We start from the raw sequence: 72,089 nt of genomic DNA on the forward strand, positions 1-72,089 counted from the left end.
GGCCAGGGAGTAGCAATGCTAGGCCTGGAAGTGTATCTTGAACCTTGCCCAACATCTTCAATCCTTTTATTGCAAAGTGTTCTTTTAGAGAATGGAGCAAGACTGTTCTTTTTTTTGAGGCAATGAGAGAAGACAAATAGTAGCCTCTTTTCTGCACCAGTTATTCAAGAGAAATTGTCTAGAAAATAAAAAAAACTGGTTTAATATAGTTCTTTAAACATATGTGATTCAAGCCTTTACCTCTACTCTTAGGTGAATCTCCTCACCACCAAGCTCCCAAAACACAAGACAGCATGCAAATAAACAGAGGACTAGAAATGATGTTTGTTTTCCTCAATCATATGAAAAATAGGCTATTCTGCTTGTCTTCTCGACCTGGTTCCCAAACATTTTCAGATTGACTAGGAAGAATCTGAGCTTAGCCAATTAAGCTTGGAAGATCCTGTAAGTGAAGGCTTTTGGACCACATCAACTGCAAAGTCTGAGCAGATTTTTTTTTTAACAACTATTTAAATCAAATTATCTTCTCATTAAAAGACATTCTGATGCTACTATATGCAACAGATTGGTTAACACACATGTTGAAACACTAAATCACAGATCAAGGTTTTACTATAATCTCCCAGTATGTTATAATCAAAGTGCAGTAGCATCATATTTTTGTGATAAATGCATGTACACAGCAGTGCAAAATATCTGCACAGAGGAAAATGTAACAAGTATCCTAAGCATAGTTTTCCAGATCTTTCATGTCTCTTCCACCCTCCCCTCCCCTGCTTTTGGGGGGGCAAGACTATGTTTACTCTTTCCTGAAAAAAGAAGAAAGATACATTGCACCAGAACAACTAGAACTTTCTCAGGATCAGGGAAGCACAGGTCAACACAAATGAAAACCAGCAACTGCCCTAAAGAAGCACACCCATTACCTCCCTGAGGAAGTGAGGCAGTGTTTTACTGTTATTTCACACTGTTACACTACAATAAAACAAGCTCTGGAGCAGTGTCTCCCAACCAGGGGGTGAACACCCCAGGGGTATGCAAGGCAATCCACGGCAGTGCAGAAAGAAAATACTAGAACTTCCATTTAGTTTTTATCTAAAACAGTATTTATTTTTTACAAGGTACTTTACTAGTCCAGCAGTACGTGTATATAATTTATAAATATATACAGTATGGCTGCATGCTCAAAACATTTTTTTGCATCTAGCTCTGCGTTCCCCAGCACAAGAAAGACATGGACCTGTTGCAGCAGGTCCAGAGGGCCACAAAAATGGTCAGAGGGATGGAACAGCTCTCCTATGAGGAAAGACACGAGAGCTGGAGTTGTTCAGGCTGGAGAAGAGAAGGCTCTGGGGAGACCCCTTCAATCTATAAAGGGGGCTTATAACAAAGACAGAGAGATGTTTTACCAGGGCCTGTACTGATGGGACACGAGGCAACAGTTTTAAACTGAAAAGGGTAAGATTAGACTGAACATAAAAATTTCTTCCTTTACGATGAGAGCAGTGAGGCGGCACTGGCACAGGTTGCCCAGAGAGGTGGTAGATGCCCCATCCCTTGAAGCGTTCAAGGTCACGCTGGATGGAGCTCTGAGCAACCTGATCTAGTTGAAGATATCCCTGCCCCATATCTTTAAAGGTCCCTCCCAACCCCAACCATTCTGTGATTCTGAGATTCTACTTTAAAAATTCAAATTTGATCCATTGCTGGAATACTATTAGCAGTAAGAAATTTGACACCTGCTACTTTTAACACTAACATACTGTATGATCTCTTAAGTTCTGTAACAAGTTTAAGACATTCTATACTGGGATCATGCAAAACCTGTTTGACTGCAGTCTGGCCTGCAGCAAAAGTAAAATATCCAGCATAAAAGCCCAGGCTTGAATTCCAAGTAAAAGAAACACCTAACCCTCACCAGAAAAAGGATCTTAGTTCTGTAGTACTGTTCAGATCAGCAATGCCGCTTTTTTTTTTTTAAAACTGACTCCCTTCCACTCTTTCCACTTCTCTACCCCAGTGGACACCACATCAGACACAAAAGGGACTTCTGAGCAAAGCATGCTTTTCACCATGCTTGATGGCACACATACAACAGTACAATAGGAATTCAGGTACTGTAATCCAGCACTAGGATTAAACCACTTCTGTTCTGAAGCAGGGAAGGCACAACAGTGAACTTGGAAAAACACACACTTACACATAAACCTAGAAAGCTTAAGGTGTAGATTTATTATGCATTAGGAAGCTTATTAACTTAAAAACCAAACTGCATAGTACAAAAGGTTTGTTATCTCTGCTCAATGTGGAACAAGTTTCAAAATATATATTTTTAAAATTTGTTCAGTCAATACACAATCCTTTTAAAAAACTGTATATCTGTCAGTACCCTCATTACATTTATAAATACATGATTTACACAGCACCCCATCTGGAAAAATTAAAACTCCTTACAAATATCTACATATATTGCATACATATAAAACATTCATAGGAGTACTTCATTAAAGTTGGGTTTAATGGTCCATTTACACTGCAGCAAAATACATATAAATCTGTGTATTTTTCATAAAATGTCTCTAAAAATTAGCACATTTGTAGCCATAACTCCTTTAAAGCATCTTTTAGAAAGGAAATTTGATATGAATATATCCATGAGATTCAGCAGGTAAGACAGTGATATGACGGCTAAATATGATTAATAACTGAACACTAAGTAGCAGTTAAGGCAGGGGTGAAAAGAATTAATAGGAAAGATTATTTCATATGGCAGATAAAGTGACAAAATGCAATAAATATACATATTTCTTGATGTAAACTACTCTGGCACCCACTATTTTTCCTGCGTCAGAAGTCAGGAGTGTCCATATTTCTGATGCTGCTCATTTTATAATTAAAATTCTATTTTTTATCAGCAAAACATTAATGTGACCAGTGCTTTCAGGTGCCATCTGGATTTGCTATAACTGGTCAGAACTGACTGTTCTGGAATGTAGGTTTAAGACTTCAATATGACCTTCATTTATGGATAATGACTGTCATGTGTGATCATACACGCTCAGAAGTCATCTCAGTTTCATTATTGTTTTCTGGTAACTAGTGGACTTCTCATTACTAAGTAATGTTTGAGAATGTGCCTTCAGGAAATTCAATTACTTTTATGGATAACCACTATTTCAGATACCAGAAATATATAGATCAGTCCCTCTCACATTGTGAGGACTACATGTGGCATACATGCAGACAAAAGGCCTAAGAAACGCAAAACAACCTTTAACAGCAGTGGCAGAAACTGTTCTGCCTCAAACCTGATTATTTTGCATATAACTTTGGGAAATGAACATTCAAACTTTAAAAAAAATTCTATTATGTCTGTACATTCAGGTTGCTACCCAATACCAGGATTTGACATAGCATTTGCAGTCCAATATTGGGTAGAATCACACCTAGTTGTGACCTGCCATGCTAAACAAAACCTCCTGGAAGTACAGTATCAACCTCAATACAGCATGTGACCTTCCCTTGCACACAGCTGCCTTCCCTTCAGAGGTCAGGCACTCTGTACAACCCACCAAGCTTCCAGAGCTGCAATTCAGTGCATGAATTTGTTCCATAGACTCCTCAGAAGTTAGCCTTCATACACTGCTATCTTGCAGCAATGGTTCAATGTCCTCTTCACTGCTTCGGTCGAGGTTGTTACTCAGAGTACTGTTGATGCTGTTGCTGTGTTTTCTGGTACTGCTGGCTTTGCTGTGCTCAGGAATGAATAAGGCGACTAGAAAAGCCAGAAGAACAACGCATGCTCCAACCAGAAAGGGTGGACCAGGAATGATTGCTCTCTGCAGGGAAACAAGTGTACAAAAGAATTAATGAAGTTTTAGACATTGACTTCTGCATTAACAACTATACCACTAAGGCAGGAGATAATGGGAGACGTATTTACAGTGACTATAACATTTATGCAAACAAGCTCATATGCACACTGCAACATGAATTTTCTGCATCTGCAATCTCTAAGAATTCCTAACCTGATCTGCACACTGATCTAAAAAACAGAGACATGCACAAAACTATCAATTGGCAATAGGATTGCCTAGCAGATGAAACAGACATTGACTGATGCTTCTTCGTAATTTTTTTTCCTTTAGGCAACATGGCTGTTAAATCAGCAAGACTCCTCTGGACATTAATAGGATAAGGTTTCAACATCCAGAAGTACAAATGCTCCACAAATCTTTAACTTAACTTCACTTTTTCCACTTGCTTCCATGGCTGACATACTTTAGAATCAAGTTAGCTGAATAAACAAACATCCCCAAAACCTAATATGTGAGTGAGGAAAGTTAACAGCAGGCTATGCAGTACTGTTCTCACTGCAGAGACAGGTTGTTGGCATGTATGGTAACTTGGTACTTGGAGTTATTCTCTCTTGCTTCTACACAGTTTATTTTAAAATTTAAAATACAGCTTATCCACATTTCATAACCACAATTAAAAACAAGCACCAGAAAAGGTTGTTGCCCCCTTACTCTAAAACTCTACTCAGTTTGCTTGAGCAAATTATGAAGCACCCCACCATAGGTGCAGTGAGCAGTATGTTGAAGCACTGGTTACACTTAATGCCTGGCAAGATGCACAGACTGGGGGATGAACAAGAAACAGTTGTTTCCACAGTCACAGCCACCAGTTGTTTACATATTCAGCTAATCTGTTGTCTTTATCAAACAGCTTAATAACAAACTAATGAATCATAATCTGTCTGAAAAGTCCATTCTTAGTATTTTGACAAAGCAATGGAATTGTAGCTGAAGAGGTCACAGCAATCAAGCTAAAAAGAAAAAAGGGTCCATAAAATTCTCCAGACCCTAGTAAGCATAAATTTGATATTTTGGAAGCCAAATAGGAAAGAACAAAGCAGACAAAAATGCAGACATGAAACAAAGCTGGAAGGGATAAAAGAAAAGACTGAAGGGAGTTCCAAAGAAATCTTGTATAGGATTGACTTCTCTCCCTGCCCCCCCCCAAGGTGATGAACAGCATTGTTACTGCCATTGGGGGAGTGTGAAACAAAAGTTCTCAACTGTATACTGAATTATTGTATACATGAGTAATTAACCTATTGCTATGAGGTTCAAAGATAAATGTTGTTACAATTTACCGAGTTACCAAAAGTGACCTTCTTACTGTCAAAATTTCATGTTTCACTGTAATTTGGGACTACAGCTGTGTTTTGAGTAGATTTATATCAAAAGAAGTTAACTGGTTCCGTTAGAATACTGAAACCAAAGCTGCTACTACCCTAAATCTAATTATTTATTACCAAATTTAGATTATGAGCTATCTTAACAGTTCAAAGCAGCTGGCAAGTGAGAATTAAGTGGTTCAAGAATTAGATATCAAGATTTTAAATCAACCAAAAATGACAGATTTTTACCCTTATGAGTTCTACACTGCAAACTTCCCACCAAATTTTAAACTTACCTCATCACTGGGATCTTGCATTGCTTTTTTTCCAGAAGTCTGATCAGGTGGCAATTCATTGAGCTCCACGTGAAAGAGAAAGAAAATAAAGCCATACAGTGCTGGTCCCAGGCCGTTGCACAGACCTCTTATTCCAGTTATTATTCCTTGGACAACACCTAATGAATTGGGGGGGGGGGGGGGGGAGTAGGATTTTTTTTTTTTTTAAATCAAGAATGAAACATGCACAGCCAACAGCTTTGAGTGTATTCTAATGGCTGTTCCAAAATAGCACATCTCAATTATTTCTACGTACTAAGATCTTAAGAAACACACTGAAGACAACTTTGCTAGATTAAAATAATCCTCTCTTTGACCATAGTTCTGTCACCGTACTTGCATGCTACCAGAAGCAATACAAGTTTTGAATATGACCAAATTTATGCGCAAGTCTAATTTTCTCTATTAGAGTCCTTCCACCCTCACCCAAAGTCTACAATGAAGAAAGCACAAGTTAAGTGTGGTACCTGCTCAATTTATTTTCAAGTGAAATTTAGAGTAATATATCTATGTGTTAAGGGTTGTTATTGGCAAAATATGCACAAACTGTAACCGGTTTCTTCCCCTCACCAGTCTAAAACCAGGATTTATTTAAGTACCAAGTAACTTATTCAGGGCAGTAAACTCAGCAGTACTGCAGTAAATTCACAATACTAGACTGGTTACAGTTTTACATTAGATTGTTTTAAAAGTTTGGTTAATCACAGTTCTATGGGTGTATTTCTGTTTCAACATCATTAAGTGATTGTGACAATAGTGTAAAAAGTTTTTTGACAATCTTGCAGATCACGTTTCTACAGAATGCTATTTTTACAATATTAGTAGTCTGCATATCCCCTTCCTTCTTAAGGCAGTAACTTGTAAAATGGAAGGAAAGAAAACACGCTGAAAAGAAAGTTGTCCAATTTTTTTCTTCATAGGTTGACATGTATGCTTAAAATCTTTGTGCCACTAGGTGGCAAAACTTCACTCTAGAAACTATTTTATGCCTAAGCTATTAATAGTAGTTTCCACTATATAAACCGAAAGATCAGTGACTTCTGTCAACTTAACTTTAAACTACTCATTTCATGACTTAAGAAAACAAGTATTTTAAAACTCTTTTAAATGTCTCTATCTGAAACAAAAACGGGGAAGAGGGCAATAAAAAAAGCCATGTGAAATACTGTCTTTTGCACCTTTCAAACTCAATACAAATCTGCCTCCTAGAAGTGCACCTTCTTTGTAGCTCCCATATTAACTGCACTTATCTAACTTCAAGTTGTACAGTGTTAAAGCAAGACTGATACTTATGATTTATACATGCAGGATTTTTTTAAAGCGACACTAAATTCAGTTACTATACGCCAGCGTTATAATTTGTGATAAGTCCTTCCCTCATTTTAAATGAAGAGTTATTTCTGATTTTTCATTCCCCTTCACATCAAAAAAAAAAAAAATTTTTCTACCTTCTCAGATCAACTCTTTACTCAAGTTTCCTTTTCTATTCCTTGAAAATCTGAAGTATTATAGCAAATAGGGCCAACTTTTCCACACAGGATAGAGCTTCTTCTATAGGTTTATTTCAATGTGGTAAGATGTGGGTTTAGTTTCCATTAAAAAGATGGTATTGTTACATATAATCCTCACTATCTACTTAGAGAATATTACTTTTAATAAAAAAGAAGAAAGAAAAACCATGAAAGTTACCACATCTGGTTTTGTTGTTTTTGTAGTACTTTTACAGGAAGCTAGAACAGAAGTAGCTGGTCAGACAGAAACTATGTATTTTTGCAATGCAAATTTGATAAATTTGTGTACCTCCTTCCTCTCTACATAGATTGGCAGACTTCCACATCTACTACCAAAGAAACTCATTACTCAATGTATTCAAGAAGTACACCTAGACAAGTATTCTGCTTTCTAGACAGAAGAATCATCCAAGAAAGCAGTCTGATGCTGAAACTGAAATTCATTCAATACTTACCTTGTTGATCTGACTCTGCATTTCGTGAAACCAGAGCACTGATGGCTGGGAACGTAACACTTGACATTGCTGCTACTGCTCCTGCTGCCCACATCATCCTGTGTTAAATACATAGTTTGAATTAAAAATGAGACTGCCCATATAATTACTCCCCATGCCCCCAAAAAGGGCCACAAGGGTACCCTCGTTTAAGTCTTAATGCCCTTTCAAAAGTACTCTTAAAATTAAAATACAGAAAGACTGGAAATTATCTGGTCAGGGCCTTCTTCCTGCTCCCCTGCCACAAATTACCCTGAGCTTGTTGGAACAGAAGCACATTTGATTCTACACTAGCTATTACAGTGGAGGAAAAGAGGGGAGTTAAGTGGTGCACAGGCCTTCCCTCCCCAAAGGCTGTACAAAGGAACAATTTCACAGGGTGTCCCAGTGAGGCAGTTCTCTAACTTGTATAACTCACTAGGAAGTACTCTGATAAAGAACAAGCATTCATCACTGTTAGTAGGACAAACTTTGTGAGACCAAAAAAAAAAAAAAAAAGCTGTTATACCTTACAGTTCTAGTTCATTTTACTTACAGGCAGTTTTTCCAACAAAAGAAGCTCTAGTTTCCCAGAGCAAATATAGTTATAGTAAGAGAATGACATCAGAAAAAAATAAAAGAAAAACGTAGAGGTCGAGTAACTGCTTGATAGAACGGATCTAGTGGAATTACTGGAGAGAACATACTACTTACTAGCTTGTGAGTTTAAGAAAAAGTTTTAACCAATTTGTAGATGTAAAACTCAGTGGACCAAAATGGTGCAAAGACTCCTTTTTCAAAGGGGCTGTTAGTCTGCAATGTACACTATATACTTGGAAAATTCTATCATTTCTACATGTGCAACATATAGACCAAACTTTGGTAGTGTAATGCAAATGAGAATGCTTAATTCACAGAACTTTTAAAGACTCATGACAACAGAAATAAATTTCTTGGAAAAACATTTTTAATTCCTTCACAGGTATGTACCTACAAAAATGTGTGCTTACCAAGACTGAGATCCAAAACCATACCAAGCCAACTGAAGGATTTGAAAGCCAAGGCCAAGGAGCACTGTATTTTTGTTCCCTATAGACCTCATCAAGATACTGAGAAACACAGTCTGCAAGAGAAATTAGTTCATCCAAAAGTTATTTTAAAAAGCCAGATTGATAAGTAATTTCTCCTTCTACAAAAAGTAATTCAGAACACCTTTCAACTGCTGAGGAAATTCACACTATCCAGCTCTTACTTTCCCTGTATTAAGTCCAAAAAGCAGACTAGTCATATCAACATTTGATGTACAGACATTCTTAACTATTAAAGGGTTTCTGCTTCAGGACACCAAGAAGCATAGGTATCGCATTCCCTACAGACATTTTACCTCAATGTCTGTTTCTACTGTAAATAGGCTTTTGCTTCCATCTCTACAATTCTGTTTCATTACAGAGTTCCACAATAAATGCTGGTCCCAAGTTAAGATAGTACAGGATGGATATGGGTTGAATTTACCAGTATCTACAAATTCTAGGGGAAAAAAAAAAAAAGACTGTTAGCTCAGAAGAAAGAAATCTCTTTAGGTCAGGTGAATTACTATCCAAATTTACAATTAAAACCAACACGTAAATCCTGCTGCTTTTCCAACTTCACCGGACTCACTGAAATTTGGCCAAGGCCAACTCCTAGGCATCTTTAATTTTCTGCTGACTCTTTACACCACTGATGATGGTTTTATTTGCACATGGAAACTAATCCTAAAGGAAGACCACTGTTTTTCATCTGTTAGAAGTGTTACTGCTGAGGTGGAAGGAGGCCCCAATTCAGATACAACAGCAATATACTCATGGCAAGAAGCAGACTGTTCCTAGTAAGGCAAAGTCCATATGGACAACTGCACTCAGTTAACAGAGCACACATTTTTCTTTAACATGAGAAACTCAGCAATACATCACTAAAAAAAAAACAGAGAAAAGGAACCAGAAGGACAGCAGAGCACACTTCCACTCTCACGTACATCTTACCCTAGTTTTCTTGTTTCTCATTCTTAGACAAAGCTAGTTTGAAAGCTAAATAGCAAAAATACAGTAATTCTATCCACATGTGATCAGTTCTTTCTGGAGATATCCAACATGCCAACATAAATCAGTATTTATGAAGCAAAGCTTACTTCAATAAGCTGCACACTTTGAAGAGTTCCAAAATCAATGCAGAGTTTCCTCATTTTAACACTGGAAATTATGAACCAGAAGTGCAGCCATTTTAGACATTTTTAGCAAAAATACTGGTCTGAATCAAGTATGATTGGCAAATGTGAGTACACATAACAGCATCAGAACAAACCACAGAGGAAGGATTAAAATAATGACTTGAATTGATAATGAAGGACACAACTGTCTCCAGTAAGACTGGTAAACACTGAGGAACGTGTTGTTCAGATCAAAACAGTAAGACCTCCACTCTGCTAAGGATGACAAGAACATTACAGCACACTGTATGTGCCGTTCCTCTTCCTGTTATCACAACAGGAAGACAAACTGTACTCATAAAGAAACCAAAGATCACATCATAAAAACTGTTTGATTTCTAAAAAGTATAAAGGACCTGTCCAAAAACTAGCTCATTGTTGCCAAGTAAGAGGTATGAAAGCAATATACCAAGGCCTCACAGTTCCTCAGCCTACATGCTGAGCCTAAGTAACCCTGGAGAGACCATGTCAATACCTGCATTGTTTGTATGCAAGTTTGATAGCATGAGCTAGTTGAATACATGTAAGTAGCATGACTTTTTGCTTAAAATAATGTTTTCCTTTCAGAAGGCCTCGCATTAAGTAACCAATTTCCTACATCATTTTAATCATTTAAAGCCAGAGTTCCAGTAAATTTACTGATCCAAGCTTAGCAAATTTTAGTTTCATTTTCTGATGCCCAGGTCCAGTACTTCTGAGGAAAGCAAATTTAAAGCAATACACTTACACAGACTATATATGAATATAACCTTTAGTGAATGCAAGATACACTGGCATTTTAGAGCCTGTATGAAGTTTATAGACAAGCTTAATAGTCAGAAGAGTGTGCCTCAGCATTCAGTTTGTACTGTTTAACAAAACACTGGAAAGAATAAAGCTTACCTGAGCTATTATAGACAGAATGCCTACCACAGCTATAAATGCCGCAATGCTAGCGGATCCAAAACCTATAATCTGAAGAGAAGCAGAAAATGCATAAAACAAATGCCAAACAGAATCCAGGACAATCACTAGCAAAGAGTTATCTTCTTCAAAGAGAAAACACTGAACCCTGCTTATAATCTAAATCCATACAGGAAGTGTCTACTTTCAAGAATAATCCTTAACTCAACTGCTTGCCAAGTAATCCACACAAGAAAAAAAAAAAAAACTGCCTTGAAAAAAGGAGACAGAAGAAGTAATGTATCTGGAAGTTGAAGTTCTCTATACCCTCGCACAGACACAATATCTCTTCAACAGGCAAGATCCTATCTCAAGACATAGAAACTGCTGCACTGAATGGAAACAAAGGTCTTCTTAACTTTATGAACACATGCTTCAACTATGGCAGGGTTTATGCATCAAGAGTCAAGTGTTATTCAGTTCCTGGCTTCACAGAGTACCCTGCCTTTATGTTTTTTTAAGGCTGTATTTTGCCAGAAAGCAGTTTTCTGAGCAAAGTCTTCAACAAGAAACAGGTCTTAGGGAATACTTAAACATCCTTAGTAAGATATGAAGACACCAACATTTACCTGTCGCAAGTACAGGAAAAAGCTAGAATACTGCCCAGCCTCAGGCAGGTAGGAGAGAAACACTGTAATGCAGATCAGGAGAACCGTAGAATCCTTTCTAACCTTCTTCAGAGACTGTAAAACAAAGAAATAAAACAAGTACTGGAACATTTATAAAAAGTCTAATGAAAGCATAAACAACGCAGAAGGTGGGTTCACTTTTTTAAAATCCATTTTTAAAAGTCACACAGGGAAACAGTTAGATTGAACCTTAAGTTAGAAACAACCCCCTGTTATACAAAGTTTGTGATATCTGATTCTTCAGCAAAGTTGCCGTTTGATTTTTGAAGCTATTGTTCAGTGCCAAATTACAAGTATTCACTGAAAACAGCACCATGTCATACTTAGGGAAATGCATAATATCTTCTAATTGATCGCCATAATAATCTGTTCTGAAAGATGCTAGCAAATAATATAGCTTCATTACAACTGTTTCTCTTCCCAAATTATGAGGGTATTTTTCCTTGTATATTTCTTATACTTTTTCACCCATAATAGGAATCACTTTGAGTAATGAATAAATAGTGGAAAACAAATTCTTTAACTGCAGTCTTTCAGGCATGTCTCAACATAACAGCATACCTCAACTTATCTCTCAACATTCACAACCAGTTCCCAGCAGGGTGTATCTTGTGAAGAACAATCACTCTTTCCTCTCTAAAGATATCAAGGTGTAACACAATCACAAATTAGCTAAGTAAGTGTGAATAAGTAAACAAGTTACTAGGAAGACTGTATGGCATGTTTTAACCCTTCCTATATATGCCTGTAGAAAAATCAGGATTTATAGATCCATCCTGTATTAAAAAGAAATCACATATAACCACAAGTGGAATTCAACAGTGGGGAGAGATATTGCCAAACAAAAGTACAAAGCATAAAACAAATACGGAAAAGTCTTAACAATATCAGGTTTTAGGGTCTGTAGCAGTGTAAGAATTCAGCATTTCTCTTACAATAAAAGTTAGAAAGTAGTTAGAAAAGTAAAGCATTTTGCCTTTCGATTTCACACCAAACATTGTCTCCAATTCAAGAATCACTCAATCAACAAAGTTTGGTTTGGTTTTTAACCGTAGCTGTATCTTTTTGTGCACGAGCAGAGAAGAACAGAGATTATGGTATACTGAATAGTCAAGCTACCAATAAGATTAGAGATTTCTCAAGCTTACAAAATGCAATAAATTATTATTATTTATTAATTACGTATTGAAGTGCATCTTACTGCAAAAGGGTCTGCTTGTTCCCATGATATAGAAGCTCCCCATGAAGCAGGTCTCATTTTTTCTGGCAGAGATTCTGGTACAGCTAGCAGGATGAAGCAGATGTCCACAACAGCCACCAATGTAGCCACTAGTACGACGAGGTTATCTCCGTAGCTGGCAGACAGGTATGCTCCAATGGCAGGACTAGTTACCAAGCTTGCTGCAAAGGTGGCAGATACCTATGCACAATAACAGTTTACAAGCTTGTCAAAGTGGTTATTCTGCCATTGCAGAAAAATGAAGTAACTTGCTCAACACCACCACCTCTCCCCAGAAGTGTGGCTTTAAAAACAAACACCACTCAAAATTTAAGTTAAAAAAAAAAAAAGTATCACTTATGACAGTAAATATGGTTCTAAATAAATTTTCTCCAATCTCTTCCACAGCCCACCATACAAGACAGGATTTGCAGTCAAAGAGCAAGTCTGGCTCAAAGGAAAACATTTTTTGTTTTCCAATTATGAATTTGATGAGATTTCACTGAAAAAGTTGTCAGCACATTTAAATGTCTACCTATGTGAACCTGAGCCTCAGCACTCTGGGTAATACACACAGTAATCCATTATGCCTTTGTTAACAGTTTGCATTTTAAATACATAGCTACCACTGGATATCACAGCAAACTAGGAAATCGTTAGCTGTGACAAGAACTTTAGCAACAACTGTATTTCTTCATGCTAAGTTGTAGTGACATGCAACTACTAACAGATCACTTACTATATTCACATAGAGCCAAACGTGATGAAAAATCAAGCACTGTGGTTAAATTTCACTATAAAAATCTCCAGAAAACGTTAGAATAAAGCTAGTTTGGGTTTGGTTTTTTTTTTAATTAGTACTCTTTTCCAGTCCCCAAAACACCCTAACTATTTTATAGATAAGAACACAAGCTAGAAAATTAGCATTATACCAAGCTAGAAAAAAAATCCTAAGGAAAAGGTGTAACAAACAAACTGATTAGAAAGAGATACAGACCTCATCAAAACAACTGTACTTTTGTCTATCACTTTATAGAATTTTAGATCAAGCTGTTCCTGTTAACAAAAAAACTGTTTGAAGGCAGGCAAATATACACTTTAAATATACTTATGGCCCTCTTCACAGGCAGGAGAAATAAAGTGCGAATTCCAGAACTTTTAAGCCTGTTTTGTGCTCTGCTACAACCATATACACACAGGTTTGGTTCAAAAGAACCAAGTCCTTTATTTTCTTAACTGTTAAATCAACATCTGAGGAATCATATGTCCCTAATGCTAAAAATAAAAGGAAACCTTAACAACTTGAAGCACAGTACAGTAAGCCAAAAATCAAGTTCATGAGTATCTGTATAGTGAAAACAGATGCACAGAGGATGAAGGGATAAATGACATTCAAAGGCTAAGGGCATCTACCAATGGGCCTCTAAAACCTAAACTAATATAGATATTCAGGAAAGCAAACTAAGGAGGAATTATATTATTATTGGAAAGGCTAGTTTGTACTAACTGAACTATTTTCCTCTTCTCTTGCTAATTAAGAAAGGTCATGACTAAGTTACTAAAAATACTGCATTATGCATTTTCACCCTTCCTGCCTGTTTTGACTACAGAAAAAGCCATTCTATTCTAAAAAGAAATCACATAAACTAAAAATGCAATTTACAGGTGGTGGAAAGATGTTGCCAAATCAAGTATTAAATAACTTCCATTGCCTTTAACAACACTTCTTGTTCTGCCAGGGCAACTTAAAACATGTTTTTTTACACATGCCCTCTATGCAGGTAAAGTTGTCAAATTCTTATTCTGTTCTTATGAGCACTGAGCAGTCTGTGCAGCAGTAAAAAGTCTAAATTAGATTTCCCAAACTCTAACACGGTGCCTTGATACATGGTTCGTTCCTTTTTCTATCAACTTCATTACATTAATCAGGAAACAATCTGTGCAACAAAACACAAGTTCAATACGAAGGTCATAATCAGACCTTTTTTTCAAGTTTAGCGTATCTTACCAGTCCATAGGCTGTAATTCTTTCATGTTCTTCTGTTACATCAGCTACGTAGGCAAATATTACAGAAAAGGTAACAGAAAAGATTCCAGATACCGAAATCATAGCGAAGTACCACCTAATGATTTAAAAGCAACAATTAGAAAGTTTAAGCTAAGACCTCTTGCTTTCCCCTTACTAATCAAGCAAGTCTGTATTTAAGCTGAGAAGTGTTCCTCAAGAACTAACGCAGAGATTCACTGGAAATGATTGATTGTGGAGTCTCACTTAAATATTGGAAAACAGCATTTTGATTTTTTTATATTCTACTGTTTACTTTACCCCAGCCTAAAAGAAGTGGCCCCTTCAGGACATGATACCTATACATTTTCACATTCTCAAAGCTGAAGCAAGTTTAAGTTATGAAAAAGGAACTTAGAACTGTTTCTCAACCAGTTAAAGAATAAACTATCATATATAATGTTTCAGAAGCTGAACTCTGAATAGACTTAGAGTACACAAAGTTCTTTTGTAATCCTCCTAAGTTTCACAATGAACGTAAATGAAACTGAAACCAAGTCAATTCCTCTCAGTTAAGACTTCAAAGTTGCCTAATCAAAGAGGTAAAAGATCTCATTTGCAGCAATTATACTTTTCTGTGGTCAGTAAATTCTAAGGCTCATTTAGCTTTAAAAATATGTTTATTACAGCATTGTCAGCCCTCAAGGGGGGAAAAATTAACAGCTGAGTTTAAAACTTGAGTTAGACAGAGCTATCAAACCATTTCAATTACTGTTATACTTGCGTGAAGACAGCAACTAAATCACATTCCATAATTTCTACTTTTAAGATACACAGTTTTAATACCTCTTAAACAGAAAAGCTCCAGAATAATGCAATCACGACTTGAAAGCAAAGTGGCTTTCCTCTTGTCTTATTGTCCCTCTCCCACTTCCCCAGCCTACTCCTCTGATTGAACTTCTGCTGTACTGACCAGCTTGCTACTGCAGTCTGTATCACTTACCATGGACTTATTCTCATTAATGGAATTGGGGCACAGGTGAAGAAAACTGTAAGAAGAAGAAAAGATTTTCTTCCCCATGCATCTGATAGAGCACCTATTAGTGGAGCACTGAGAAAGGACAAAAAACCCTGTGACAGAAGAAAAACAATTAATATGTCTATATTTACATTTCCAAGTTTCACTTTAACTACAATATGAAAAAAGGCCTCAAATTGAAATTTGAAGTTAAACACAAAATTGTAGATAACTGAAACTGTACACAATTTCTTCCAGTCTACTCTTCTGTGATTCTGATGTTTTATGTTTCAAATCTATTAAACCTGAGTGCATTAAAAAAAAGGCACACATTTTTTCAAGATCAATTCGATTCAATATAGAAGTACCACAGACTGCAAAAGCTACTTAAAAATTTCTAATATCTGCAGTCTAGTTTCACAAAGGACATCTTCTTAGCCTCCATCACAAGACTTAGTGCTAGATGCCAAACACAAATTCCCCTCTAATTTGGACTGTCCTCAGGGAGAGTTTTGGGTAATGCAACTGTACTCTGAAACAAATTAAGGAGAACACACACTCATTTATACTACATATTTATCACGTACAGGACATTTGTACATTGCAAGAGCTATGGGGACCATTTGAGCAAGCTTGACAATTTGGACAATGGAACACCATAATATTACAATGGCACACCATAATATTACAATGGCTAAAGTCAGACTTACAGATACAGTTGTCATGGAGAAAATTGACTAAGGATCAAATACTAGATTTTTCAGCATTTCATAAAGTCCTACAATCTAGGCCTCAAATCTGTTCTCTATTACACAGAAGAATTAAAATAAGCAAAGCCTTTCACAGGTTAACTGCAAAACCTCCAGAACAGATAAGTCTTCCCCCTAATTAGTATATTGCTCTCTCATCAATCCAAATCTGCCATAAATCCAAATACTAGTAAATACATGGTTCTGTAAGCACCTCAATACACCAGAAGTCTACTCCAACTAACTTCAGGTAACCTCTGGTATTCATATATAGTCACCTTCAAGTTTAACACACGTGTACAGACTACTGTACTAAATCACTGTTCTGCCAAGTCCCAATAAACAACTCTGAATCCAATGATTTCAGTAAGTAAACTGAGAGCAAAAGCTATAAAGCCACACCAGCGGATGCTAGGAAAGTTAGATGCCTTACTCAGTTGAAATTAATGGTTTTGCTCCTTAGAGTCAAGTTTCAGTAGGCTATGAACTAACATGTTTTGCTAACTGTCACCCAAAACCCTTTTGGTATTTCATAAACAGAAGTTTAAAGAAAATACTGGACACTGAAGTCTAGGCTCACTCTGGTCTATGCTCCCCTGTATTACACCTGTTAGAGCAATACATATATTTAGACCATGCACTTTTCTACAGATAGGCTCTGTAGAAAATATATGGAGAACCCTCCATTCACTACGTTTAAGTGATACTCATAGTTACACTGCACTGTGAACAGAGTTGAAAGAAAACACCAAGAGGAACATGAACTTTGTTCTTCTAAGACATCAATGCAAAGTTAACTTCCTCTTCCAGTTTGAGACTTCCTGACATCCTTAGCACATGGTGTTCTGCCAATCCACCGTGAAAGTTATCAAGACAGTAAGTCCATCCTAAAGATGTCAAGTTCTTACAGCTAAAAAAACGCTTTAGATTTGTTACAGAATACAAAGCTAAATAATTTCTGGGTGCTATAAATTAACTTAGTCAAGTTACACTAAGTGCTTTGAAGCTGCTCAGTACGACTGTTAGCAAAGAGAGACTTTGAAGTTTTAGTTATGCTAGAGAAATTTTGCAAGCTTTTTTTTGTGGCAACAATCCAGCATGACCACTGTGTGAATGCAGAGGTATAAGTAGGCTGTAAGCCGCCCTGAATATCTTGACCATCACAGAATGCTCAAAAACTGATTAAAAAGGACCAGGAAAAAAAAACACAAACAAACAACGAAACAACAAACAAAAAAACAAACAACCCTGCTGAAAATTAGCTTTTATACCACATCTTGGACAAAATCACAGTGTTTAAGTGCTTCATTTTTTATCTCAATGGTATCATCATGGCTGCATTAATCTGTTTCTGATATAAATCATCTCACATTAGGAAGCAGACATTAAAAACCTAGCTCCGTTTTCAGAAGGATCCTTATCAAGATTACAATAGCTACAACTGGTACCTATTCAAATAAGAGGAATTTAAACTTCTGAGAAATATTCCACTTGCTTCAAGATGCTACCTTTTAGCAGCAAAGCTTGAACTGAGACCAAGAACACAACCATTACAATGAAAAAATGGTTTAAGAATTAATTACAATCTTGCTGTTTTGTATATTCTTATGGAGAATGCAGGAGAGCCAAATTACAATACAGGAACACACAGAATATTTAGGTCAGAGGTTTTAAAAAAATCTTACCTTAACACCTTGAATAAGACCATTCATTAAAAATGTATGATGGGAGAATGTTTCATGTAAGACCTGACACGGAAAAAAAGCATTATTTGAATCGGTAGAGACAGGAGAAGGTTGATTCAAAGTTTAAAACTGATTTGTAAAACAGGATAGCTCTACTGGGACTTGTTAAAAAAGTACCTTATCCCAGAACTACACTCTTAATTGTCTTCACAAGAAAATACCGATAAGGTTTAATATCAATGTATTGGCATAAATACCTCTGCTGGCACAGATCGCACCGTACTGCAGAAATAGTTTGGATTGGGGTACTTTGGTCACAAAGGGGATCAATGTAAGCAAAAAGCATCTCCATGTGGTACAAATCACAGAATTTTTTAGGTAGATAACTCCTTCGAAAGATTGACTCAGTCATTGCTAATTAGAAGTGAACACGAGATTCAGCTAGCTTACTCTGTCAAGAAATAAACAGTGTTATATTCACCACAGCCCAAAAAGACACTGTGCAAACTGTTTCTGAATGAATTGCAGATATTCAATAGTCACACAGAAACACTTCTGATGAACAAGGAGATGCTTATAAATACCAGCAACAGTTCTGAGTGTTTCATGTATTCTTTAAGTACAGCTACGAATTCATTTGAAGTGCTTTACCAGCAGTCTTAATTCAAGGACAAGCATGTTAATCTATACTAAACAGATTTACCATAAATATGCAAGAGAGTTAAAAAGCCTCACAGGTGCTACTGTGTCAACTAAAAAAGATACTGCAACAATCAAAGCATGTATTTACACACACTTCAAATTCGTTTGCTGGTTTTATCTATAGGTAAGTGCCAACAACTACAAAAATTATGTGCATTCTGAGAAAGCCACTAGCCTGAAGAGACACAATACTTCAGCGTCACTGAAAAGTATCAGCATCATTTTTCAAGGATGACTGAGATTCTCAGATCATAGGTTTAATAAAAGTGGTTGTTTCCATGTTAACTACTGGTCAGATAAATCCACTTATTTATACCCCTTTTCTTCCTGGTCTCATCATCTGTTTAGTTATTTAGAACAATTCTGCACCTGTTTGACCACTGGTCTTATGATATGAATGGAGGAAAAAAAAGTCAGGGTGCAAATTAGAGATCTAAAAGCAGATGTCTTCCAAGTAAAAAAAAAAAAAAAAAAGGCAAGCAGGAAGCTCACAGAGTCAAATCTAATTACCCTTCTGCAAAGTGTTCCCCAGTATTCTTCCTGGGAGACAACCACTGCTGATATTGGTTCAAGCTTTTGAGATTTCTGTTACTTTATAGACAAGAGAAATGCAAGTTGACAAACTGGTAGAGGGAGCTGCTTTACTCAAGTTCTACCAATGGAAATATGTATATATTCAAAAAAAGATTATATTGAAGACAGAATATGCCATTAAGTGATTAATATTGCTTACAGTGATTTACTAATATTGGCTTACAAGTCCATAAATAAGAATAATGAGCATAAGTTTTGGGCAGTCTGTGAGCAAAATAGCCTTTGTGTGCTTTATAAACACTTTAAATCTTTTCTTCTCTTAGTGTCATACAACAAGCACCACAGCTTTGCTGACGGATATCAAAAGAAGTGAAAAAGTAATCTAAAAAATTAACTTTAAATAATCTCAGCTATCACAGAATACATACAATACACACATAATACACAACACATTTTAATCTGATTTAATGTTGACAGTGACCTGGAGAATCACAACACAACCACAAAAAATTTGAGTGATCATGAGCATTGATCAACAGGCCAGACATTTCCATTTCTGCCCTTCCCACCAAACCTGCTTGAGCAAAAGTGGGTAGCTAGCAGTTCAAAGGCTGAACCTTGCCCATAAGAAAGCTCTACATGACTTCTATTACTGCTGGCTGATCAGCAGGCCAAGGTAAATTACCACAAGTACGTTACAAGACAGAAGGGTGCAAAGTATCAAACCAGATTTCAAATTTTTGAAAACAATCAGCAGCCTTTCAGTGTGTGCAAAGCTGATTACAAATAAAGATGATCAGTCCCTAGAACACAAAAGTCATTTACACCTCTGTAAGTTAAGTTACACCATTATATGTAACTCAGTGCTTTAAGTTTTCAGTCCCATGCAACAGCCTCTTAAGTATTCAAGACCACATAAAAGAGAAATACAACATTCAAAATATGACACACTCAAGACCATGACTCTACTGAATCCAAATATTTCAGTCAAAATAAGACTTCAGCTTTAAATTAGAAGCATTTCATACATTCCCATTAGACACAGTGCAATGATAAATACTGGTTTGGGTTTGCGTAGCAGGGTTTTGGTAGCAGGGGAGGGGGCTGCAGGGGTCGCTCCTGTGAGAAGCTGCTGGAAGTTTCCCTGGCTCCAAGTCAGACCAGCCTCTGTGATAATATATCTAAGAAGGGGAACCTGCAGCGGGGGAGAGGAGTGGGATGTGAGAGGAACCCCTCTGCAGACACCGAGGTCAGTGAGGAAGGAGGGGAGGAGGTGCTCTGGAGGAGGGGATGCCCCTGCAGCCCGTGGTGAGACGGCAGGCTGTGTCCCCCAGCCCACAGAGGGGAGCGGGGGAGCAGATGCCCACCTGCAGCCCGGGGAGGAGCACACACCGGAGCAGGGGGATGCCCCCGAAGATGGCCGTGACTCCATGGGAAAGCCCTCACTGGAGCAGCCTGTGCCTGAAGGACTGCAGCCCGAGGGAAGGACCCACACTGGAGCAGTTCCTGGAGGACTGTCTCTGGTGGGAGGGACCCCACGCTGGAGCAGGGGACGAGTGAGGAGTCCTCCCCCCCTGAGGAGGAAGGGGCACAGACACAATGTGTGCCAAACTGACCCCAACACCCATTCCCCTGTCCCCCTGCACTCCTGTGGAGGGAGAAGGTGGAGAAAACTGGGAGCGGAGTTGAGCTGGCAAGGAGAGAGGGGTGGGGGGAAAGTGGTTTTAAGATTTGGGTTTTACTTTTCATTACCCTTGTTTTGACTTGATTGGTAGTAAATTAAATTGATTTTGTGTTTTCCCCAAGTTGAGCCTGTCTTTTGCCCGTGACCATAAGTGGTGAGTGATCTCTCCCTGTCCTTGTCTCGACCCACAAGTTTTTCTTTATATTTTCTCATCATCCCACCAGAGCCGGGGGGAAGAAGTGAGCGAGCAGCTTCGTGGTGCTTTGTCACCGGCTGGGCTTAAACCACAATACCAATTTCACGAATTAACATTTCAGCTGCATTTGACTTACAGTAAAAATTCATATGAAACTGTTTCAGTTTGAGTACACTACTGAGGAATTACTGAAGGACCCACCTACCATACAGTTTTATTATAGTGGGGGTTTTTTTTGAAGACTGTGTAAGAATTACTATTTGCACATTATCTCTTTACATGAGAAGTGTCAAGCTTGGGCAACTTGAAGTTGAGCATTTCATTTATGAAAAAAAGGAAAGAAGAAAAAAAGAAACAAGACAGACCACCCAGGTAAGCTTCCCCGTATTTTGACACTAGCAAGACAGCATGACAAGCTCATCATTTAGTCAGACATTTACTTTATGGAAATCTGTTAACCATTTATAGGGACTTTTTTATTATTAAGCTACATTAAGAAGATTGGTGATTGTCTTTAGGAAGGTTAGAAAAACACCTTTCAAGAGTTATGTAGGTGATTTTATTTGGAGTTTGGGGAAGAAAAATAATTAACTCCAAGGTCTCTAAATCCCACAAAACCTTGCTTATCATGTATTCAAAGCACTCTCAGATATTATCTGATGAAAAACTGGACTAATAGACTTTTGATGACTTCTCTCAGGCAGGCCCGATTTCAATGAGTAAGACCCATGTCTTCAGATGAAAGGCTTCATATCCTATTACCAAACACTCAAATTATCTATTCATCTGGAAAATAACTGCATTCCAGAACAGATTAAATACTTATAAAATTCATTTCTTACATGAAAGCCTTTACATTTTACTTCAAGTTACATGCTGGCAAAACAGCCAGCCCACAATAGCGTACAAAGTTTCCTATGGGATGCATAGTTTATTTAATTGTTATGACTGGAAGATGAATTGAACTATGAAGCCTTAGAAAAAGCCAGAACTTCCAGAGAGACCTTCATCAGTACACTAAACTGACGTTACTACAGAAGGCAAATAAAAGTTAGAGTAGTACAGTGTTTTGCTAATTTATTTTTCAGTATCTTTTAGTCTTTCAGCTGTCCACATCTCAGCTGTTGTATATTACTATTGCGCAGTGTTGAATGTTAAGACTCCTGGAATTCAGTTAATGAGGTAAGCAGGAAGTGTAAAACAAATTAAAACTCTGATCCCTACGAATTAGCAAATTAACTTTTGTCATTACTGCCAAGATGAGAGCTGATACTTACCGTTAGCATCGGAGTTGTCAAGAGCCCCCAGGCAAAGAATTCTAGAAATATGACCACCACCGCATGGTATACGCTTGGGCGACCAACACCTTGTTGCTAAGAAAGAAAAACACATGCAGTGGTTGTACACATCCAGTTCATTACATGTGCAAAGATCTCTTACAAACATATTTTGAGTATAACCAGCTTTCAGGATGACCTATTACCAAGCCATTGGGAATAATAATAAGCCAAACAAGGGTGGAGAAAAGTTATTACAAAACAACCAAAAATCTCCAGGGAAGTTGAGGAATTTTGTTCCCTCGAACTCTTGCTGACTGAAGAGAATTATTTTCCCCATTCCTGACAGTGCTCTGTACTGCTCCCACCTCCAGTTTGCCTTTAGGCTTCCTCTGCCTTGATCACTATTCACAACCCTTTCACAGCAGTGTAACAAATGGTGTAACTCTCCCTGCCACCTCCACAACTGACAACAAAACAGATCTGCTTTATAAAGATCACATCACCATTACAACAAAACTATGACAATGGACATAATCAGAAAAGCACCAATTTTTGTATTTGAAACTGCCAAAGCACAAGAAAAGAAGGGGCAGCTTATGCCATCTGTACAACTGCTTTCTGTTGACTGCTGACCAACTGATCTCATTGCTCGTGTGTGCCCATAAACTAGAGACCCAGGAGCTATTCTACTAGTCAACAAGTAATGCCAGGAAGAATTAGCAAACTATGGAAGTGCTCATGATGCTGTTGAAACTGCTGCCATTCAAGACCAAAAACTCGATCCCAGACGAGAGATCGAGAATCTTTTTATTTAGACGAACCAGGCAGAAGCCTTGAGTAAAGCAGATTTAATCAGAACTGCTGCTTTCTTTAATTTCTATATGCTCCTTGTCACAGTAGCTGTTTTACAAAGTTTTTGGTTCTAAAATTACTCTTTCCCCTCACCCCTACCCTGTAGAAGATTGTTTTTCAGTGTTTCTAGCAAATCCAAAGCCATTACACTCCCACAGGGCTAGCAATTCTTAGAAAGGAGCAGTACAGCTCTCTGATCTGATACTCCCATACACACCTGAAGTTTACCCAAATTATAAAAGGACACTTCTGTTGCACGTTGGGCAATCTAATAATGCATGACTCAGTTGAAGAGATACCATCTAGTGACAAGTATCAACCAGACTGTCATTTCAGCAGGTGGAGAGTATGGAGAGCATGAAACTCAGGGTCTCCCATTGAACTCAAAAAAAGTCAGGACAGCCTACAACAAAGAGCAGAGCAGAGACACATGTAGTGTTTGTCCCCTACTCAGTACCTTTCATCTAGATTGGTAGGAATTACAGGTTTAGAAAACACTTGTATTACAAGATTCATTTAAGCTAACAGCCTACAGTAAAGATTTTTAAGGAAATCCTTACTGCCTGGACAGTCTAAGTGCCCAGATCTCTAATAATTTTTAAATCTATCAGTTTATCAAAACCTGTAGCAGCAAACTAAAAGTAATGCAGGCAGCATTTTTTCTAGCCAGCAAGATTCAAATTATTTTCTACATCGCAGCTTGCTTCAAAGCTTAAGGATTTGAAGAAAACAGTTCTCTTTCTCCTGGGAAACAACATGATAATATCATAGATCAAAGATTATCTGTGAGAGGCTGATAACTTTCAAGCATTATTAACATTTCTCTGTAGGTTACCATGCAATTTTTTATCTCTAAATAGCAAAGATTCCAAAGACTGGGGAAGGGGGTGGGGGGGGTGTCAAAAATCTTCCTCATATAAGATGACTGCAAGTACTTCTACACAATGTAATGGGATAACAATTTTAAGAGTATTTTTTCGCCAAGACGTATATCATTCAGACTAGCACTTAACACAGATCACACTGAAGTCTGAAGATCCCTTCCACAGGAGCTTCCTCTGGAAAAGGCAAATTTTACAGCAGAGAGTAAGGGACTCCCCGGCCTTTCTCCTGCCTCTACTTTACTTCCCTCCCACCTCTATATCACTAAGCATGATGTTGGGCAATAAACCTCTAGTATGCATTCAACAAACAGTTCTAATGCCACTAAAAATGAAGCTTTGGAGTGTTTGTTTGGGGTTTTTAATAATGTTTTTATTACATGCAAATTTGATCTGAGATTTACATAGTTCACCAGAAAGATGTACATACACATTCAAAAAGGCATGCATGTTTTTTTCCTCAGAAGTCATTTAAAAACTTCTGTGGAATAAAAGTATTTTTGCTGTACTGAGCCTAAATTAGTATTTCTTGGAGATTAAAACAGTCTGCGAATCATTTGGCGGTATCATGCAGCTTACAGATAGTTGCACTGTACTAAAAAAACATAAATCTCTATAGCCTTTTGGATTCAAGACATAACCTGGAAAAGTAGAATTTAAATCCTGAAAGGAACACGCACCTGTCAAATTAAGTCAAGCATTCGACATCAGATATACCAATAGCTACCAATCTATGATCCACATAAGACTGTAGTTGATGATTTTCAGTTTTCTGAGAAAGCCCTAAATGCCTAGATTAATTAAAGAACACTTGTGGAAATGGCTTTATCAGGAAACTAAAATAATGCAAACAGGAAAATTCACTGACATTGTCAAATGGACCAATGCAGATACTTACTTCTGGATGCCCATCTTTCCTGTAGTTTCTAAAGGCTCTTACCACAAAAGCTTCCAATGTTTCATCAAGCATCAAGTTATTTTCAAGAAAAGAAAATAGTTTATGACTGATGACGTACACAGTCTGGACCACTGATAGAAAAGCAACAAAAACTCTTTACTCATTTCAAAATCAAAGAGCTTTCTATAAACACTTCCCACTTGATTTTAAGATGAAGCTACCCCAGAAGTAATGGTTGTGGCTCATTTCTATATTGAGAAAATACTTTGCAACAGAAAACAACTGCATGCAATTTACATAAAGAATGAACTTGAGACACATATGCGAAAAACAGTTACAAACTTGAAGCAAAAAGCTTTAGGCTTCTTGAACTAGACAATATGGGGACAACCTACTGAATTCTTTATGGTTAAAAAGATGTAAGTAGAATTTCAGAAATAGCACAGACACAGTCAACATACAAGTTGCTTTCATCACAACCCACCCCCAAATTTTAAAGTCTTAATGTTAAAAATGAAGTGCCATCAGGAAAGTCTTAAAAACTGTTACGGGCTTATTTTCTATCCACACAGATCATCTTCATATGACAGCCCAGTGTGTGGGCTGAGAAACTATGTATGAACATTACTACAGCTTTCAAATGCAGCTGCTGGTCAAGCTATTATACTTGCATAATCAATAATGAGTAAAACATTACATAATCTCAAATGCTTAACAATAAAAGTTTAAGGCCATCATTATAAATCTAAAGTCCTAGAAGTTCTAACAAAATATCTGCCACTTCTCCAGTTTTGCCCTTCTGCTCTTTCTATGCTTCTTTTTGCCCATACCCAATTCTAAAAAAACCCACATTTTTTCTTCTGCCTTTATTGGAGGTATAATAAACCCAAAAGTTAATTTGAAGACAACAAGGAGAACTACTGGGGTGCAATACAAACTTTTGTTTTTTTAAAGCAGAACACAGCTGTTGAACATTAATAAACCCATGAGAAGACGTCAAGATCATAAATCCAGCTGGCAGGGAAATGTTCATAGAAAAGGAGGAAAAATTGCAATTTAGTATCAGTAAGAATATCTTATCTTAGACATTTTGAAGGAGAGCTAGTATAATTCACCCTAAAATACTCCACAGCAAGATGTAATTTTATAGCCAGTGCCAAATCTTCAGAGCAAAGCTAGAATTGACGGTATTAATTTATTCGCACAACTTTTAGGTAACTATGTTCGAATGGCTACAAAAACACCTTAACATCCAATTTCAAACATGTTTAACTGTTTGTTTCTCTTAAGCAACATACATATTTCCGAACAAAACCTCTTCTTACTGTTCAAATCCTTAAGTCCTCCAGAGCACCTTTTCAAACTTTTCACATTTTGATGAGGGCCATATAGCCCTGCCAGGCAGATTAAGACAAAGACTAATGGATAAATACAGGATGCTTTTTTCCTCCTATGAGGGTGAAGGAGCAGACCCCATTGCCCCTAGCATGCCCAGAGCTGAAGACATGTTATCAGACCTCGAAGGGTTTCAATACCCAACTGGAAAAGCCCTAAGCAACCTGCTCAGGCCTCACAGCTGATCCTGCCCTGAGGAGGAAGAGATGACCCTGGTACCTCCCCAGTGGAATAAATCTGTTATCTCTCACAAAGATAACAACCAAACTCAAAACTGGACTGCTGAACAGACAATCACCCCTTTCTACCCCCACACTCTCCTCTGGGAAATTCTTTCCCACCAAGCAGTAGGGTCTCCCAGGAGAGCCTGCTAGTTGCTTGTTCTACTTCCAGTACAAAGACTACTTTGCAAACAGCACTCACTGCCCCTCTATAGTACATAAACCAACATTCAAATGCATTAGTATGAAGAGTTTCTTACTTCCTTTTAAAAAATTATCTACAGAAACATTCTCCCCCTACAAAAATTAACTGCTACAAGTACTTTTTTTTTTTTTTACACAACCACCTGCACTGCAGTTCACTATGTCAACTCTCATGTTTTCAAGAAAACAAAGAACTGAACTAGGAGAATCAGTAAAACACTGAGAAACATGCTTTCATGAATGAATCACTCAGACCTTGAAGTTCATGCCAAGTTATAAAGTGCATTCCCATTCCACATTTATCTTCATTGCTATTTTCTTAGTTTCCCCCCCAAATTCAACCATTTCAAATGCAAACTTTTCCTGGTATGCTTCACTACATCACTATTTAATCATTTTAGCTTATTCTAGCACAAATATTATGCTACCAATCCATCTCACTACATTATGGATGCTCTTTTCTTCACACGTATTACCCAGGTAGCTCTCTAGGCATATTGCATGTTTACCTCTTTCTAATTTTCAAACGGAAGTATTTAGGAACCACCTTAATTCCAACTGTTCCCAACAAATGCCTCATTTGTTGTAACTGGCAAGAATTCACTCAAGTGCAAAAAGCACCCTGAAGACCTTAGCTGCCTTTGTCACATGAAGCAATCACCAAGCGATTATGTGTACAAACCCCAGTCTAAGACATGTAACTTGTATGGAGTGCAAAAAAATACAGAGAACGCAAGTGAAAGCACTTCACAAAACAGCACAGCCTTTAGCATTTTAGATGTGTCTTGTGAGCTAAAATATAAATCATAACTAATTCAGCTCATACATTGTTCAAACTTGTATTTCCATTGCAAAAGAAATACTTTAAGCAGCTCTGTAACTGGACAGTAAGATCATGATGCACTCTCTCAAGAAAAAGCTAGGCTAAATCGTATTCCACAGGTCTCAGAACCACAACTAGTTCCAAACGGAAAAGCCTGCACAGATTTTGTAAAGAGAAATTGTGCCTTATAAAAAAATCCTGGAGTTCTCAAAAGAACCTGTATGGGTAAGGGAGATCACATTAATAAGCCTTCTGAAAATTCAAGTAAAGGTACTCACAGACCCTCATCAAAGGTTCTTAATGCAAGCAGAAAAGGGTGCAAACTCTTCACAGGAATTAAAAAGTTAAAAAAAAAGGTAAAAAAGAAAAAAAGAAACAGTATAAAAAAAAACAACAATCTTTTCACAGCAGAGGGAAGTTACCAGCTGAGTCCCAGTGCTCTGTCCTGGGGCCTATGTAGTTCAACACATTCATAACTGAGCTGTAAAAAGAGTGAAAGCAAAGTGACAGAGTTCACTGATGACAAATCGCAATTTACTTTAGAAAAGTTAGAGGGCAATGGTGAAGAACATCAGAAGTTGATGGCATCAGTAAAACAAATTAAATGGCAGATTAAAATTAATGTAGATAAATTTAACTAATGCAAACATGAAAAAACAATTTTAATTCTTCATACAGGATGACTACTACTTAGGAATGTGATCCTGGAGAAAACCATTCCATGAAAGACCCCAGTTTAGCATTCAGCAGTGGTTTACAAAAGTGTATTCAAAGATACACCCTGTTATGAAAAAGATTATCATTATATTACTGCATAAACATGTGATGTGCCTGCCTTGCTAACCCTCTGCTTCTAGCGTTCTAACCATTTTTATTAGATCTAAGTAACGATCCTCCCTTTTATCCCATGACTGGTTGTTTTGTTCAGAAGCTTTAAGCAATACACACTGTAGTCTATTTTACAGAAGCACAAATGAAAGAGGCCCAGAGAAGGATAAAGGACATTGCCAAAGGTATGGAGGAATGCTGAAGTTGGTTCCTCCAAGCTGCAGTCAAAACCTCTGCAGAAAGATACAACTGGGATTTATTGAAGTGGTAGTGAGATGAAGGGTGTGAAGAGAGAACAACTGTCACTGCCTTCTCACACTAAAATGCAAGAAATAAGTAAAGCAGGACCCAAGACAGCAAGTTTAAATTGCATGGCACTTCACATGGTTTACTCTCAGGGTCTGAAATGTCTTGCCACATCATTTTTTCTGCTGGGAACACACTCCTGCGTAGACTGAACAAACTTACGAAGCAGGAATCTTCTGAGGAAAATAAAATATGAAAACACTATTTCTGGTTCAGTCTTTGACACTGAGGCCATCGAGGGTAGGAAGAGCATCCAAGAGAACAACTGCCATACGCCCTGCTACATTCTGAAAGCTCAGCTTTAGACAGTGCTGCATTGTCTAATTGAACTACTTCTTACAGAAATAAAATTTAACAAGCATATTACACTACAACAAATTGCAAGCTGATTTATCCACTGCTCTAGTTTTCTTCCTAAAATGTAGAAAGATGTATGACACTGAGAAATTCCTCTAAAAGCACAGACTGCTTAGTTAATTCACATGCTTCTCAATGGGACAGATAATTACTCAAGCTCATTGCCCAGTGGTTAAGTTTGGATCTTCAATACTAAAATACCCAGTCTTATTTATGTAATTAAGTTTCTAATGCTCTAGCCTAGCATACTTCTCTCTGGACACAAAACCTTCCAGACTGCTAGAACCTGGAGGATCAGTACCAGCAAACTCAGAACAGCAAAAATGCCCTCTCAGCATGAATATAACCAAAAGTGATTCATTTTTAAAGACAGCAGCTAATCACTCCTGGTAATGGTTCAGACTCAGTGTTAATTTAACATGATGGGAAGATTCAGAATAACACTGGTAACCTTGAGAAGGCAACACTGTTTATCTCCAATTATTCAGATTTAACAGGAAAAATAATTTTTGTGTGAAAGAAAATAGTGCTCCACAAAGGACTAAACACTCAAACTGCCAATTTGGAAAATGTGCTTAATACCAGCGATTCAATCTAAATCCTACAAGCAAGAAATTTAAGAAATCAACTTACTGGACAAAGGTGTTTCAGTAAAGTCTCGTAACATTTAATCATGCTGCCTCAGTTTCACCACACTGTATTTTTTATGAAGTACTGCACCACCACAAGTATTAAAAAGAAAAATGCTAGCAGTAAGGGTAAAAACCTGTAATTCTTTGGGTATATACCAGTTCTGCTCCGCTGTGTAAAACAGTTTAATTATAAAGGCTGGCAAACTTCCAAGATGTACAGTTTTAACATTTCATTTCTAAAAAACACAGAGGTGTTGGGCATTTTATAGCATCCAAGAACATGAAACTAATATATGATTAATTCTTAAAGAGGTACATAGGTGTGTTTTCTCCTTAGATATCCCATTTTGGGACTGCTCCTTTAAGAGCACTTTATTTAGACAGTACGGTACTGTATCTTCCTAAAAAGCTTCCTTAGTATGGCATTATTTTACTGACATTAGGTTGCAGAGAAATGAAGTATGTGGTATGAATATTCTGAATGTCACGCTAAGGTTTATACTACCAGTGTTCAGAATTCAGATAGAACAAGATTGCACAACCAGTAACAAAATGTCCATGGCATCATTTACTTCAATTTCTGAAGCTCACTGAAATCTGAGTAATACAGCCAATGGAAACTGATTTAATTCCAGTGGAATTTACTTATACTATTGTTCTTATTAGCTTTGAGCCAGTAACTCAATTCATAAAGAGTCATTTGTTCAGCATTTATATTTTAGTTCTTCGAATCAGTGAAGCCAATGCATTCAACAGGGTGAAGTTAGTCACAGATAAATCAAAAACCAGAAGCTTCTTACTCCCAAACTGGAGGGGTAAAGGGAGAAAGCCTTGTTCAACCTGACAGACTTGGTCATGCTCTTCCACTTTGTACTACCAATCTGATGTGACAGAACAATTAGAATAAAAATTGAAATGAAAACATCCTTCACAGACCAAAGCAGCAGCTCACCAAAATTTTACTTCTGTATTTACTTCTTCAGCAGCAGCCCAAAGGGCAAGCTTCCACTTCCAAATGCCAGGGATGCACACCCACTGATGCCAAGGAGATCTCCGCAATTACATATAAAGAGATGATCCAGCCCCTCATACTTTAGTCTGAATAAGCTCTTTCAATAAAGTCTAGGCAGAGAGAGTTCTAGCAACATGACAGCCACATGAGAATCACAGGGAAGTGCAGGAACTGCAGTAACAAAGCAGGAAACAGACTGTTCAGTCAGGAATTGTGAAGCAGACCCTAAGCTGATGTAAGTATAATTGCTTTACTGCTATATCAATGTACAGAAGATAAGGCTAGAGCCCCGCATCTTTCTCTCTTGTAGGAGATGCATTACAGGAACACAAAATCCCTTAAGGGCACAACTAGGAGGGAGGGTGCAAAAAACCCACCCAGGAAGCAAAACCTGAGATAATTCTATAAATTGAGAATATATGTCATTTAGAGGCTAAACTGTCAAACTGATAAAACAGCATATTTTAAGTACTCAAAAGCATTATTTTAATCCTTAATCCAACTTCAACAAACATTCCATCCATTAACAAAAAAACAGGTGAGCACCCTCATCAGTTATGGATTTATTTTCCATTTGAGTTTTACTATTCTTCCAAGTTAGAGAGAGAAGTCAAAGTTCTTTAATTTTTTTTAAATTTCTCCACCGGTACCCTCCATTTCCTACCCTCCGTTCATATTTAAATAAATTCATTTGTTTTTTCTTCTATATAATGCCATCACCCTTATTTCTTACACCATGTCACCCACGCTGATAAAACTGAAAGCTTACATTCCTGAACTAAAAAGTTAACAGGCATTTTCTAGAGTTATCTCCCTATTCTGACTTCAGATTGGGTTACTGCATCATACATATCTATAGTCCTAAATGGGAGCTGCTGTACACAAGCCTTGAACAGCAAATATACCATTCAGCAGACATCAGCTGCACTTCTTGAAGGAGTCCAACCTGCTTTTTGGAAGACAGAACCATTTCTAAAAGAGAACTGAAAAGACTCGAATACAGAAGCGATCAGTTACGAGAAGCGTGAAAGTCACCTCGGAATTAACTTACATAAAATAATTTGACTAATGAATTCCATAGAAGAACACTTTTTTACATCTTCTCTGGGTTAATCACATATTAAAAGCACCTTAACACCTTCATCAGATATGAGTAAGGGACAAAGAGCCTACTGATATCAAACAGATGGCTTCCAGATTATTTTTTTACATTCTTGAGCTCCAGCCATGATATCACATTAATGCTACACTATTAATGCTCAGCTAAAGATATTACAAATTCATTCGCTTCACATTAACATAAAACAGCAAACTATCTTCTCTCCGATAGTAGAGATGCTTATCTGTGGGAAGGTAGGCAACACATGTAAGAGATGTTGGCTCCCTGATGCAAATGTAAGTGTTTTAAAACTTCTGGCATAAGCAATGCTTTCAGCATATCTACTTTTGTGATTAATATTAAAATACATTATTCAGGAACACCCAAACATGAACATAGTCTAAAAAAGCATAAAGAGCTAGCAAGTGAGGTTGCAAATAAAATTTATGTGATTTCAACTTGCCAAAAGGGATTTATCATGGCCAGACTTTGCCCAGTTTTGTATCTGTAGCCCTTCAAAAACTGTCAAGGACAGGATCATCTGTTTTGTCACTTTGTGTGTTCCCCTGGGTTCCCCTACTCCCACCTCGTGCTCTGGGCTCACCGTCAACTACAGAGGATAGGTTGTATCATCTCAGCCGGGACCATCCTGCCTGAAACAAGTCACCTGTCCCCCACCCAGTGCAGAAAGTTCAGGAGGTGTCATCTCAGGTCTGTTTTTAAAGGCGTCCTGTGAGCATGCACGTAGAAAGAGAAAGGCTTAAGCCACTCGAAAGACGTTTCTGCTGGGAAGCAATTAGGCACCACTGCCACTCTTACAACCTTTCTAGAGACGCTTACAAGTGAGTGCACAGACCGCTCCCTTCCAGCTCCTTTTATTCGCACAAAAACATCTTTACGCTTAACGCAGCGAAAAGAAACGAAACCGAAAGATCAACATGTTACTAAAACGGCGTGGTAACTCCACGGTTTCGGCTCCCCCAGAAGCACCTCCTAGAACTCCGAAGGAAAACTAAGCTTGACGTCCAGGCACCTCGGATTTATATATTTTAAAAGAAAACTTACTTACATCCAGCTGCTTACAGGTGTCGCCTCTGTCCGGGATAAATCAGTAACGAACGCGCCGGGGCTGGCAGAGAGAGACCCGAGGCTGGCGGAGACGAGGCGGCGTGGCCGCCGGGACGCCCGGGGCCGGACCGGCCCGAGGTGCCGCCCGCCGCGGCCGGCGGGAACCCGGCACACCGCCGCACCCCAACTTCCAGAAAGCTTCCAGGGTCGCGGGGGCACCCGGAGGACGCTCGGGGGCGGCTGCTGGCCCCTTACGGGCGGGGACCGGGGCGGACGCTGGCCACCACGGGCCGCACGGCTCGGCCCGGCCCAGCCCAGCCCGGCCCGGCGCGGCCCGGCTCGCACCGCGGCGTCGCCCCCAGGCCCCGCGGCGCCCGCCCGCCGCCCCCCACGGAGCCCAGCGCCCCCCAGCCCCGCCCCGCACTCACCGCGCCGCCGCCCGCCTTCAGGCCGACCCTCTTCACCAGCATGATGCAGCCGCCCCGCTTGGCGCCGCCGCCACCGCTGAGGGAGGACGGCGGCGGCGCCGCCTCCGCCGCCACCTCCTCCTCCTCCTCCTCCTCCTCCTCCTCCTCGTCTCCCTCCCGGGCCGGGGCTGGCGGCGGCTCCGGCTCGGGTCTCATCTCGCTCCCACCATCCTCCCGACGAAGGCCGGGCCGGGCGGGGCCGGAGGAGAGGCGGGCTGCGGAACGAACTGGAGGCCGGCGGCCCCCCGCTCCCGCCCGCAGCCACCGCCTCCGCCGCGCCGCCTGGGCGGGGCGGGGCGGGGCCTCGCGGTCACGTGAGCCCGGCGGCGGCGCCCCGCCCCGCCCCCTCCGCGGAACTGCGGCCGCCCGGCCGGCCGGAAGCCGCGTGCCCGCCCCTCGGGCGAGTTGGAATGGAGGCGCGCGGCGAGGCCGTTAGCGGCTGAGGCGCCGCCGGCCGCCCTGCCCTCGCCTGCCGCCGAGGGGAACGCCCGGTGACGGCTCCCAGCTTCCCTCGGGAAAGTGAATCTCTTCCAAACTAGCGTCCTGCGTGGCTTAGCTAAACCCTGCTGGGCCCTTCGTTCCCCGGGCGGGCGCTACTGCGAGCTCCGTTTCCTCTCACTAAGTGCTACGAGGCCAGCCGGTTACCGTAAGAAGTATCACAAGTTACCGTAGGAAGTAGCACTGCTTACCTCCCAGTTCGCCCAATGCGCCCAAGTGCGGTACTTTGAGATAATGCACTGCTAACGGTAAAGATTACGGCTACTAACAGACTATTGGAAAATCAATACAGCAGGCCGGTCGCCTGTCCAGAATAAGCTGTTCACCAGGGAGCTCAAAACGTCTGTGCACGGCCAACACTGAGAGGCTTTCACGCTACAAACGCTTCCTTCCATCTTCACGTGTTACTGGGGTTAAGCCATTGTTTTTCCTGGTACCTCAGGTATTCAGCTAAGTACCAAGCTGTTCACAGGATCAGAACTTTTCAGTTTGCTAGAATAATAAATGTTAACTTAAAATGCCATTTTCTATTTGCTGTGTGTCTGTTTTGTCTGTGTATGACAAGCTATGTACTTGCTAAACATAGAGCATGTTGTAATTTATCCTCTATGGTACATTACGGAGCAATCTAACAAGTGTTCTCATTTAGCAAGGTGGCATGTGTTGACTTGAAAGCATTTATATGACCTTTTTTTGAAGCTCTTTTTTGTTTAAAGTAGACATCAGCATTTTAAGAGCAACATTGGATACCATGAACTAAATGGATATGCAAAATTATCTTTCCTATTATAGAGGGATTAGTAAATCAACACATATTCTTAACAATTACTTTTCCTAGCCCGCCCAAGCCAATCGTGTGTAGAATTTCATGCTTTCCTTCCACTTTTTTTGTTCTGGTAGCCTAGAAACTCTTACAAAACCTTTCATTTCTTCAAAAGTAGTCACCACTATGAAATACAGTAATATTTTTGCTCCTTTGAAGACTTGACCATTTTTCTGCTGGCTTGAAAACCAAGGTTCTTCATCCCTTACAGGTTTGGGTGGTTTGGGTTTTTTTTAATTAACAGGCTTCAAAATACTGAGATTTTTTTTAATTCAAACAGCTTCTTCAGTTAGAAAGGGATGAATTTATAAGCCTAATATATCAGCTTTTGTAGGTAGACAAGTTTCTAGCTACCACATCATATTCATGTAAAAAGTATTGCTTGAAATCATAATAGTATTTTGAACATTTCAGCGTTAAAATATTTACATATGTCACTTAAGTATTTAATCCAGTTCATATACAAATCAATAGAACATCTTCCTTCAACTTTTATGGCTGCTGATTGAGGCTCAATAGACAACTACTAGTAATTTTATGTCATTATGTCCTTGTCCTGTACAGAATTTGAAGTTGGAAGGCTTTTGTTCACATGCTGAGCTAGGTATATAATATTTATTAAGAACTGGTTAACCAGACAACTGGAAACAAAAGCGAGGAATAAAAACTCAGTTTATGAAGAGGTGTTACACATACAGTTCTTCTCAATTCTGTGCTCTATGCTTTTTAGAACATTCCTAACCAATAATTTTAAGCTATCTGGAGGAGGGATTAATAACAAAGGTACAAAGTTTATTACAGAAGGCTATTCAGCATGATCAAAACAATAAAGAGTTGTAAAAGAATACAATGAACTTGAGTGAGTGCTAAAATGTCAGCTGAAAGTGTTGATGAATGAAGATAGGTCATCTAGGGAAAAGAATTCTAATTAGTCGCTGGGTTTATAGATCTCTAAATTAGCTATTTCTACTTAGGAAAGATACTAGAAACAGTATAAATAGTTTTCTGAATACTCAGAAGTTGTTAAAAATGAAAACAGAAATTTTTAAATATTAGGAAATAACTAGGTGAGAAAAAAGTTGAAAATACTATGTCAACATATCATGTCTCTATGAAGTCTGTATGCTGTTCTTATCCCCATCTCAAAAAGGAAGTAATTAAACAAACAAACAAACAAACAAAAGTAGAACATGGAGGCCAGGATGATCAGAGTCATGGAATGGCTTCAGTATGTGAGAGAGAACTGAGGGAAGAGAATGACACGACAGCAATTAGAAAATCCTGACTGGTATTGCTGTCCAGAAAGTGGATTTGTCACCCAGTGTGCAACGAGCCAATAATCACACACTCAGGAGAGACATTATTTATTTCATATTTGCACAAAGGTGGGTGCTAGGTGGTAATTCCAGAAAGCTAGCACACCCTGTAGTTAAACAAACAAGCAATTTAGATTCACCCACTTAGCTTCCAACGTCCTTCCCCAAAATAATTATTAGTAGTCGCTTATCTGCCACCATTTCTATTGGGCTAAGGTTTTCTCCTCTTCAAATTAAAAGTACGGTGTTCTTTTATTCTACAGCGCATGCTCAAGGAGGTGGGGGATTAAGTCTTTTAGGTCTTGAATTGAGTTGGTGATCGTGATCTCCCCCTGCTGCCTTTCTTTTCCCCTAGTTATGCTTCTTTGGCAATCATTGGGCCTGCAGTGCCTTCTGGAGCAGGATGTTGCTTCCTTTGTACAAAGTAACCAGGCCTACATAGTGAAACTATTGAGTAAAGGTCCTCCTTAAAGGACAATGAATCATGTTTAACCCTGAATTGAGCAGGATCATCATAGTTAGGCCATAACTCAAACATATGACTACAGCATGGGGAAAGTGTCTGTGATCATTACTTGATATTCTCTTATAATGCAGGAGGGGGAGGCACTAAATGGAATGGTCAGGTAGCAAGTTTAAAACAAATAGAAGCAAGTGTTTTCCAGGCAAATTGTCATTAAATCATGGAACTCATTTCCACAGGATATCTTGGTTCAGAAGTACAAGTGGTTTAAAAGGCAATTACACAAATTTGTAGAATAAAATTCCATTAAGGGCTATTAAGCAATAAAAAGTTCCGAAGCTGCTGGCTGCACGAAGGTGGGTGAGCTGGTTGGAAGATCCCTCTGCTGCTGCTCATATTTTCCACTCTTTCCGTAAGCATACACTAATGTCTCAGAACCAGGATGGGTGGAAGTTTAGTATAGCTCTGCATATCTGCTCTTTCATTTTAAAGCTTGATTCTTGGCAGTCTTACACACTCAGAGTCTTTGAAACAGAGACCACAATAGCACTGTCTGACCAAATTTGCAAGTGTCCAGCACTGTCTGACAGAAGTATAACTGCCCCATTTGTGTCACTGGGTGTATATGCTCTAGAAAACTGATGATCATTTGTATGCCAGTGCTGATAATCATTGTTACTGATCAAAGAAATACCAAGGACTACAGAATCATTTGAATGCAGAAGGTGATGTTGTCGGTTGGGCCAAGCTAGACAGAGCTTGAGAAAGCAATCCCTGTAGTTTGTGAGAGTGCTCTGTCTTGGCAGGGTGCTGATGAAGATCCTCTCCCTTGGTGAGCTGTCAATAAAAACAACTTGAAGGCTCCCATCAATGAAGCAAAACTGTGTAAGAGGTGAGCCAGCTCATTCTGCAGGGTAGACACTTGCTATAGTTTCTGCATTCAATCTGAGCTATGTGTTACAATAATGTGAGCTATGGGTATTATGGACCACAAAAAGCCTCTTCTTACTCCATATATCACAGTTCCTGGTGAGAAGAGTTTAGAACCAACAAGCCATCTTTCCTCTTCAATTTCTTAGTCTTACTAAAGGCAAGAGGAATAAAACCAGTGGAATGCACCCATCCTGCAATTTAGCTGTGTACACTGCCAAAATTCATTACTGGTTTGCTCAAATTCATTATAGCCTCGTCCCCAACTTTAACTACAGTAAGATTACTTTCTTTTATGCTCTTGGGCCCCCTTGTAATTTATTAATTTCCTATGATGACAGACAACTTTGAAGGAAATCCATGCAACCTGGGTACTCCACGGACCATTGACCAACACTACTTCTACATTGTACTTTTCTACCTATAATCACATCTCATAAAACTGGATACTTACATTTTTGTCCACATTATTACTCTTAGCTTTCTCAGAGCTCATCCAGCTAATACAGTAGATAGTTCCCTGCATGAATCAACCCTTCATTACTGATAAAGTAATCATAATGGTAGCAAAGATAGTATACTTTAGAGAGAAGTCTGCTGTAGGCAAAACCTGGGAATCTCCTGCTTTTATTTGACGGTCTTTACTAACATCAAGTACTCAAAGTCAGAGTAAGGAACAGATCAAATCCTATCAGCTATTAAAAAGGAGTCCCACTAGGTGGGGTTACAGTTTCAAAGGAAGAGTATTTTCTAATCTGGTTTGAGGACAAGCATTCTTTTGCGTCTTACTTTGTTCAAGTTACCTACATAGTTCTATGCAATTAGAATATATTCTCTTTATCTCTTCAGTTCACCAGTAGATTTTTTTGACCATTCTTATGTTCAGCACAAGCTATTGTAGCTTTATCTGAGTAAATTATTGATGTTTGGGGCACTGTTGCCACTGTTCACAGATTTCAGTGGTTGAAAACCTGCTACATTTGTTTGTTTTTTCTTGTCTGTCCCTAGCACTACTGCAGTACCATTTTCTATGCTACCATATAGCAATTACAGAAGAAAACTCTGGCACAAATCATCTTAATTTTGAATTAGTAACTTTGTTGGTGCCATAATCTATGAACCATTTGGAACAGAGGTTTTATTTGTTTATTCATTTTTATGAAGGAAGACTGGTTAGCATAGGGGTGCCCTATAACTGGGTTCAAATTCTCCTGAAAGCAAATACTAAATAATTACATTGAATGTAACTAATAATTATCTTCTTACATCCTTGTTACTGCTCAGTTTTAAAAAAAGTTTCTCAAATGAGAATTAATCAAATGTAGTAAAAACTAAAAGGAAGAACACATACACACAAATCTAGTGAAAACACATTGAGATCAATAGGCAAAATTAGTTTTTGACATTGCCTGGTTTGTGATCAGTTAAAAACTTATATTAATATTCTGGTACCATATTTGTTGTTATTATGCTTAGCACACTTTCATTCCTACATCAGTTTAATTAATAATTATAGTAATGCCTTTGCATTTTACACTTTAAGAATGATGATAGAAATCTCAAGGGTCATCCCTATTCTAATGAAGTTAATTGAATTTGATTAGTACTAAATCACTTCTATGATTTTTAATACAACGGATAACAAATGAAATTTAGCTTTTAAAATCACTGGGGGGAGGTAGGGGGGAATCTGGACAAGGACTGGAACACAGGGAAATTAAGAGTAATCTAGTGATAATATCAAATGTTGTGAGTTCCAGTAAGAGGTACTGGAAAATCAAGCAACTTTTAAAAAAATACCTAAATCTTATCAAAACCCTGTTTTCAAAAGTGATTTAACATCTCCCTTCCCTAGCCATAGTATGAGTTCTATTTTAGTTCAAAATCTGAGAATGGAATTTATGACAATACCTTGAACCTGCAGGGATTCGGTCATTAGACTACGAGTAAAAAGAACAGGTATAATGGGTGAGTAGAATATGGGATGAAGGCAAAGACAAAAATAACAAAAGGGGGTGTTTTAACTTCACTTTCAGCTCACTGATTCTCGGTATTTAATCTTTTTTTTTTTTCCAACAAAAGAGATTTCTAGCTTGAGATTTGTCAGAAGTACTGTCATTTACTGCGTGAAACAATAACAACAAGCATAATAAAAATACAACAGCAATTTGTTTTCTTCAGATTCTTTATGTAAAATAATTGAGTTCATTAATACATTTCTGAACATTCTTGCTGAACTTCTTAACAATACCTTTTTTCCCCCATTGTTCAAAGATGGCCTTAGCTAGTAGAAACTGGATTACAGACGAGGTCATTGGAGATCATCCAATCCCAAGATATGTTATGTTAATTTACCTGTTGCTTGCCAGATGTCTTCCAATTGCATGCCTGCATTACACTATAATTCAGCTTTGATGAGATTTCTGTTTGTGTTGCTACATTTGCTTGACCCATGAATAAGAAATTCAGCTTTTGCTTATACTTACCTTTTTTATTTTTTCTTTTTGCTTGAAGCTTAGCATTAATGAAAAATCACTTGGCCCTCATATATTGTAATATGTTGGGATTTTGATCTTTTGCAGTTACTTTTTAGATCATGCATTTAGTACAGTTATTGCACAATTAAGGAGTTTAGCATCATGGTTTAATCAAAACCTGGTTTTGTTTCCAAAAATTTACCTGCTCTTACCACTAGTCAGGAGCACTTACATAGTGAAATAATGTACACGTACACACCTAGAAAAATGTTAAATGTATAAACTGCATAGTGACTTGGGTCCTTTCTGAATGAAGAATCCCATAGCCACATATTATTTTACTTTGTTTGTTGCAGCAGAGTAGCTTTACTAGCATTCAAGAAAATTAGGCTCAGGAAAAATGGGTCACTGAGATTGTATTTATTTTATTCCAAATTTGTATGTATAAACTTTTTTCATTCTTTGATAAATTTCAAAAAATGTGGGTGCTGCAGAGCTGCTTTTGTTCACGGCTCTGGGCACCTTCCAGCTGCGTGTAGGACACTAACACTATCACAGGATACTAGATAAGGTGTAGAGGTATAGGATAAGGTGTTTCTTTATGGTTAGGTCAATATCCTTGAGAAAGTTGCAGCAGTCCTTGGCTGAGTGGTAGAGGAAGAAGAGGACAGAAGTGTGCCAAGATCTGCTCATGTCCCTGTCTAGGGCTGAATCTGTCAATGACAGAAAAACCACCAACTGAAGCAGCCACCTTCTGTTGCCACCGGTAGCCGCTGCCTCCCTGCCCAGGGCTCTCCCAGACTCATACCAAAGCTGTCCATTACATGCCTTCCTGATAAACACAAGACACCAATCCTGGGGCAACAATGCTGGCCACCACCAGCATTCTAGCCACTCTGGCATAGCCACTACCTCACTAGGGCTAGTGCCAGGAGCTCAGCCCCAGGGCACCCAGTGAAAAAGGGCACAGAGCTCCCTTTGCCCATGGCTTTGGGGAGCTTCCAGCTACTAGTAAGAAGACCCCAGGGTAGGGGTTGGTGCTGCCTTACCTGTCCTGTAGGCTGTTGTCAAGTACTCATTGGCAGAGGAGGGAGAGGACAGGAGTGTGCCGTGGTCCCATGGCTTCCCTTCCAGACATCCAACTGCAATAGAAAGCAGCCGCCGTCCATCACCATGGGCAGCCCCTGCCCCAGTGCCCTCCTCAACCTGCTCGGTGTGGAAGGGAGCAGTGTGGAATGAGAGGTGGAAAATGATGGGGCCCACAGGAAAATCCAGGTTGGAAAGGATGCCAGGGAGTCCCCCGTGCAACCTCTTGTTCAAGGCAGCATCAGCAAGGAGGTTTGGAGAGTTTGCAGATCCACCCTTTTTAAAGTGATGGAAGAATTTTTGCTCAGTGCGCGTGACTTCTGGTGAGGGCATGACTGGCCAAAGCTATTTACTGGGGATTTGCCTGTGCCTCCTTCTTGGAAAGAGGCTGTCCAGGCTTCCTCTTCAAAACAGGCTCTCAGGTGCTGCGCCCAAACACCCATTCCTCCAGTGCTTCTGCCTGTGGCCGACTCTGCTGTGCTTGCACGGCAGTCTGCTCCTGGGCTGCCCCTAGAAACACAGGAGGCTTGGGGTCTGGAGCTCTGCTCTCCTGACAGAGATCAAGCCAAGGCATGCACATCAGCAAGAAGGCCTTGTTTCCCCAGGACTGGGTGTTGCTAGCCAGCCATGGCTTCCCCAGAAGCACAGAGCAAGCCTTGCCTGCCTGCCTGCCTGCCAGGTACAGTCTGGTCTTGAGCTGGAGGACTTGGGCTGCTGTTGTAGAGGAGTGAGAGGGAAAGGCTGTGACCAGTGTGACTGGAGAACACCTGGAGATGTCTGGGTGCAGAGGCACCAGCAGGAAGATCCATCAGGGCTGGGGCTGTCAGCATGGCCTGCGTCCACGGCAGCTGGGCGATGCGCAGGTCTTTGGGACCCGCAGCCTGGCAGCTGCTCAAAAGGCTTGGACAGCACCACACTGGTGCTTGGAAGTGGGAGGCTGGGAGGGCATGAGGGAAAGATCTCTTGCAGCAAACCAACAAATGTTGCTGCTCTGGTTGCAGCAAAACAGCAAGTTAACCAGAGATGTTAAACTTTCATTAAACAAACTCATCATACACCCCAAGAAATTCTCCCCTTGGCTTTCCTGCACTGCTGAGATAGTGTTGAAAAGCATGCCCTACCTTGGGTAGGTAGCTCCTTAGTTTTGGGAAAAAAACAGCCCCTGGAAAGCATCTGGATGTTTATTGGGTGCAACAGCAGGTAAAAAGCTGAGCTCGCAGCAGTGCTCTGCTGATGCACTCATAGGCTGCAGCTGCTGGGCTGGGCAGGTGCTCCCCTGTGCTCAGTGGGGTTCTCTCCTGAGAAGTGTTGGGTGCAGGAGCCTCCTAGGAGGAGAGCCCCAGAGCTGTGCCCTGCCTCTGTGCTCGGTGGCTCCCCACAGGCCCCCTTCTGCCAACAGAGGGGGTGTTGTCGGTGGCCGAGCTGTGCAGGTTGTCATGCCGCTGTGGGGATCTGCTCTGGACCCTCTCTCTGACCGCATGCCTCCAGTGGTGGGTGGACAAGGGGACCATGTACTCCTTGTAGTCATTGCCTGCTTGCCCTGAGTGCAGGAGCAGGTCAAAAGGCTGCATGCAAAGCAGGCACCTAGCTCTGCTTCTGGCCCAGTCCTTGATACAGGCAAAGCAGAATGGCTGGAGGCAGATGACCATGTAGGCTGCATCCTCAATGTATCCAAGGCAGATGGGGCACTGGGAGCATTCTACTGCCTTGTTAAGCCCTGCCAGTGGCAGCTGGATCGTGCCGCCATCCCTCGCAGCAGAGCTGCTCTCCTGCAGGTCTCCCTTGGTGCCCAATGCCACATCCTGCCAAGAGAAACATGCAAAGTGCTGGTGTTTTTCTAGCACTGGCAGCAGAAAAGCAAAGAAAGGCACATAAAGCTGTGGGAGGGGGGAGATAAGGGGCCCCTGAAGGGTGTCCTTGTGCGCTGGAAGGCCACAGCAGCGGCTGCCCTGTGACATGGCCACTCCATCGCTAGGGCTAGTGCCAGGAGCTCAACCCCAGGATACCCAGTGAAAAAAGGCACAGATCTCCCTTTGCCCATGGTTTTGGGGAGCTTCCAGATCACTGTAAGACCACCCTGGCCTAGGGGTTGGTGCCTCCTTACCTGTTCTGTAAACTGTTGGCAACTGTACAACTCAGTGGCAGAGGAGAGAGAGGACAGGAATGTGCTGAGCTCTGATCCCTTCCCTTCCCAGTCATACAACTGCAGTAGAAAGCAGCCACTCTCCATCACCATGGGCAGGCGCTGGCCCCGTGCCCTTCCCTCTCTGCCCTTGCATACCTGGCTGCTCATACACCACGAAGCACGTATTTGGCACTGCCTTATCTGTCCTGTAGGCTGTTGCAAGCTTTACAGCTCATTGACAGAGGAAGGAGAGACAGGAGCATGCCGTGCTCTCGTGGCTTCCCTGTCCACACATCCAACTGCAGTACGACGACACCACCCCCCATCACCATGGGCAGCCCCTGCCCCCTTGCCCTCCCCTCCCTGCCCCATCTCACCTGGCTGCTCATCTGCCAGTCAGAGCCGTCACAGCCCTTTTCATACCCATCCTGGGCTGGCATTTTCACCAGCTTCCACTGCTAATGTTCTACCTACTATGGCACCACCACGACACCTCCAGGGCTGATGCCAGGAGCTGGACACTGCCTTCTGTGACACCACCAGGGCTGGTGCACTGATTTAGTTCTGCAACACTATGATATGGCTATTATCTTCCACCACTGAAGTTAGGAGAAAGAAATCATTTGCATTTTAAAAAATGGTAATGCTGGAGATGGAAATTAATTAGCTGCAGTGGAAATTTGAAGAACAGCAGATCAACAAAGTCTGAAAGAGAATGAAAAGCAGCAGGTCCTACCCACTGCCCAATTTTAAATATTTATGTGATAACTGATGCTGAGATTTTTTTCTTTAAAAGCTAAATTTTGGAAGAAAAATGCTTTTTACTTTGACTGAAGGCAATATTTCACACCTGTGGAATTAAAGACATGTTCAATGCCAAACTCTGCATCCACAAGTGGCTAGCAGTGCTGAGGATTTTTCAGCATAAACTGCAAGACTTATGTCTTTCTTTTCCTGAAATGAACCAAAGATTTTGCCAGGGATTCTCCTGCACTACGCATTTCAGTTGTACACTAGAACAAATTACATAAATCAACTTCCATCTAATTGGTTCTCTGCAGACTATTACATCCTTCTTAATTGACAGGGCAAGAAGCAGTCAGCTGAAACACAGGAGGTTCCTCCTGAACATCAGCAAACACTTTTTCATTGTGAGGGTGACTGACCATGGGAAAAGGTTGCCTGGAAAAGTTGTGGAGTCACCACCCCTGAAGACATTCAAAAGCTATCTGTACATGGTCCTGGGCAACTGGCTCTAGGTGGCCCTGCTTGAGTACAGGGCTTGGACAAGTTGACCCCCAGAGGTCCCTTCCAACCACAACCATTCTGTGACTCTGAGTTTATTTAGACATATTTAACAGTCATTATTTGTTAAGCTGCTGTATTCATATATGCATGTAGAAATATTTTATGATGTTTTAAGAGTTTGCTGTTGCTGCCAGATATCTAGCATATAGAATTACATTTTCATAATCCCTTTTATGTATAATTGAGTTTTGGATTTTTCTGCAACAATGTTTCAGCAAGGACAGGAAGGAAGGATGGGGAGCTGGGAGCTCAAGAAAATTTTCTTCCTGGATGATAGGTATTCTATTCCTTACTAGAAGCATCCATGTCATAAGATGTAGCATGTGCTGTTTTCCAAATAAAAAATAAATTATTACAATACTATTGAGATGAAATTATTATGGAAAAATAATGGAAGTATACCATGTAAATCACTTATATAACATTCTTATTCATCAATGGTCACTCACATTGATATGACTTTGCCACAGGGGACAAAGGAAGGGCATATTGCTTGTGTCAGAGAAGGACATACACGTTGGTTAGACCGTGTCCTTAATTCTATAGACAAAAGTAGCAAAGGTCACAATTAGGTATTGCATCAAGCAGTACAGGTTATTGTTATGGATAAGCTGTGTAACATATAAAAACATACAGCAAAAATTAGTGACAAAAATTGAAACATTGGTCTGTGAGATCATCTACAGCTGCCTGTGTTGTGTAAATGCCTATGAGTGGTAACTTGCAACTGTTCAGGCTAACATGCTTAAAGGAAATTTTGTGTTATTCCGTGATCCACAGCTGGAGGATATGGGTAATTTCCCACTTCTGACCAGCAGTTGTGGAAGCAAATTTCAATTCGATTTCTCTTTAGTTTGTGTACAGCCATGAGAGTGATACACATGAGTATTCACAAAATTTGTAATGGATTTGCTTCAGGTTTTTCTGTGCAATGATGAAGATGTGGTTTCATCATTTCTATTAATAGCTGTCAAGTAGATTATATGCAAATGTGGTAGTTATCATTCAGGAACTAAGTATTGTTTACTGTGAACTGAAGAAGGTGTTATGCACATTTTACCTTTGTTTTTATAGGAATACATCAAGGGGTAGATGTCACTTTAGGTTTTCTGCTCAAAGCAGTCTTGGGGTACTTCTTTACAAGGTGCTTTACTGTTAAGTAAATGAAAATATTATAGCTAATTTAAGCAAACTTAGGTAGATGTCCTTTTAGAAACTGTAAAAATGTCATTGCTAATGAGTAGCAAGAGTTATTGTTGAGTTGTTAGTGTAGTCAGAGAAGACCTGGAAGATTAGAGTGCAGATGTTTTCAAAAATCATGCTCTTGATGAATTGTAATAACTAGTTGGCTTGAATATTTTTCTCTGCTGCTTGGTGTGAAATTACTTCATAGCAGGGAAGGGACTAAGGAAAAGTTAGCTGAGCATTAGCATTTTCCCCTGTGGTATTGCCTATTTCAAATTCTACATCAATTATATAACAGTTGCTCAATATAGCAACTCTGTACTGCAAAATGTAGGATGCACAATAGCTCCACTTAATGTTGATTAGGCACATATCACTGTCTGGTCATCAACTTGACAGAACTACTAAAGTAATCTCTGAAATTAATTCAAAATGCAAGAATCATAGAATCATAGAATAGTTTGGGTTGGAAGGGACCTTTAAAGGTCATCTAGTTCAATCCCCCCTGCAATAAGCAGGGACATCTTCAACTAGATCAGGTTGCTCAGAGCCCCATCCAACCTGACCTTGAATGTTTCCAGGGATGGGACATCTACCACCTCTCTGGGAAACCTGTTCCAGTGTTTCACCACCCTCACTGTAAAAAATTTCTTCCTTATATCTAGTCTGAATCTACCTTCTTTTAGTTTAAAACCATTACCACTTGTCCTCTCGTAACAGGCCATACTAAAAAGTCTGTCCCCATCTTTCTTATAAGCCCCCTTTAAGTACTGCAACACCACAATAAGGTCTCCCCAGAGCCTTCTCTTCTCCAGGCTGAACAGCCCCAGCTCCCTCAGCCTTTCTTCAAAGGAGAGGTGTTTTATCCCTCTGATCACTTGTGCCCCTCCTCCAGACCTGCTTCAACAGGTCTATGTCTTTCCTGTGCTGAGGACTCCAGAGCTGGATGCAGTACTCCACGTGGGGTCTCACCAGAGCAGAGCAGAGGGACAGAGTCACTTTCCTCGACCTGCTGGCCACACTTCTTTTGATGCAGCCCAGGATACAGTTGGCTTTCCAGGCTGCAAGTGCATGTTGTCATCTCACGTCCAGTTTTTCATCCACCAGTACCCCCAAGTCCTTGTCCTCAGGGCTGCACTCAATCCCTTCATCCCCCAGCCTGTATTAATCCCAGGAGTTGCCCTGACCCAGGTGCAGGACCTTGCACTTGGCCTTGTTGAAGCTCCTGAGGTTCACATGGACCCACTTCTCAAGCTTGTCCAGGTCCCTCTGGATGGCATCCTGTCACTAAGGCCTGTCAACCACACCACTCAGCTTGGTGTCATCTGCAAACTTGCTGAAGGTACTCTCGATCCTGCAGCCTATGTCATTGATGAACGTATTAAACGGCACTGGTCCCAATACAGACCCCTGAGGGACACCACTTGCTACTGATCTCCATCTGAACACTACTCTCTGGATGCAACCAACCAGTTCCTCATCCACTGAACAGTCCACCCATCAAATCCATATTTCTCCAATTTAGAGAGAAGGATGTTGTAGGAGACCGTGTCAAAGAAGTCCAGATAGACAACATCCATACCTCTTCCTTTGTCCACTGATGTAGTCACTCCATCATAGAAGGCCACTAGGTTGGTCAGGCAGGACTTGCCCTTGATGAAGCCATGCTGGCTGTCTCAAATCACCTCCTGGTCCTCCATGTGCCTCAGCATACCTTCTAGGTGGATCTGTTCCATGATCTCCCCAGGCACAGAGATGAGACAGGTTGGTAGTTCCCAGGGTCATCCTTTCTACCCTTTTTAAAAATGGGTGAAATGTTTCCCTTTTTCCAGTCACCAGGGACTTCATCTGACTACCATGACTTTCCAAATACCACAGAGAGTGGCTTGGCAATGACATCAGCCAATTCCCTCAGGCCTCTGGGATGCATCTTGTCAGGTCCCATAGATTTATGTATGGTGAGGTTCCTCAGGTGGTCACAAACCTGATCTTCTCTTACAGTGGGAGGGACTTTGCTCCCCCAGTCCCTGCATTGCAGTACATCTACTTGAGAGGTGTGGGAAAAGAGGTTTCCAGTGAGACTGAGGCAAAAATGTTGTTGAGTACCTCAGCCTGCTCCTTCTCTGTTGTTACCAGTTTACCAGTCATGTTCATCACAGGGATATGCTTTCTTTGACCTTCCTTTTCCGGCTGACATGCCTGTAGAAGCCCTTATTGTTATTCTTTGCATCCCTTGCCAAGTTCAGCTCCAGCCACGCCTTGGGCTTCCTGACTTCATCCCTACAAAACTGGGCAGCGTGCCTGTACTCTTTCCAGGATACCTGTCCCTCTTCCACTGCCTGTGCATTTCTTTCTTACACTTTAGTTTGACTAGCAGGTCTCAACTCAGCTATGCCAGTCTTGCCTTCCTTTCCTTATTTCTTACAACTGGGGATTGAGAACTCTTCCATTCTATGGAAAGCATCCTTTAAGATCTGCCAGCTCTGTTTGCTTCCTTGTCTCCGAGGGCAGTTTCCCTGAGGGTCCGACTGACTAACTCCTTGAACAGCTAGAATTTTGCTTTCCTAAAATTCAGGGTCCTGACTTTATTCTTCACCTGACCCATATACCTCAGGACTGCAAACTCCACCAGTGCAAGAAGAACAGAGAACCCTACAGCTGGGATTCGAGAAAGGAGTGGAATTCCGGACTGCTTTGTATATCTGAGTGAAAATGCACTCTGCTGTGCAAAAGTGACCATTCCATGTTTTATTATCTTACCCTTTCCATATAGACTTATCTCCACAAACCTGCATTATAGAGGAAATAAAAGCAGTTGTGAATAGACTTCACAAAAACCACTGACAGTAGAGGAATGACATGTACTTTCACATATATATACATTACGGTACCCCATATGATATTCAACATTTATACATCAGATCAGGGTGCTGCATTTGTTGATATGTCTCTTTAAATAGAAAATTCTGTCTCCTACCTAGCCTAGTCTTGTTTTACCTCAAAATCTAAATATGACAATGAAAAATGGCTATTTTTTTATTGTAGTCACAAATTACACTCCAGGTGGGAATACTGGGATCATGGGAAATCAAGAATAAGAGATATATTAGTCCTATTAAAACTGGGCCTGGTTATTTTATCTTTTAAGTTTTTAATTTAATTATTGTTTAATTAAATGTATTTAATTATTTTTTAAGGATAACCAGGACCAGCACCTAACCATCTCTTGCACCAATTACTTCAAAAAACGTGTACAATATGCATAGTTATGCAGTGATTTGTCAAAAGAACAAATTAAGACAATTATTTTCTTCGGTCATTGTAGGAGTTTTAAGACCTTTAACCCTCTCACTCAAAACTGACAATTCCTTGTTTATGTCTCTTTAAAATTACTTCTAAGAGTTTTGGGGTGTTTTTCACCTAAAGGAGCCCTGTAGCAGGGAATTCTACTGCTTAATTGTTTTACAAAAATCAAACAATATATATCTACATTCCTACTTGAAAATTACAGGGATTTAAGAATATCAGAAATTATGATACTAATACATTCAGGGAGACAGAGGGCTTGGGTAATAATGGCTGTTTATGCATTGTATAATAAGACATGTGTTAGCAAGCATGCAAGCCAAAATTGTAAAGTCTGATTATCTAAAAGTGATCACCTTGAAGAGAATGGCCAAGTTATCAGCTGTGCTGGGCAACAGCAGCCTCCTTTGACATCACCAGAGAAAAAGGCAAGTCAATGCCTTCCATCACTTTCAACTCCAATAAGTACCACAGATGCTCAGGACCCACTGAAGCAAGGATACTGGTGGTAGATAAAACCTAAATTTAGGCATATACAGTTTAAAAAAAAAATCCACTATCTCTCTCTAAGTTAAAGGCCTAGAATTCTAACCATCCTTTTATGGATTTAATTAAAATAGTCATTACTTTCTGCATAGTCGCATATCATTCGTTAAGCATAAGACACAGGGGTTAGCTGATTACTGTTATTAAGGAACATAGAGATTCAGATCATAATATACAGTCATCCAAGTCTTTGGGACAGTATTGAAAGTAAGCCCATGTGGCAGGTTGACCCTGGCTGAACACCAGGTGCCCACCAAAGCCATTCTATCACTCCCCGCTCCTCAGCTGGACAGGGGAAAGAAAATATAGCAAAGGGCTTGTGGGTTGAGATAAGGACAGGAGAGAGCACTCATGAATTACCATCATGGGCAAAACAGACTCAACTTGGGGAAAATTAACTCAATTTATTAACAATCAACCAGAGTAGAGTAATGAGAAATAAAACCAAATCTCAAAACACCTTCCCTCCACCCCTTCCTTTTTCCAGTGCACAACTTCACTCCCAGATTCTCTACCTACCTCTGCCAGCAGCGCAGGGGGACAGGGAATGGGCTTTATGGTCAGTTCATCACACATTACTTCTGCTGCTTCATCCTCCTCAGGGGCAGGACTCCTCACACTCTTCCCCTGCTCCAGCGTGGGGTCCCTCCCACGGGATACAGTCCTCCACGAACTTCTCCAACATGGGTCCTTCCCACAGGCTGCAGTTCTTCACAAACTGCTCCAGCATGGGTCCCTTCCACGGGGTGCAGTCCTTCAGGCACACACTGCTCCAGCATGTGTCCCCCGTGGGGTCACAAGTCCTGCCAGAAAAGCTGCTCCAGTGTGGGCTCCTCCACAGATCCACAGGTCCTGCCAGGAGCCTGCTCCAGCGTGGGGTTCCCACAGGGTCACAGCCTCTTTCAGGAACACACCTGCTCTGGCGTGGGGTCCTCCCCGGGCTGCAGGTGGAGATCTGCTCCACCGTGGACCTCCATGGGCTGCAGGGGGACAACCTGCCTTACCATGGTCTTCACCACGGGCTGCAGGGGAATCTCTGCTTCGGCGCTGTGAGAGACTGAATTGTTATCTTGAGCTGTTTGCCTCAAAGATTGTTAGCTGTGAGAGACTGGACTGTCATCTCAAGCTGTTCATCTCAAGAACTTTGAACTGCTTATCTCCAGTGCTTTGTCTCTGAGATGGCCTGTCTAAGCAGGACATTCCTCCATGCATAAGGACTATTACTAGGCCACTGAGGCATCCAGGAGAGGAAACGGGCTGAAGCCAACAAGCACGCAAGAATGTGGAGGCTACCATTCTCCTGGAGACTGTAGTCTTTGAGATAAGATACTGGCTTCTGGTGTTGATCACACGAAGGTCGAAGGTCGTGTGATAGATGAAACCTGCAGCGTGTGAACAGTGCATGAACAGTACGTATGTGCATACATCATCGAAATATGCCCTATAAAAAACCGTGGAGAGAAGCCGTGGTGTGCACCCACCACCAACAAATTGAAGACTGAGGACCAACGGGACGCTGCTGGATCCATGGCAGTGACTATCCTTGCAACTCTATCCCGACTGCTTGCTTGATTTCTGCCTTTTCTTCCATTCTATCATATCGCTACTATTTTCTACTTTTGATAATTTTGATAATAAAAGCTCTTTGGGGTATACGGCATTTGATCTCATTTGTGTCTTAATCTCACTCTTGGGATCATATTGAAACCTTCCCTGACATTGGACCGGGACAGGCGCCTGGAGCATCTCCTCCCCCTCCTTCTTCAGTGACCTTGGTGTCTGCAGGGCTGTTTCTCTTACATCTTCTCATTCCTGCCTCTGGCTGCCATTTCTGTCTGTCCCGCAACTTCTTTTTCCTTCTTAAAAATGTTATCACAGAGGCGTTACCACTATTGCTGATTGGCTCTGCCTTGGCCAGCAGTGGGTTCGTCTTAGAGCCGGATGGTGTTGGCTCTGTCAGACACAGGGGAAGCTTCCAGCAGCTTCTTACAGAAACCACCCCTGTAACCTGCCCCACTGGCAAAAGGTTGCCACACAAAGCCAATACAGCCCATTATTATGGTCTCAGAGTGATCCATTAGGAAGATTAAGGGAACCAGGACACCTATTCGTAGGTCAAAATGGTACATGCTCTCAGTCCAAAGAGGGGTGTTAGCATGAAGGAGAATGCATACACAGGTAACATGGGAAATCCTGCTGGTTTACAGCAGTGCTTAAAAGAAATTGGACCACTGTTTAGAGGCCCAGAAACTCATTTATCCAGTTTCTGATGGGAAATGACTTAGAAGAAATTTTCACTAGGTTCTTGTGTCTTCAGTTACTCTGTAAGGAAATAACACGTTCAATGATACTTCAGGCAAGGTTGACATTGATGCCATATTTCCAAGGCATTCACATGTCTGTCACTGTGCTAGGCCTTTGTGTGTGTTTACATCTTGGGACCAGTTAGTAATCAAAGGAAAAGAAACATAGTTGTGAAAATTACCACATTATCAAAGTAAGCTTCCTCAAGTGAGATCCAGGTTGTGACAAATAAGAGACACTTTTAAATATTATTGTTCTCTATTTAAAATTGCCTCTACCACATACGTATATGTGTATCTCCTGTGTTCTCTATGGGTTTTAGTAATAGAAATTAATAATTAAAAAAAATGCTGATGATTAAAATGCCGAAGAATCCTCGTTGGCAGAAAATGGCAGGTTAGTTACTGGTGCCAGTGCTAGAAACTCAAATGCAAGTGTTCAAACATAAACAGAAAAAAGGAAGATGGTGTTTGACTTTATCAACACAGGTCCTACTTCATTTAAGCTGAGTCCTGGATGAATTTACTGGCTACATGTGAAGGATTGAAATCAAAACTCAGCCTTAGCTGTAGTGGACTCTACTTACTCACTATTACAACAATTACTCAACCACAAATAGCTGCAGTTCAACAGTTCACAGCAGCCTGTATAATTTAATAGGTGAAATAAAGAATACAAGAAAGTCAATGTCAAGTAAACAAAATGGCCAAGAAGGCAGAACATACTTAACCAGAATTTGCTCAAGAAGCAGCAAATGTGAATATCAGAAATTCCAATGTATATAGCTGCAAACCAGATGTTTTCTCTATTGGAATTTCAGCTAGCATTGCACTTACCTAGTTAAATCTATCTGTTGCTGGTGCTACTGTTCCTCTACTCCTCTGGTGTGAAGCAAAAGTTTATGGAGCCATAGCTTGGCCTCAAGCTTACTACTGGGGTAGTAGAACAGCCATCCTTATTGTGTTGACTTGTCTATATCCCTGACCTTACATACTGTGTATGTCACCAGTTAAGGAATAAGAATTCAGTTCTCACTTTTTTACACTTTTACTAAAATAATAGAATATGAACTATAACAGTGATTTAAGCTGTTTGAATGGGCCTAGAGTTTGGAGCATTCACAGCATTCCACTTTGAATGATGGATTCATGTATTGCCAGGCATTGTAGAGCAGTGTTTGGTAGCTTCCTGCAACAGGAATGGTCATAGCTGCTAGCGCTGCTTGCCTCCTGATTCAGTTTTCCCATGAGGGTGTCCCATTCAAAAAATAACTAGCTCTAGTTTTCAGTTTCTAGTGCATGATCATATAAATACCTTGCAATAGTGTATCTTCAGCTTTTTTACTGGAATGTTAATACCATTCTATAAATTGCTCATTATTTTGAATGCCTTCTTCAGTGTGAAAAAGAAGGCTCTCAAAATATTTACCAGACAAAAGTTATCACTAGTAGCTAGTGATTAATAAAGTAGCATTTTAAGGAGCCACCCTAATTAATGAAAATTAATGTGTAAACTCACAAAATGCTTAATAAGTATATCGATATAAGTTACAGGTACAGAAAAGTTGTGAGTTCTGGTGGTATAGCCTATTACAGCTTTTTTCGAGAAGCTTAGAAGTTAAGAACACATGCCTCCAGTACAGAGCATGTTAAGCTTTAGCAGAATCAGTTATTTTCTTTGCAGCTATATTTATACCTGTGTCATATTTCAGAATTCCCCCTTGGGTGATTATTTGGTTGTCCTTCATGGTTCTTTTACAGTTTTTTGTTTATTTTGAATATGCAGCCTTGGACTTTGCCTTCAGGGATTCAGGAAAGATTAAAAGAACTGCTAAAGTATCTGTGTATTTGAGAGTCAGTTTAGAAGCCTTTTTTCCTTTTACACAGAATTGGAGTTTTGCACAGATATAATGGGAGTGAAAGGAAAAGCAGACATTTTGCACAGCACATTCCCCTTTCGTGCTTGCCATTCACATACAGTTGATACCGAAAAGCCGGTCGAAGAAACTCTCTAAGACTCATTTTGGAATTCTAGAAAGCTGGCATTCTTTACTGCAGCGCTGGATGCACAGGGGATAGTTCCACCTAGTGTGCATGCCACACCTTTAGCACTAACAGGTGATATAGAATAACTAATTGCATATTAATCAGATTAGTATACTTATACATAAAAATAATTGCAACTGATTATCTTAGTACTGCCTGCATCCGATCATGCGCAATGAAGGATCCATTTGAGTCGAAGGGCTGCTTTTGCGACCATCGACCCATTTGAAGTTCTTGTTGGCTGTCCTTGAAGTCTTTATTCTTGTCCTTGTTCTTTGATCTTGAAGCTTAACGCAGCTTCAATCCCATGTGGTCAGTTTCAACATTGTTCTCATCTAGCGTATAGGAACATCTAGTCATAAGAGCAAAGAAATGCAAAACTGATGAGTAACTACCTCTACTAGTTAATTGCTTGGCTATACTTTCGTCTATTTTTTCAATCATAGTGTTAGTATAAGATTTCTAATAATTATTTACCAAATCTCACTTTTACAGTCACCTAGCAGCAAACCAGCTTCCACGGCTGGTACAAAATATGAAAACCCTCAAAATATTTAGACATACCATACAGAATGTATGGAAATATGCTATCACAGTCATGTAATAAATACTGCAGCAGCAGCAGCAGCTCTGCTCTGTTTTGCTTTCTTTTCAAAAAGCAGGTGAATAATTGTAATGCTTTTTCCCAGGTCTAAAATTGCTGTTTTAAGGGTTCAGTTAGAAGTATTCTTCTTCACAGCCCTCCAATGGCAAGAAATGGAGAGGAGCAAACAAAACCAGACAATTGTATGTGTAACCATTTTCACACAAATAAAGAAGTACTCCATTCCCAAAGTGGCGGCACTGATGGTTCCTTTCCTTCCTGAGCAAAAAAAGGAACAATTAAAACGGCCTGTCTTTTATTTTCTTTTCCAAGTTAAGTAGCAGATTTATGAATACAAGCAGGGAGTCTCATACCCATTTGGCACACAAAACATGTTTGCAAAGGATTCCCTTTTCCTATAAAGATTTCAATCTTGTGTTCTCTCTGCTAGCATGGTAGATGTACATTTTATGTCACAGTAGACCTGACTTGCCTCCAAGGTTCCTGAGGATCCAAATAACTGAACCCAGTATTTTGTACAAACCAGTATGATTTGTAGGCTGCACCTTCAGGACTTCCCCTGAAGACAATAATTCTTCCCCTTGGTGGGAGTATAAACCAACATATCCTGAAAACTATGGCGGCTTAACTTCAAGTACTGTCAGCTGAACATCTCATTAACTGCATGAGGATGCCAGTATGGACCTCTCTAAGCATCTGCATGTGGTTCGTAATTGTCTCCCTCACGCTCCTCCCTCTAATAGGCTTAAATCCTTCTCGCCACTCCCACCTAATTCCAGATGCTAACTGTATTTTCTTTCTCTTTTTGGAAGCTCATTAGTACACCTGCAGTGTTATTTAGCCCATTGTCCATAAGTCACAAGTTACTCATAAGGCAGGAGAAGATAATCCATAAAAATATTGCAGTCAGATAAACAGCAAGTTCCCTGAAGGAAAGTTGGGAGTTCATGATTGCTGTGGGTATCATCTGGCATCCCAGCCCAAGTGTCATATTGTTTTTTTGGTATTCTGCACTTAATTGTTTCTAATTTTGAGATAAACCACAATTTTATACAGTAAGAAATTTTTATTTACATACATGGCACACAGCAGCGCTCAGCTCTCTTGCCTGCTCCTTACCAGTAGAAGCGTGCAGTTGTGTATTTTAAAAAGGTTAGGTGAACTATCAATTAAAAACATTGAAGAACACTGGTGTAGGGAATAAAATTTAGATGATGTGGTGTGAGGTTTCCAGCTGTGAATAAGTTAGAGACAGTTGTTCTTGTATAATTATGTTGATGTATTCCTGAGCAATTTTCTACTGCAATATGCTGCACTGAGGTGAAGCAGAGCATTTGCTGGTACAACTGTCTCTAAGCTAGACAAAGCTCTGCTTTCAGTGTCAGGCTTCTCAGGAAATGCACATCAATAGAACTGCATATGCCTGAGTGCAGTGAACAATCTGAGTGCTAAGGGGAAATACACCACAGAAAACATGCCACAGCAAAAGATCACATTTGTTAACAAGTTTCGAATAATTTGTAAGGTTCCTTAACATTACCCTTGATTTATGCCATTTTCTTCACTGCCTCTTGCACAGACTTTTCCCATATGGAGCCAGTTAGTCTACTGGAGAGACATACATTCTTGAAGAAAAATTGAATTTTTTAATCTTAAAAGAAATAAGAACATTTTGTCACTTCTGAGAATACTAAAGCTCTTTAGAGTATCAGATAAGCAAAACTTGCAGCATTCCTATTACTTAGTATTGCTTCCTTTTAAAAGATGAGGAGAGTGAGAAACAGAACTGGTTTAGTGTTTTGCAAGTTTATGGTTAGATAAGACCCAAAAGCTTTGAGCCTTGATTCTCAGCACTCCCCTCTGGACTCTGCATTTATTTGTCATTTTAATATGTATTCTCGTAAATAGAATTGTAGTAAGTACATAAAACTCATGACTGTTTTCTGCTTTCAAAAATATTTTATTTTGTTGCTTGGAATTGATTTCATGTGGTGCAGCCAAAAAAAAACAAACAAAAAACATGAGAGCCAAAGAGTTGCATGGCAGGGAGTCTTTAAGTATGAGACACATGTAGAAGGACTGTCAGGAAGACAGCTGACATCATTGTATTTTGAAATCATCTGTTTCTGAAGCACATTTTTATAATCCTTGTAATCACTACACCAGTGTCCCATTTGGCCTGTAGCAGTAGTCTTTCTTTTTAAGATTTCTACTTCCTGCATAGTCTTCAGTATTGGATATAGAAAAGACATGTGAGATGACTCTTATAGATTAAACTTGCTATTGTCAGGCAAAGTAAATGTCTGGATTTTTGCTCTCTACATACATATTTCTACTAGTGCATCATTATTTTAGAGATAGATGCTTTAGACAGAAAAATATATCAGACATTATATCTAGCATTTTCAAAAGCAATATAAGGGATCAGAATACTAAAATGGCATATGCATCCTTTAAACTATATATATATATATGAAAATCCACGATGTTTAATGAGGAAAAAGTATACAACAGTTAGATATGTGTAACAGATAACATAGAAGAGTAGCACAGCCTTCCTTAGCAAGAGAAGCTTAGGAAAACTCTCTGTAAATGTACTTAAATGTATTAGTTGCTCCAAAGCACCAAATATAAAGTCTTGGTGTCAGGAAGATGATGTAAAACATTCAGATTGGTATCCATTAAAAAAAGAAAATTGTTGAAATCAAAATAAAAATTAAGGCAAAACAGAACAAAATCTGGGGAAATACAGCTAGAATGTAAATCTCTGTATTAGTCAAATTGCAGGAGGAATAACATGGTTCCATTTCAACAGCAGTGATCAATTACAGGTAAAAAAGTTTTCATCAATGTACTTTTGCTTTCCAGGTTTTTAATTTTTACCTATTTTCTTTAAATACACTGACAGATTTGTATTTTTTAGTCAAGAGGTACTACCTAACCTTCCTTGATTTAGAAATACTTTTCAGGTTTTGCAGGGTTTTTTTAGGAACTTGGAAAGAAAATGCGCTTCATGGGTTTACTTACAAACACTGTCATGAACAAGCAGCGCTGGGGATTCACACTGCTTAAAGATGTGTAATAAGGACAAAACAACACTTTTTTTTCGGTTATTCAGTAATGAGTTGAAAGTGTGCATTTTAATTAAAAAAAAATCAAAGGAAAGGTTTTTCTGTAATGCTTCTGAAGTTTGTAAAATTATTTGAGGTCTTTTTAATACACTGAAGAGTAAAATGGAAGCTTTAGACACAAGTAATATCAGAGCAAGAACTTTCATCAGATTGCAGATGAAGTTTATTATGCCTGAATCCAATAGATGTTTTACATATGTGATTTGCTATAAAGACTAAAACTGAAAACATGCTGGATTTTATAGAAATTCTACTTATTAACTCAGGAACTGCATTATGAGCCAGTCATTCAATCCTTACTTTACGTTTCAGTGTAGTAGAAGGAAAGTTATATTTATCTGCCGGATGTTCAATGAAGGGTGCTCAAGACTGTTTTTCAGGAATCTACTGCTATGATCTTAGCGAATACAAAAATTCAGAGTGAATGCTATTTACAGTTTAATTAAGGCAATGTCAAATGCAAAGGACTGGGTTTGTTGGTGTTTTTTCCTTTACAAATATAGCATTTTTTTCAGTGCTGTATTTGCAAACTGGTGATGAGAATTGTCATCTATTCAGCTTGTGCCCTGGTAGAACTCCCTATATCCTTATCACCTGCAAAACCAGCAAAGTTATATTATGAATATAATAGTGATACTTACTAGAATATCCTATACTAAAATAAAGTATTAAATACTTATAATGCATGTTATACTACATGGCAAAAAATCTACCAATTGCCTTAGAGTATCATTGTTTTACAAACATAAAAACTTAACAAAACCCATTTTGGATTCTGAAAGTATAGCGTATTACAGCAATTTTTTCCATAAAGAGAATGCTTTCAGGCATGTTAACTACCAGACTTTAGACAGCTCTACAGAGATAATGTGTTTCTTGGTGTTTTAACAGAACAAAGATAAATATAGGAAAGGGTTAATTTTCTTTATTAGTGCAGCTGCTGCTGTAATTCTAGAGCTTATTTCCCAAGGAGCATAAAGACCTAGCTGGAAAGCAGCTTACTTACGAGTCCCTCTTTTACATATCTCCTTAGTTCATTCACTGAAGGCAGCTTGGCTCAGTAGGTGAGGTTCCTTGCTGTGAGCTTTCTGAATAAAAAGCTAATTCTGTGCTAAATGTCAGTTCTCAGCATACAGCATTTCAAGTCCCACTTCAGACTTCTTAGCTCCACAGAGGAACATAGCTTGAAACAGTGAGCAAAATGCAGGCTCAACACAGGTCCTTTCAACAGTATAATTTTTAGTTTTCATATAAAAGCAGGAACTTTAATAAACAGACCTTGAAAAGTGTTCCCAGATGTTGTGTGTAGAGGTTGGTAATTACCTTAGTAATTTCCAAAGTATTGCCATCAACATCAGGGTAAACTCAATATATTTTGAAGTTTCCCTTTCCTTCATCAGGTCCCCTGAAAAAACACTGAAATAATAAGAATACATGATCCAGGGACAGGACATTTCCACGGGATACAGGATACTCCAGCACAACAAGCATGTAAAACTGAGTGGTCCACAGCTGAGGTACCCACTCAACTATTAGACTATGGATTTATTCACTCCCTTTCTCTCTCCATCCAGTTCTCTGGTTTTAGGTCAATTAATACAAATGGAACAACCCTGGTGGGAAAGATCAAGAGATCTATCCTAGAGCTTATAAAAAGTGCCTTATAAAAAGGCACATACAAACCAAATACAGAAAACTGATACATTTTTATATATCCTGGAATAATGGGAAACAGAAAGGTAAAACGGCTCAATGAAGTGACATTGAATCAGACAACTTCTTTTCAGAAAAGGCGTGTATACATTGTAGGCTGCTTCATTCATATAACCGTTATGGGTAAGAACCAGTTCCAACTAATGCTCCAGTGACTCCCGTGGATCTAGCTTAAGAAAGGAAGTGAAAGGTCACTGCAGATGGGTGTTGTTGAGCGGGCAGTCACAGGACAGGCGGTGGGATATTCATCACTGAAGCAACTGCAAAGAGGGAATAGCAAGAGAAGGGCCAGAGGGCAAAATCTGACCTGTTACATGGTGTGGTTTGTATGTGAATGGGGTGAAGCATAGGAACTTTGGAACCAATCTAAGGGTAACCCCGACAGAGAACTCTTCTCCACTTTCCGTTTCTTAATGGATGAATGACTTACTATTACACATAGCGGGACAAGACATACTGAGTCTAGGTTGCTTCCTGTTGCCATGGCATTTACAAATGTTGGTTGTTTTTACTCCTCTGATCATGACCTGCGTTAAAATATTCCAGCTTTTTATGGTGATTATTTTATATTACACGAGCAGTGTGAGAATGCATTTTTCAGCAATAGAGCAGTATGGATGCTTAGGCTGACAGAAAAGCTGTCTTACATTGGGCTATTCTGTGACACTGTGAATGCAACTTACAAGCTTCTGGTACTGCAGAAAGAGCTGTGCAAATTGTTCAGTTGACTGTGTGTGTCGTTCCTAGTGGAGTGCAAAACCTGCAGGGTGTTCAGCCAGCCAACTTAATCAGGTCCATTAGAACTCACTCAGAATTTTATTTTCTTTAATGTTGAGCCAGATTTGAACCAGTGCTTAACACTGATGAGAAAAAATATCTTGACTCACTTTGCTTTTGGGTAGATGGGGAGGCAGAAGATGAGTAACTTAGTTTACGTTTTAGGCGGTTGCATTTCTTTCTTATTACTCTAAGATACATCTGCCTTCAGGTTTTTACATCAGTCTTTGAGTACAAGAATTTTGTTAGCATTGTTCATGCAAGGCAACTTTTTGCACATTTTTGTTTAGATCCTTTGCTTTGCTTTCCTTGATTTTTTTTTAATTATTTATTATTCTGAGATGGAACAGAATAGATAAAATCTATTACTGCTAAAGAAGTGACATAAAATTATGAAATTCAATCAACTTGATGCATGACTTGTCTCTACAGTTGTTGATGAAGAAGAAATATGGGATTAAATTCAGGTCTCAGCCTGCATTAGACCTATGTCCGAAAATCTGCATTTCTGAGGAAGGGAAGATAGACAGGAGAGTACGCTACAGTCATTTGCTGGGATCCCAGAAATACTGTTCTTGTGCAAATGCCATGTACTTCTGCCTGACCAGATAGAATATAGACTTGTGTTTTTATTACATACAACATGTTTGTGTCTAAAGTGAACTGTGGGATTTAAAAGTTGATGGTAGGCATATGGGAAGTCACTGACTTTGCTTGATACAAGCTCATTTCCAGCACTGTTAAAGAACAGATAATGTGATGATTTTTTTTTATTTTTTTTTTCATTTTAAGCGAAAGACTCTACCCCAGGCTTGATTCTTCAAATGTCCTATAAGTCACAATAATATGGGTTGATTTAGATATGTTTATCTAAAACTTGCCTCTTTTTGTGACCTAAAGACAAGTTGTAACTATAATACTACATAACTTTGTTAAACTGCTTCTCTCCAAAACAAATTCAAGGTTAAAGCTGTATGAGGAACTAAAATAAGAGATCTTAAGTTTTCATGTCTTTATTTGTTACCATGTCTGTTCAAATCTTACAGCTCAATATTGCTTAAGATAGCTTTTCATTTCTTTCTAGGCAGCCAAATCTCCTGCCTGAAGCTTAAATGTCCCAGAATCTTAAGTCATGATTTCCTCACTTCTTTTTTTCTCTCCCTAGGACTTACCTCCTAACACTTACACCATCATAGAATCATCTGTGTGGCTCTGTCCATTTGACTTCTCTCTTTTAGCCATGCAGCTGGTTTCCTCTGCTTCACTATGCCAAGCAGAAGCCTCTTCGCTGTTTTTCCTAGGCCCTCTGCAAGTCTACAATTACTTTATACCATTTTTTCTTACTGTCTTGTCAATTGTTAGTATCTTTAACAGCTCTTTTGTCTCCTTATCATATGATGTCTTTGCTGCTTCTTCCATCTTCCATTTTTTTTCTCTTCCTAACCTGCTCTAGAAGATATTAGGCTTTTCCCTTCAGTGATTTCACTAGACCTCTGGAGGTAAGGGTGTCTCTGAGTAAGTTGTCATGAATAAGCATCAAGATAAGTTGCTATGGAATAATTAATGCATTTATATTAGTATGGCAAAATATTAAAGCATTTATTATCACACATTCAAATACACCCAACTGCTTCCTCTGTTTCCATTACACCTTCTTCTGTGCCATCCATACTCTCCCCCTCTTTCTCACCCAATGCACATACCCTCTGCTGGTTATAATCTTATACTGTGGTTCTATTATTATGAGAGATCCTCAATGCTACCAATGCATATTTTCTTTCAGGACGAGGGCCAATTTTTTTAGACCATGCAAGCACCCAACTTCTTGCCCACTCTCTTCTTCTGTGCTGCAGCAGAATTCTCTTCTTTCTCAGATTTAGGAGTAGCCATCCAGAGTGACAAACAACCTAAACATGCCTGATTTGTGTCAGGTTTTTTCCCCCAAAAAAATAAATATAGCATTGAATCTTAGAATTGCTGAGGTTGTAAGGGACCTCTAGTGATCACCTAGCTCAGTGCTGCTACTCAAAGAAGGGTGAGCTACATCACATTGCTCCAGACCATGTCTAGTCAGGATGTGAATATCTCCACAGATGGAAATTCCTCAGACTTTCTGGGCAACCATTTCCAGTGTTTGACTACCTTCACAGGAAAAAGTTTTTTCCTATTTTCTGACAGAATGTTGTAATATTTTTATACTTTGTAGGATGTTTAAAACACTAATTCCAGCAGTATTTAATTATAATGATTATAGCAACTTGCATCTCCCTGAACTGCCCTCAATACATGTGCACAGAGCTGAAGAAAGACAGCTAGACTATAACCTCTTTCCCCAGCCTCTCTGCACCTCCAGTGAAAGTGGTTAGGGATCTGTGGCTAACCAATAACATGCTGTGAGGAAGGCAAGCCTGCAGAAGGTGACTAATATTACAAAAAAACCAACAACCTCCCCCTAAAGAATATATATAGGAAATTAATTTGGATATAATTCAGAGCTCTGCAGACATAGGCAAGACATTCTGAGTAGGTCCAACATGCATGCCATCCACTGTCAAAAAGGCTGACAGAGCAGATTGGTTTTGTCCTCTGTAAAAGCAGGTTTGTATCATTGAACCAAAGTCAATGAGTTCTCTCTGGATACAGCAGCCCTTTTTGCCTCCCATTCCAAGTTGATGAAAGCAGAGAGGGTTTTTTATGTCTACTTCTGTTCTTATTTTCTCTTTTTTTTAACATTCCAGAGGATAAAAAAGCTATTAGCGTCACACCTTTGACACTCAAGACAGAGCTCAGCTGTGGAAGGGGAAAGTGTCTCTGTGTATTGTGGTATCCACTATGAGAAAGTGATTGATGATCTGTATGTGTTCAGTCAAATAAATAAAGCCATCCTAAACTGTCTTTGTATTTAGGAAGTATGACTCACAATGTGAAACAATATATTTAAGTTTCAGGGTAACTCTGTGCAACATTAGGAAAAATTGCAATTGGTAAGTGGAAAGATGTGTTTGCACACACAGCATTGTATTAGATGAGGAATACTATCAAAAAACAGGCTTAAAAACCTTTACACATATGCTATATAAACATGAATTGCTTAATAAGTTTCTTGCTGCCTCCCATGAGATCAATACAACATAAGACTTAAGGAAATACATGCAAGTCCTTTCTGCTCCTATTATTTAACAAAACACATATTTATGCACTTAAAAAAACAAACTAGGTCTTAATGTAGTTGAAACCCACAGGTTGCATTTAGTTTGATGGTAATTTTTTTGTTATCACTAAGTATAAGACAACCAGTTACACAGCTGGATAACTTCACACACTTTTTTGGTTTTGCTAAAATATTGGCTTATGTGCATATAAGTATTGCTTTCTTAATGCTGCTAAGTGATGACAATACCTTTTGGATCATTAACGTTCTTTCTGTGCTATCACATGGAGTCCTTATTCTTTATTAGAAATTACAACTCCTGCAAAGGGTACAAGTTATAATCAATTACCCTGCTGTCACTATGACTTTTGGTTTAAAATTCCATATTGTATTTTGCAATCTTTTAGTTAGACCCCTGTTAAAACCACTAGTTCAGCATGTGGTAGCAGATTAATGATGAATTATTTTAAGACTACCATAGCTAAGTTATTCTTAGTAGTTACTTATTGTAACTACTTGATTCAAAGTTTTGAAGTAAAGTGAGCTCACAAATGATGAAGAATTTACCAACTAATTTCAGCTTCAGGCTGAATTTAAGCTCCAAGCACCATATATATGGCACAATTCTGTACATTTTCCAAAACTGCCACTGGAAAAAAATGTCCCTTTTTTTTAACGTGTAAACAATGCATTCTTATTTTTAGACTGTGACATGATAATTCAAGATACATACTTAAGAAGCATTTCTTTGGAAACAAGAGCTATTAAAATGATCCTTGTTTAAAAAGTCAGTTAACTAGCCTGAGAGGTATATATTCTAGAGAATAAGATGAAACAAACTGAAGTCAAAGTAGCAAATTTTTTGACAGCGGTATTACATGGATGCATAAGACCTCAGGTAAGAAAAGCATTCTTCTGCAAGTATTTCTGCAATTTTAGTAACAGAAAATACTTAATTGTCCTCAAAATATGAGCATGTCAAAGTCAGAAAACTGAAAGAAGAAATTTTCAATGCTCCTTTAAATGCAGATTGCAAAGCAACTTCTTTTTTTTATCATTACTGCTGCCTCCTTAAGGGAGTTCTTACATAATACTATTTTTGAACACTGCAAAATTTTTTATTCTCATAGAATAAGAAATAACACTTTTGTTATTAACATTCTTCAATGCACTTCCTATCATAAGAAATATGTAAGTGATAAATGTGCAGCCAGTGTAGAAACCATTAAAAGAGACAGTACAACAAAACACAAAATTACAAATTAAGGGTTACTGTGTATGGTGTTTCAAAGGGTAAAAATCTTCATTCATTCCTCAAACAGCATCCTTGCTGGTTTACGTTCAGAGTGAGGCTTTCATACAATTTAAAATTAAAGACTGAACCCCATTAAGCATGACAAAAATATGTACAATTTAATGCTGCAAAGCCTGCAATTTGGTTGGAGAAATGCTGGGAAAATTATCTTTCATCACTTACTGTCATGAGAAAACGCCTGGAAAAGCTGAGCAAGATTCTTCAGGCTCTGAAGTAAATTTGAAATGAAGATGGAATTTGCAGTCTTTGTTAGTGTTTTTTGGAAGCCTCAAGACATTTTGAGTTTTGATTTCATTCTCCTGGCATGTCAATAGAGATAGCCATATATAAGACAACCATTTTTAAAAGTTTCATCAGACGTAAGTCTTTTAAGTTTTGTATAAGGGAATTTAGGAACTTGAAAGAAATGTGATTTTCTCATTTGTCTCGTATGTGGGCAGAAATACTGGCTATTGGTATAGGTAAATGCATACGTATTCCATTAGCGGTCAAACTCATTGCAAGCTCTCTCCTTTGCACAACATAGTGAAGGTATACCCATGCTAGCAGCTTCGCTTCTCCAGAACAGACTCTTGAAAAATAGGAAAAAAAACTGGCAGGAAGCGTTTGTGCTTACTTCCCTTCTTTGGAGAAACTGACCAATTGCCAGTAATGAAAGGCAGATCCTTGGCTAACAAATGCTTGCTGTCAGTCACTACGGTCTTTTCTCACTTTCCCACCTTGAAGGAACTGAGCTTTTGGACAGCTCACAGGAAATTAAACTGCTGCTGCTGCTGTTTATGTCTCCTACCACCTAACAACTCATGACTTGCTTGAGGGTCTTGACCTGTCATGTGAGGATTATAGCTCTATAGGAAAGAGTTAAGCATCATTGTGATGATTAAAATCACAGTCTCATAAGCATCTGAAATATTTGTTTGTTTCAGTGAACTATACAAATTTTAAAACGTTTCTACACACACACACACACACACGTAAATATTTCAGGCAGATCTAGTAATTTTAGGTCAATTATCACTGCTCTTTATAACATGTCTTATAACTGCCAAGTGAAATCATTACAGTTTCCATTTTACAAGCCATATATGTCTCCCCTGATGCTGGCTATTTTGTTTTGTCCAGGATTCAAAATTCTGGCAAAATTCTGGCAAACATTCTTTCTAGAAATCTTAGGTTTGGAATATAACAGGAAATTTTGTGGAGAGTTTTTCATGGGTCACAGGCTTGGGGAAGAGTGGCTGGAAAGCTGTCTGGTGGAAAAAGACCTGGGGGTGTTGGTCAACAGCCGGATGAATATGAGCCAGCAGTGTACCCAGGTGGCCAAGAAGGCCAACGGCATCTTGACTTGTATCAGAAACAGTGTGGCCAGCAGGAGCAGGGAGGTGATCTTCCCCCTGTATTCAGCACCAGTGAAGCAGCACCTCGAGTCCTGTGTTCAGTTTTGGGCCCCTCACTACAGGAAAGACATTGAGGTGCTGGAGCGTGTTCAGAGAAGGGCAACGAAAGTTGGTGAGGGGCCTGGAGCACAAGTCTTATGAGGAGCAGCTGAAGCAACTGGGGTTGCTTAGCCTGGAGAAAAGGAGGCTGAGGGGAGACCTTATTGCTCTCTACAACTACCTGAAAGGAGGGTGTAGTGAGGTGGGTGCTGGTCTCTTCTGTCAGGTGGCTGGTGATAAGATGAGAGGAAAAAGCCTCAAGTTGTGCCAGGGGAGGTTCAGATTGGATATTAGGGAAAAATTCTTCACTGAAAGGGTTGTCAAGCGTTGGAACAGGCTGTGCAGGGAAGTGGTTGAGTCACCATCCCTGGAGGTATTTAGAAGACGTGTAGATGTGGCGCTTAGGGACATGGTTTAGTGGTAGACTTGGCAGCGTTGATGGTTGGACTCGATGGTCTTAAGGGTCTTTTCCAACCTAAATGATTCTATGATTCTATCATTTAAGGTTTGTCTACTTGTTCTCTGTTCTGGATCTCCCCTTTCACAACCTTTTGAGTTGTGAAGACACCTTAGTGTAAGTCAGTGTCTGGGGGTTCAGTATCTACTTGGTGCTAAAAAACACAGGAGCATCTCCTCTTCCTTTAGGGTTGTCCAGAAACAGGCTGACAAAACGTCAGACTCTTACGCTATTAGTTCAAGTAGAGAGGTCTGTGCAGAGTATTTTCAGGTTCCAAGTCAACTGATGACCTGAATGGATGACATTGGTGTTTCTCTTTTTCAATTTTTTTTTCTTCACCATGAGATGTGTAATGTTTATACTGTGCACTAAAAGAAGCAAACATGTTGAGGAGAAAAAAGTAGGCAACCATAAAGTTATAGACCACATCAAAGTATGCACTCGAGAGAGTTAAATTTAAGCCCATATATTTTCTGAATTTGCAGCTTGTGTGGGACAGGGAGGGAAAGAGATTTCATTTGCCTGCACTTCAGTTTCTGAAGGTAGTAATAAGTAGATTTAAAAGGGGTTGAGAGCCAGGTAGTGGGCATCTTAACAATTTTGCTGGAATCTCCTCCTTTTATGCAGTTCCTCTAAACATTCAAAACCAAGATCAAACACATGAACAATCTACAGGTTGCTTTCACTCCAAATACACATTTATTTTGCTTTTTCTTTTTTTACGATACCCTAACTTACAGGAAACTAGCAAGATTACAGGGTCTGAAATGGAATATACAGACTTCCACTTCTGCTTTCCCGCGTTATGTCCACCCAACGTTGGCAGTGACCACGATGTGTTAGTTTTATAACGCAATGATGTGGAACACATTTGGTGGTTTCCCTTCTTTTCACAGTAGACAAAACACACCTCTCTTAACAGTCTTGTTGCAGAAGCCAAGAACTGCATAGAAATAAACACTGACAGATTTTCTCATCCTATAAATACATATCCAAGTTTCTGCTAAGGCCTTTTGGTGAAATAATGTAGGATATAGCCATGTACATATATCACAAAGCTGGCAGGGGCAAGGGTAGATTGAGTTTATAAGACTTCAGTCTGCAAATTGAACAATTCTGAACAGTTCAGCGCTTTTCATTAGTGACAACGTCATGCTTAAGAAAAGAAAACCATTTAGGCTTAACCAGCTTACAACCAAGCCACTGCTGCCCCCAGGTGTCCATCAGGCACTGACACATGAGCTGGCCTGCGACAATAGGATCTTTACAACAGGCAGGGATGGAACGTGTAATCTGGTAGTGAGACAACATGAGTATCTGGCTTCATTCTTATCTCCGAGTCACAAAAACCACAACTTTTTTTCACTGAGTTAGCTCGAGAGGTTGAATAGTCATTATTTAACCTACTCCCGCAATTCCATTTAAAAGTCATCTGAGTTGATGACCTCTTCCAGTCTTTCCAATCAAATAGGTACAGCAACTATTAGCAGTGTCTTCAAATATAGCCTGTATACAAAAATCACAATTAGTTTTGATAATAAGCCTGCAAGGGCTGCTTTGTTCCTTTGTTTGGATTATTAAGGGCAAAGGGCCAGCTCACACAGATGCTAAAATTCTGACTCATTTTCAGTTCCTTTTAATCCTTTATTCAATTTATGACTTTATATGTAAATTCTGAGAAAATTCACTCTGAATTCAATTAATAAGTTCTAAATATTTGGGGAAGATATGATGAATTCCATATACTTAACACAGAAATTGAATCTTGTCTTTATAAACAAAACTGAACTCAATTGAGGTTTCACCAGTGTCTTTGTAATGGATTATGCCCTAAAGTCCAGATTTGTTCCTGCATGGCATCCAACAAGGAAAGACAATTGTTTAAAAACCTTATAGGACTCAGTGTTTCCTAAAAAGCCAAATGCTAAAATGCATCTGCACCCAAAACTGACTCAGTAGGATACTGCTTAAATCATGAAGGCTAAAATCTGCAAACTCATAGTAGATCACAAATTCCCATCTCTCATTAGAAACAAAAACCAGAAACAAATCAAAAGGTTGTTAATAAATAGCCTGACTTTGTATATCACTGAAAATCCTAAAATACATCATAGAAGGGAAATTGGTCCTGAAGTGGGTATTAAGCTAGTCCATCTAGGCAAGCTTTCTAAAGGTTCAGCCAGTCTCAGAAAATATTATCGGCAACTACCACTGGACTATTTTTCTTAGCTAAAAGTAAATGTTTCTAGTTCAGTCAGATTGCTACTATTTATAAGTAAGTTTCCTGGCATTTAAAAGTTTAATTTAATATCCAGGTCATCTTAGCCATGAAAGATGGCAAATGAGTGTGTAGGTAAACAAAAGTGCTGCTTCTCTTTGTCTCATGCAAGAATCTATAACAAGAATTATCCTGGAGAAATACTTATGTTAAGAAATATGATGATAAAAGGTCTTTTCTGCTTAATGTGAAGCTTTAGACTCCTTGAAAAATAAAGTTCACTGAGGGTCTTTGAGAGTGGGAAAGCAAACAGCTTTGGTGCTCCAGAAGAACATCTTGGTTGAGCATATTTTAAAATGAAGGTTTTCTAGTATCAGTAAAATCAAGTTATCTAGTGTGCACAAAGATATTTGGCAGTGTGGATTCTTCTCTTCCTTTGCATTTTTGTTTGCAGAATCAAGGGAGTTTAGTTTCTGAACTAGTTAATGAAATTAACTAGTTTGCTGATTTAGTTAATGAAATTAATTTCATAACTGTCTGTCATCCTCTGTCCTTTGTTGTTTCTGTTTAAAGCTAAATGTGTTTGTGAAGGCTGGCAGAATCATAGGTACTACAACTTTAGAATGACACAGATGTCTTAATAGTACAGAAAGATTTTTCTTACCCATCTTGCTTTTACCTTTCAGTTTAATTCAGTATCTAATGAACGGGAATGAATGTGGTTATACTATCATGGTTAATTGAAGAAGCAAACATGATTGTTAAAAACTGGAATAATTGCACTTTATTTATAAATAGCAGATAAATAGCTTTAGTCAATGTTTACCTCTGTCAGAAACAGAAGTCATCACAGCACCCACTTAGACCAGGACTGAATTTATACACTTTGCACTTGAGTTACTGAAGTAATTTGAATACATATGGAATGCAGAATTTAAGAACATTGTGACTAGAGTTTTTCATAGCTATAACTCCAGCTGTATAATCAAAACACTCAACAGCCATCCTGTTTGCTGCAGTTTTTCAGAGCTGTAATTGGAAAATATTTCTCATGCCTCCACCTTTACTGTAAAAAGCTTTTCAGCAAAAAATCACAAGGTTTGCTTTATGAAAGAAGTACACAAAGAATGGGTTGTCCTACAGAACATATTCTGACCTTGGCTCCATATTTATATTTCCATGACAAAGTAGTATTCACTACAAATAAAACACAGGGGCTGGCATAGCTGGTAAGTTGACTTATATCCTCTCACCTTGATTAAAGAGGCTTTGAAGAAAGGACCTATGCAGGGTTGCAGTGAACAGTGTCCTACTCTGAAGGTTCTGGTGTGCAGCAGAGCTTCTCCATGACTGTTGCTGATGTAGCCTGATCAGGCATGTGTGACAGCTGAATGTACACAGTTATTTACTTATACTTAAGAAAGTGGAATTAGTGAACCTGCCATGTTATGGACTGCAAAATTCATGGATACGCATCATCTTTTTGTTCTGTGTTTATGCAGTACTTAGCATAATGTGGTCTTGGTCAATAAAGAAAGTTCCTAGGTGATATCCCATAATACAGATGAAAAATAATTATTACGATAGTACCATAATGGATAGTTCCAATTCAATTATTGAGGCAAAAAAAAACGACTTCTGACTAATAGATTTGTTATAAAAACAGATGTTATAGAACAGACGTTAAAGGAATCTAACACATTGCATTAGAAAATCGGAACCCTAAGTTATTCAGTTAAAGATCCTGCATGGTGCCGTTACTTTCTTACCAAAGACTTCAAAAGTACTTTAGAAGTATTACAGATGTGAAATAGATGTTCAAATAGATGAGTAGTCTGCCCATTTTATCAACTGTGTTTTCTTCAGGATTTTTGAGTAATTTTTTGTGGAAATAGATGTTATTTCTTTCAGATTATACAAAGGAGATATGCCTTCATATCTGCTTGATTCAAAGAGGAATCTCATGATCTCTTATAAACTCAAACAGCATGAATCATGATACCTTCCACCTTCAAAGCATACCTATTTTGTACATCAGGAGATTTATTCCTAGATGCAGAAGCATGGATGAAGGAAACATAATGGTAAGAAGAATTACTACTTCAGTGATACTGAAACGAACTGGGAATATGGAATTAAGATTTAGAGCCTCTTCAGAAAAGGGAAAGAAACTCCTACTGACAGCAATACAAACAGGATATATTTTCTGCAATATTATTCTCAACTTCATCTAATGTTAGTCTGATTTCCCTGCATTTAATAATCATGCTAATTTAATTAATTCTAGAAACATTCTTGGTATCAGCAGTTACTTCATTCTTTTCAGGTCATGCTTTTACTACAGTGTGGCAACTTAAGTTTGGAGGCTTTTCTGATTAAAATACTTACTCTACTGATATGTATGTATTGAATTCAGGTAGCTTTCAGTATCACAAATTATTCCCTTTGTAAGCCAATTAATGTCCTTACGTTCTTAACAGGTTAAAGAAGAAGAGTTTCTGGACAATTGCTAATGCCAGCTCCCCAGAAGATGCAGAAGACTTTTGCAACCAACACTGATATCCTACAGAATGCTATGCTCCTATAAAATATTTATCCTTTGAGACTTTTTACTGAACCATTCTTCTCTTCCCCACTTTTCCTGCTCCCTCCCCCTGCAACCCACACTTCCATTTCAACTGGTTCATCTGGAAATTAGTCATTTTTGTTGAGATGTTGGCACTTTTACAGTGAAACAAATTTGCTCTAAAATAAAACTGTCAGTTGCCTTTTTGGGTGGCTACCAAAGGGTCACATGAGAAACTCAGTGTGTTCTTTCCAGTGTGGGATGTGCAGACAGCCTGTCTTAATCTTTTGCAGAAAGCAGAGTCTGGGAAAGAAGTAGAGGGAGATCATTCTCTTTTTTTACATCACCCCCTAGACTGGAGACAGTACTTTTTCTTATTTATGGTTATCTTTGTCTTGATAGCTGCATTTCAAAGAATTGAGATTTGTTGGGGAGGAGGAGAATTTTAAATACAGTTTTCAAACAGCAAAGGAAGTAATGGAAATTGCATACTTATTGTAAGCTATTTTCCCTCAGACTGATGCCCCAGCAATGCAAAGTCAAAGGAGAAATACCCATATGGAAGGACAAGTCATTATATTTGCAGCACATAATGAAAAGGTAACGACTAATTTCATCTCTCTGTCTGAAATAATTTTCCTTATGGTGTGTAAAAAAATAGATTGACAATTCATTTTCAGAGTTCTAACAGAGATAGCATCAAAGGGTGTGTCTATACAGTCTTCCACTCTGTGGCTTGCTGAACAGCATCATGAGCAGGGGACCAAAAGGCACCATCTCCTGCACCCTGATCCTGCCTCTGAGATCCCTGAGCTATATATATTGCAGCCTTGGGTACAACTTGTGGACCAAGATTTCCAAAAGGGCTCTCCAA

General features: G+C 39.4%; 1 protein-coding gene across 1 annotated transcript; it reads right to left on the bottom strand.

Annotated features, from left to right (window-relative positions):
- Window positions 1–2,211: 2,211 nt before the first annotated feature.
- Window positions 2,212–33,696, bottom strand: MFSD14B (major facilitator superfamily domain containing 14B). Its single transcript, XM_075021153.1, has 12 exons — window positions 33,397–33,696; window positions 22,390–22,485; window positions 17,997–18,059; window positions 15,548–15,675; window positions 14,548–14,662; window positions 12,522–12,740; window positions 11,261–11,374; window positions 10,632–10,703; window positions 8,515–8,627; window positions 7,487–7,584; window positions 5,482–5,639; window positions 2,212–3,839 (listed from the first exon to the last, which is right to left on the bottom strand). Exons 1-12 carry the CDS (start codon window positions 33,589–33,591, stop codon window positions 3,636–3,638), a joined length of 1,575 nt encoding a protein of 524 aa, XP_074877254.1. The 5' UTR covers window positions 33,592–33,696; the 3' UTR covers window positions 2,212–3,635.
- Window positions 33,697–72,089: the final 38,393 nt, after the last annotated feature.

The sequence above is a fragment of the Buteo buteo genome, chromosome Z, assembly GCF_964188355.1.
Source record: "Buteo buteo chromosome Z, bButBut1.hap1.1, whole genome shotgun sequence".
Lineage (NCBI taxonomy): Eukaryota > Metazoa > Chordata > Aves > Accipitriformes > Accipitridae > Buteo > Buteo buteo.

Bases quoted from the DNA above. Each gene is read 5' to 3' on its own strand.
- MFSD14B (XM_075021153.1), bottom strand. From the start codon at position 33,591: ATGAGACCCGAGCCGGAGCCGCCGCCAGCCCCGGCCCGGGAGGGAGAC. The intron at 18,060-22,389 runs GTAAGTATCAGC...TTTCCGTGTCAG, and splicing joins TGACAACTCCGATGCTAACG to GTCTTACATGAAACATTCTC. The intron at 11,375-12,521 runs GTAAGATGCACT...TTTGTTTTACAG, and splicing joins AACAAGCAGACCCTTTTGCA to TCTCTGAAGAAGGTTAGAAA.